Genomic DNA, 68,884 nt, shown 5'->3' with positions numbered 1-68,884 from the left:
AGAGTCCCAGCCTGACTCCGCACAGCATCCTCCACACAGGGGGCCAACACAGAGGGGCAGTGGGAACAGCCAAGAGGACAAGGTGACATCTGTACACAAGCACCACGTTTGTCCCACTGGCACCGATAGGTGAGGCAGAAATCACCTGAGCAAAGGGCAGCCTCTCGGGGCTCCCGCTCTCTCCCCAAAGCTGCCTCCCTGCCCAGGCACGTCCCCGCACCATCCCCACCTCGGTTCCCAGCACAGATGGTGGCTGTTCCAACACTGCGTGGCTGCTTGCGCAAGAGGTGATGGGTGCTCTCCCCTTGCCCCCACCTCCCTCAGGTGACCTGGATGGCGTGACTCACCCCTAATCACCCGTCCATCACTTGCAAGGGGGTGAAACGGAAGCTGCCCAATAAAAGAGGTCTGTCCAAGCAAAGGGGCAGGGTGATGACGGTGGGAGCAGTGCCCCGAGCATGAGGCTGCAAGCTCCTGACAAGCAAGAACAAGTACCCTGACCTGTAAACTTTCTGATGAACTACACACCTTTACGACCTGCAGAAATACCCAGAAAATTTAAAAAAGAGGAAAAAAACAAACTTCAAACCACAGTTATCATGATGGCCTCAGGCTTTCTACAGCACCTCTTCATGGATACAGAGTACTGGCTGAGGGGTAAATCCATGAGTTTTCCCATGCATACTAACCCACAACCCCATCAGGGGTCCCCCAGGGAAGTGGAGCACACACACCCCCCACCATCACACCCTGTTTCCATCACCACTGGGGACACTTGAGCAGCCCTATGTGGTTCCCCAATGTCCTTGCACACAAATGCTGTGCTGCCAGGCACCCCATTTAGAGAAAGAAGGAAATGTCCTTGCCCCTGCTCTTATTTTTGGCAATAGGGCATCTTCCCAAAAGACATGTTGTGTGGCTCATCTGAACAGTGCAAAACCTCTTCCCCAGGCAAACCCCACCCCTTGGTTTGGCCAAGCCAGTGCAGATCCCATCCCTCCACTGCCTCTCCCAGCCTCAGGGAGTGTAATGAGGCATGGTCTAGCCCCTGGTCGGACCACTTCTTGTCCCATGTACCGCATTATATGGTTGTTTTGTTCCCACGTTAATTAATTACCAGCCATCTCCTCAGTTATCTCTCTTCCATGCAGAAGGGAGAGGTATTTCTACCTTTCCAAGGCGTCCAAAGCCCCGCATGTGTCCACGCAATCACCCCCAAGGATCTGCTGTGATGTCCACATCTCCCTCCGCTTTGTAGACACTGCTGGAGCTGGAGCCGATGCCATATCCCAGGCATCACTTGCTTGAGCAGACCTCTCTGCAGCACAGCTCTGCTTCACATGCTTCACACACATTGGCAACCTTTATTTCATTTTTTTTTTAAAACAACCCCCAAGAAAGGATTCAGTGTTCAGGCTGGGTAGCGCCAGTTTGGGACTTTAGGGGAAATGACAAAGTCTTTGCCCAGAAATGCCTTTTTTTCCTGCTGGGCATGAACTTAAGATATGTTTTTAACTTCTCTCTGCCAAATGGGCAGGAAACACAGATTTTGAGGGCACCCACGTGGATCATTCCCTAGGACAGATCCCATTAGCATGCTGCACTAGCCTATCTCAAAGCTCTGGCCACTGAGAGTGCCTCCACCATGGGGGACGCAGGGTGTTCCCAACCTGGGGAGGTGGGGGCAGCAATTGCGCCGCTGTCCTGGTTTTGGCTGGGACAGAGTTAACTTTCTTACTAGCAGCTGGTACAGTGCTGTGTTTTGGATTTAAGATGAGAACAATGTTGATAACACACCAATGTTTTCAGTTGTCACTAAGCAGCCAATGACTTTTTCAGCTTCCTGTAGAAGCTGAGAGAGAGTGTAGACAGGACAAGTGACCCACACCAGCCAAAGGAATATTCCATACCATAGGCATTGTGCTCAGTGTATAAATGCGGGTTTGCCGAACAGCAAGACTCTGCTGCTGGGGAACGGGCTGGGCATCAGGCAGCGGGTAGTGAGACCTGTGCATCACTTGTTTTGTATATTCTTTTGTCATTATTATTGCCATTATTTTCTCTTCCTTCATGCTGTCCTATGAAACTGGTTTTATCTCAAAGAATTTCAAGCAAAGGGAAGACAAGAGACTCAAGTCAAGTCATGTTGGCTTTGTCAGGCAGAAAATGAGAGGTGTTCACATATTATTGGATACTGCCCAGCAGAACAAAGAGACACAACAAAAGAAATATCAACACCTTAAAAATCAAGTTCAAGAACTGACTAGTGCCACTTCTATCAAATTTATAGGGTTTCCTTTAGGAGCATGTGGAAAGTTGTATCAAAGCAGTTATGAGCCATTAGCAGAACTCAGACTCTCTAATTCCCAACAGGAGAAGGTCACTTGTCATTTATTGAATCGGGTACTATTTAGTTCAGGAGATATTATACATATATTTGTCAGCCACGTACGGACTGTTTTAAGTTCTTAATGAAGGGCAGTAATTCTATGGACTTTATAACTAGAATTGCAGGAAAATGTCCTGTTATAACTTGGATATTGTAATGAACTGATTGTGACTGTTAATAAACCAAGATACACAGGTATTAAAAGTAGGGACAACAATGGGACTTGTAATGATTATATACCATGGCGCATCACCTGCCTATACGAATTACGGGGTATGTCTAAGGTGGACAGGCCACCTTTACTTAACCTGGAAAAGGAACATGGATTCTATAAATGTTCAATAAATAGCTGGTATGGGGCTGTGTTCTGGATTTGTGCTGGAAACACTGTTGATAACAGGGATGTTTGAGTTATTGCTGAGTCAAGGCCTTTTCTGCTCCTCACCCCGCGCCGACAGCGAGGGCTGGGGGGGCACAAGGAGCTGGGAGGGGACACAGCGGGGACAGCTGACCCCAGTGACCAAAGGGATATTCCCTGCCGTACGACGTCTGCTCAGTGTATAAAGCTGGGGAAGAAGAAGGAGGGGGGGGATGTTCAGAGTGATGGCGTTTGTCTTCCCAAGTCACCGCAACGCGTGATGGAGCCCGGCTTTCCTGGACATGGCTGAACACCTGCCTGGGGTGGGAAGCAGGGAATTCATTCCTTGTTTTGCTTTGCTTGTGTGCGTGGCCTTTGCTTTACTCATTACACTGTCTATATGTGTTTTGTCACTTTTCCAATTCTCTCTCCATCCCACTGGGGGAGGGGACTGAACAAGGAACTGCATGGTGCTTACTTGCCAGCTGGGGTTAAACAAAGACAGCCAGTTTTGGAACAAAGCCCTCACATGGTGTCAGGAGAGCGTTTCTGCCATGCTGGGACTGCTCCACATCAATGCAACCTGCTTCAGCCAGCCAAAATGCCAAAGAATGACAGCAAACCCTCTCCCCCCTGCCCCCGAGCTTTCATTTCCATGTTCTCCACTTCATGGCCAGCTTAGTAACATGAACATCTTCTGCATAACAGGGCTGGGAGCCCCTCTAGGCCTGTGCCTCTCTGCTGGTCCCCTTGGCCAGCCCCTGTATCACCTTCCACAGTGACTGACAGTTCAGCCAGGACCTTCCTGAGGAACCTCCCAAGGGGGATGGAGTCAGGAGTAGAGTCAACGAAGGAGACTGTGCAGCCACAACCTATGCTAGATGGCCTCAGTTGGGATGCGTCACTGGGCAGTGCAGGTAAGGACTTTGAAGCCCTCTGCTGTTCTCCTCAGAAGGCTCCTGAGGAGCCTGGCAGCCCCAGGGTCTTCATGTCATGAGAAACATCTGGACTTTTCACCACTCTGCAGGAAAAGTCAAGGAAAAGAAGGCAAAGCCCCTCCGGAACGGCTCACCTCTGCAGCGCTGCATGGCACGGGGCCAGCCCGCAGCTCCCTCGCCTGCGCTGGGGCCCGACCAGCCAGGGGTACGGCTGCACCACGCAGCCACCTCTGGAGGCGGGCACCACAAAAAAACGCTGGGAGAAGCACAACCATGACACACCGGGCTGGCTTCTCGCCCGCCCGCAGCTGAGGGAGGCAGCGTGGGCAGGGAGGCAGCATCCCTGAGCACGCCACAGCCCGGCGCAGCAGCCAGCCCTCGGGACCCGCCACGGCAGAGGTAGGCTCGGCACGGGGAAGAGCGCGCGGGTGTTTCTGCAGCCGCTGCTGGGACGGTCCTCGCTGCCAGGGGATGCTGAGCAGCCCTTTCCCAGCAGGGAACTGCCTTGGCCAAGTGCTGTGGCAAAACCCACAGCCGGATTCCCAAGCAGCATCCCTGTGCCCACCACGGCACAGTGCTGCCTTCGGCTGGCTCCCAGCATGAAGGGCTGGCAGGCGGTGACTGGCCCTTTCTCTGTCCCATTTGGGTTATTCCTGTCCTTGGATGGCGAGGCTCCGCGGGGAGCAGCCCGACGGGGTGCAGCCCATGCTTGTGCAGTGATTCACCGAGCGCCCCGAGCACAACGGCTGCGAGCAGGAGCCAGCCTGTTCGATAACGAGCTGAACTGGGGAGTGTGGGAGCACAGGGAAGAGACCAGGGGTTGAGAACAGGCAGAGGACTGGAATGAGGGTCCTGGTGATGTGTGCACCTATTGCTGTCCTATCCTGGGGACAATAATTGGAGCATTGCAGTGGAGGACCTGGTGACTCCAAACCTGCTTTGCTCTAGGATGTACCCCGGGGAGATGGAGGGCTCCTGTGGGAGATGCCTGAGTGTATGCCCTGATGTAGGACTGCAACATGCACAGGCACTGGGGGTGCGTGCACAGCCCTGCCCAGAGCAATCAGTGCACTGGCAAGAAGGCAGGAGAGGGCTCTGTGGAGATGGCTGGGTGGGGTGGAAGTCTGGAAGTGATTTTCTACCCTCATGTCTCTCTGGGTGCCAGTTTCCAGCCCCCCCAGGCAGCAGGATGACGCTGTGGAATGGCTCCTTCCCCTTCTACCCTGGCACCAATGCATGCTTCCCCTTCGACACTGCCTGGGCTGTCATCATCTCCGTCTTCCTCTCCTTGTTGGCCACTTTCATCATAATCCTGCCGGGGATCCGGGGCAGGGGGGTAAGTGGAAGGGCAGGCAGATCTCAGCCCTCTTGTCCCGGCCCTGTGCATCCCACATGCTTCCTCATTCTCAGCCTCAAAAACAGACCTGGGGAGAAAACATACCTACATGTTCATGGCCAGGGCTCTGTGATCTCTAGTGACCCACAGGGGTGAGCTCCAGCCCAACTCAGCATGTACCCCGATGCTGGAGACACCAAACTCAACCACACCAAATTTACCAGGTGCCCAGATGTGAGCTTGGCTGGATTTCGCTGTGAGCAAGCCCAAGTGATTTCCCAGGAGTGGAAGAACAGGGCGAGGCTCGAACACCTCACTCCACCTTCCCCAAAACCCCAATAAAAGGAGGTGTGGGTTGTGCGTGCCCCAGCACTGCTTGCGGGGCCACCAGACCCTGCTGAGACCCCACTGCCTGCACATCACAGGCTTCTCACGTGCTTGGCTTTGCAGCAGGGTTGAGTGAGAGCCATCTCCACGGCAGGGGACACACTGCGAACCCCCAGCTGCTGCTTTTGTCTCCAGCTGTGGCCAGCTGCCAACAAGTCCAGACACGTGAGGTTTGGATAAATGTGGAAATTCCAGCTCAGGACTATTAAATCAAGTGTCTCCATCCTCCTTCCCAGAAAGGGAATGGCATGGCTTTCCTGAATGGGCTGTTTTGACCTTCTTGCTCTCCCTGCTGCCTCCCCAACCCCAAGCAGGGATGACCCAGCCATGTGTGCCGCCTGCTGGCAGAGGGGCTCCTCAGGGGAGGGACAGACCTGTTTCTCCCTGGCTGGCATTTCCAAATGACATGACTGAGGTCTCCATGGCAAAATCTGACTGAGACCTGTCCCCCTTCTCTGCTCACCCCTCACAGCGACTCTTCTGGTTCCTGCGGGTGGTAACAGGCCTCTTCATAGGAGCAGTGGTCCTCAGTGAGTACCGGGGTCCTGGGAGGGAAGCCCAAGGTTGCCCAAGACATGGGGGATGGAGGAGAAAGGTGAGAGAGGGTGAACAGAACAGCCAAGCACCAAGTCCAGCCCCCAGGATGAATTTATGGGGAAGATCGACCCTGGTCTGTGTCCGGAAACTGGCTCCAGCAAGTGGGAGGTGCAAGCACCCATCTGTCTCCTCTCCAAAGGCTGGTGTTCATATGTACGGACCACCTCCAGGGCAGTCACCAAAAGCCCGCCTCCAGCTGCCAGGGGACCCAGGCAAATTGGCAGGTGCTTAGACACGGACCAGTGCCTGAACAGTGCTCACACATAAGTCCCATTGCCTCTTGGGCTAGGGACTGTGCTGAGCCTGGGGAGAAACCAACTCAAATCGTGCTGTCAGAGCCATGGGTCAGAGTTGATGTTGGGGAAGGACACACAAAGCTTCTGCTCCTTAGGGCTCACAACCCAGACCTTACCCTTGGGATGGAGTAGATGATGCTCAGCCCAAGGTGACCACCATGGCAGGTACTTTCAGCACTAGATGTCTTGCCACCAGGTCATGATTAACCTTTGATGTCTTCACAGCCATACAGTTCACCAGGGACTGGGAGACTGGCTGGGTGACAGCAAACACCTCCTACAAGTCCTTCAGCTATGCCCTGGTGAACGCGGACATTGGGCTGCACATTGGCCTGACAGGAATGAACATCACACTAGTGGGTGAGTGCATATCACAACAGGAGGGGATTGGTGCAAGTTTGGCAGTTGTGCACCTGGCTACTGGGGCTGTGGGCCCTTGAACCCCCACACCAGGAAGTCTTGGAGCTGCTTACAAGGCTTCATCATCTGGCAGGAAACCCAGTGAATCAGGTCAATGAGACCATCAACTACAATGAGTACTTTGCCTGGAGCTTTGATGCAGACTATGACCACAGCTACAATGACGGCCTGGAGAGGGGGCTGCCCAGCCCCATCCTCTATGTGGCAGAGAAGTTCACCACGCACAGCCCCTGCAGCATGCACAGGCAGTACCGCATCTCCGGCCACTACGCGTCCCTCACACTATGGTAAGTTATAGCAAGAAGTCAGTACGGTCTCTGCTCAGTGGGGAGATGAAAAGAACCAGGTAGAACAGAGGGAGCTTGATGGAGCCTCCCTCTTCCCTGTAAATACTCATGCTTCCTGGCCTGCCCATCTCCCCAGAGTCCTCTTCTGTGTGCTCTGCCCTAATGTGCAAAATTGCAGTTGGAGAAAATGATTCTTCATTTTAGGAAAGCAAATGCAAGTGTGTGGGGCTTACGGTGCAACGTTCTCTCCCAAGCAAGATGTGGAGGCCTGACAAGACCAGCTGTGGGGGAGGTTTCCTCTTGCACGTCCACAAGGGCATGAGATCTGCTGGTGGGGATCAGGCGGGACCATCAAGATGGTTCTCAGAGGCTGTCTTGTGGTGTAAAGCTGAGAGCCCTTGTGTGTGTTGTGATTGTGGAGTCTCAGAGCATCCCCACATGTCAGGGGTCGTGGGAAAGGCACTGCAGGGAGGAGTAAGTCTTGCAATTCCCCTGTGGATGTAGGCTCCAGCTGCCTGCCCACATGTCTTTTTTTTCTTTTTTTTTTTCTTTTTTTTTTTCAGGAAGAATAACTAGCCCTGGCCAAATTTGCCTGCTATTGAGAAGGAGTTTTTCAAGGCAGGGATGTTGATGCAAAGCTACTTTTCGTTCTTATTCTTGGAATCAGAACAAATTGTTATGCTCACCTCCACAGCAAACTGAATGCAAACCCCACACACAGGGCAGGGCTGGCAGCTGGGTTCACTCCAGGTGCTGAATCAGATGTGGGCACGGCTGGTTGTGCAGTTCTTCAAACAAAGATCTCCCATGTTGCCATTCTCCCTTTGAATAGGTGGGAACTGCCTGGGGGTGGCCAGTTGTGCAGGACCACAAGAGTCAGAGAAAGAGTTAATTTGGAGGGACATCCAGAGGTTTCTTCTCCAATCCCCTGCCCAGAGCAGGGTTGATGTCAAAGCCATATCAAGGTGTTTGGGGCTTCTTTGAAGTTCAGCATTGAATGTTCCCAGGAGTGAAGATCCCCGTCCACCACTGGCAGCACCTGTCCCACAGCTCCACCATTCATGCAGTTACAGAATCATTTGGCTTGGAAGGGACCTCCTTAGATCAGCCTGTCCAGCCCACCTGCTCAAGCAAGGCCAGCTAGAGCAGGTTGCCGAGGGCTGTATCCCTCCATTGGGATGTGGAGAGGAGACACTGAGAAGAGACTCCAAGCATGAAGCTTGCTGCTCAATTTTGTGGTCCTTTCACAGGATGGCTTTTTGCACCTGGCTCATTTCCATCCTGCTGTTCTCCATGCCCATCCTCCTCTATGGTGGCTACATGCTCCTGCTCACTGCTGCGCTGATGCTCTTCTCACTGCTCTTCTTTTTCACTGTGAGGAACACACTCAAGTGCCCCATCCAGTTTGGCCCAGCTTCCTTGAAAACGGACTATGGTGGATCCTTTTGGCTGACATTAGCAACAGGTGAGTGCACAGCTTGCTCCTGGCACTTTTGTTCTCCATCCCTGCAGCGATGATGCTCAGTAACACCCCAACAATGCCTCAGCCCTTCTGTCTCCATGGCTGGCCATAGAAAATGGTTGGTTTCTTTTTTTTTTTTTTTTTTTCAAATGGCATACAAAAATTTAGGATAACTTCACTGAGATTGGGGGAAAAAGAGCTGAGCACCCAGGAGATCTGAACGGACAAAGTTATCTTTTTGTAATTGTGCCCAGAGGAGTATCATGAAAGTCATGAGTCCAAGTCAGGGAAATACTTATCCTGGAAGGACCCTCAGGGGCTCTTTCTCCCAGCCCCTGCCCAGAGCAGGGCTTTACTGAAAGCCACATCAACCTTGTCTGGTGGTGGATGTCCCCATGGCTAGAGATCCCCTCTGCCTTTCAGGACCTGCCCCACAGCTGTCCCACTTGTGGGCAGCAAATATTTCCTTTGATCAAACCAGAATTTTCCATGTTACAACTGTGCACTCCCAAGAAGAGATTATACCTTTCTCAGTAGTAGAAGATGGCAATTAACTCCCCCTGAAGACTCCTCTTTTTCAGGCTAAATAAGCCCAGCTCCTCCAGCCTTTCCCCATAGTTGGTGGGCACCAGCCCCAACTCTGTTGGCCATCTGCCCCAGTTCATTGGCTTTTCTTTTGTACTGGGGAGCCCAAACTGATTGCAGAGTCCAGATGTGGAGAGGGAAACAACACCTTCCCTTGGTCTCCTGCGTGTTGCCACGAGCAATTGGCCTCCAACCCCTGATCCAGGTATGGATGGGGCTGGGACACAGCAGGGAGGAGGTGCTAACGTGTCTCCTCACACTGTGTGTTTCAGGGCTGCTGTGCCTGATGCTGGGTCTGGGTGTCATCATCCTGAACTCCATGCAGCCAGAGAAGCTGAAGCTTGTCTTTAACCTGGATGAGCGAACGGGAGAAGAGGAGGTGTGGGACAAGTCCTACCTGCCAGCCCAGCCCAGCTCCTCTACGCAGGATGTCCTTATGGTCCCTTTGGATGAGCTTTGCGAGGTGACAGCCACCGCACTGTAAGACACCAGGGGGAGGTAGGGCAAAGCCTGAGGACACCCCTCCTGAATTCATGCTCTGGTAAAACCCCACCAGGAGCCTTGGTGGGAAGAGACAAAACAACAAATGGGTGATGAGAATATCCAAGTCTGGAAGGGTGTCTCAAATACAATAGTTTGCCCTGATTTTTGTTGTTGTTGTTGTTTTACTCACCAGCAGCTGGAAGGGCTTTTGGGGTGAGGAGAGTCCATGCCCCATCCCTAACTGTCCAGTTACAGGCACTGGGCTACTGCCCTCCCCTTAGTCCATCCCCAACAAACCCTGAGTCCTCTCCAAGATACAAAGAATAAACCAGAACATGCTGGAGAGAAACCACATAACTGCACACACGTAGATATGAACCAAAGGAGCCAATGCAACAGCACCCCCACCCCGAACACCCTGAGAAGTCCCCTCTGCCTAGGGATGCTCTTCCCATCAGCGGTCAGGAAGAGCGAGTGAAGCTGTGCTCAGCACGGTGATGATCAGCTCCTCCTCTTGGTCTGGGGTGAAGATCAGATTGGCAAGGAGGCCCACGATTTAGTAGGATGCTGGAGGTACCAGACCTTGGAGACCTTCTGGATTTCAGACCCATCCTGATGCCCCACAACCCATTTGACATAAGTCTGAGATGTGCTGGGCTGTACATTGGGCTGGTTGGTTGGTTGGCTCTTGCTTCTTACAGTCCTTAGAAACACCTCAAACCAGAGCCACCAGCCTGTGAGCAGCCTGTGAGTTATTGGTGCTCTTGCAGCCCTCTGGAAGGAAGGCAAAATGTTTTGGTGGGAGGGAAAGGAAGGGAAGGAAAGGAGGAGATGGGAATAGAAGTGCTACACTGCCCCAAGAGAGCAGCTGTAATCAATTAGCAAGAGGTGAGCATCATGCCTGGTCTGGGAAGCTTGTTTTCCTCCTACTCAGCCGTGGAAATACACGTTGTGGGGCACGCGATGCTGAAATCTTGCACACCCAAGGAGGATCCAGCCACCCACTCTCAGTTGCTGGCGGCTGGCAGGTTCCTTGCCCATGCAGGGAGGGAGGGCAGGGAGCACGCTTCAGGTTTGCACCCCTTTAATTCTCCGCAGGTTTTGCAACATATTTTTTTTTTCTCTTTTGTGCTCATGTTTCCCCCTCTATCTCAATAAAATAAGTTGGACCTGGTCTTTTTCATGTCTTGTCTTCCCTCTGAGGGCTGGCAGGCTGGGGATGCTCTGCTACTGTGACATGGCAGCCATAGGGGAGGGAAGAAGGCAAAGGCAGAGAATTTTTGTGACCTGTGTGGGATATGTGACTATGCCTAGTTGGTCAATAATAAGACAAGTCAACATTCAGTAAACAGGGTGTCAGAGGTTTGATGTGAGCAATTCCCAGCCCAGCAGAGACATTTGCAGAGGGACCACCACGGGGCAGGCCCTCTGGAGAGGGGGTGCTCAGATATGGCATCCTGTCCCATCCCACTCTGGGTGGAGGAGCCTTCAATGAGGACACAGAGGGCCCAAAAGGCATTTAAAAATAGGCTGAAGTTGAACTCCTTGGTCTTGGGAGACCTCAGCCAGGACGTTTGCAACAGCATCTACCTGGAGATGTTTCAGCCTACAGATGGACTAGGTCTAAGGTGCAACCACCCCCCTTTATTTATTGAATTGAAATTCAGCCCTCATAAACCTCTGCCTTTCCCTGGCGTGTCCCCCCCTTGCAGCCCAGCCTGGGGGGCAGGGGAGCAGGCAACTCTGCTGCCTGCTGGAGGGCTTGGTGGCTGCATGCCCCGGTGCAACGAGGGCCTCCGCGCATAGGAACCAGGGTCCTCGCAGAGCCCCAGGCTGTGCCCTCTGAGACGGCGTTTGCTCCATTGCTGGCACTGACCCTCTGGTTACGTGCCAGATTCCCTGGACAGTGTGGGGCCAGAAACAGCCTGGGCCGAGAGCCAGGGACTTAATGGCAATTATTTTACGTCTTTTCCAACAATGGCTCAGTACAGCCAGGAAACTGAGGTGGGAGCTGTGGTGGACGGACGAGGTAAGACCTGCAGCAGCCCAACCCAGGGGCCGTGCAGCCACAGCTCTCACAGTGCGTGTGAAGAAGCTGTTGTGGCAACATGTAGTGGAGGCAAGATAATCACCCCTGAGCAACGGCCCCCTTGTATGCACTGCCCTGTGGTGGCAAAGGAAGATGTCTCTTTGCAGGTGGCCAGCCCCCATGCCACAGCCAGCCTCTGTTGTCCTGACCTCCTCCTCTGCATGAGACATGATGTGTGAAGGGGTCTCTGCATCCCCCACCATGTCATTGCCACTGCTCGGCTGGCACCACGCAAGGTCTGCTGCAGAAATCCTGGCCATCCTGAGTTTGCTGGGAAGCAGGCAAGACACAGAGATCTGGTGTCTCTGCTTCAAACAGATCAAATTTTGTTTATTTGGGTTCATGTCCCTTCATGTCTGATGCAACAGGTCAAAGCTTTTCTTCTGGTGAGGATGGTGTTGGAGGGTAAACATGGCTAAAAGCAGGAGATGAAACTGGAGAGTGGCGGGTGTGGTGGCAAGAAAGGATGGGAAGCCCCCCAGCCTCCTGTGCTTTCAGGGCACAGGATCTGTTCCACACCAGCCCCAATAACTTGTGGTTGTTTGTAGCACCTTCCCACGATGCCTGCGGGCCTGATGCAAGAAAGACTCGAGAAAGGATCCTCCTTTTCCTGAGGGAGTTTTGTTGGTTCAATCCTATGGCTTTTGTCCTGAGAAAGGATCCTCCTTTTCCTGAGGGAGTTTTGTTGGTTCAATCCTATGGCTTTTGTCCTGCTGCTCAGATAGTTAAAGTCCTTTTGAGGTTATCCTACATTCCTACATCGTGCTGCTCCCCACAACAAAGGTTTCTCAATGGCTCCCATTGACACGTGCCAGCCAGCCAAGCCTCAGCCTCCTCCTTCCGTGGGGGCACCTCTGTCAGGGCAGCTTCCCCCATGGGAAGGATACTGCTGCTGGGGGCTCACAAGCAGCTCCCTGCAGATATGCCCCACAGCCTCCTCCTAAAAAACTAGCCCCCCCAAAACGCCCAAAGTGTTTCAAAGGAGTGGGTTTTTAATAATGTTTTATTGAAAATAATAATTCTTCTGCATAGCAAATCACATTACACCAACATAAATATCATGTGAAAGAAATAAGTAACTTAACAGCGAGGCTCTTCTCAGAAAGGAAAGAGCCAAGATACTGAAATGATGTCCTTTACAGTTAATTGGACTGAAACTGTCCAGGTTTCCAGTATTCAGATATGGTGATCTCACTGTGCCAGCCCGTGGAGACTTCATCAGGCCAGTGGGTTTGGTGTCAGAGCCCGTCTTCTGTTTGTAATAATACAAATTGACACATTTCACTTCTCACCTTGGCTGGGTCTGACTCCTGGCATCAGGCTTGCAGTTCACAGTGAGCCCAACCAGCCCAGATGTGCTCCACTGGATGGAGGTAAATTCATTCTTCCTTCTCCTTCCTTTCCTGTGGCATCTTTTTGGTCCACGCTGAGCTACGGGTCTTATATAATACAGCTCAATTTTGAAAGTGAAAATAATCACATCGCCACATCCCTCCTGGCAAATTCCATTGGACATTTACTCAATCTTTGTTTCTAGAGCAGCTTTTTTTTTTTTTTTTTTACCCTAGCTCATGCAGCATCCAGCCCAGCAGAGCCTGGGTCAGTGCCTGGCTTTCCAAGGTATGCCTAAAGGTTGACACTAAACATCAGTGCTTGGGGAAGAAATGAGCAAGTTTAATCACTGGCTTTTGGAGTCACAGGTGCTCCCCGTGAGAAATCAGTTTCTGGTGTGGGAACTGGCCATCAGAGACTCACTGCACCAAGCTGTGTCAGGGCATGAAGCAGGAAGGGCATTTCTTCTGGGACAGAGATCTCCAGGTGAGTGGGCAGCTCAAGTGGCTGGAGCTGTGAGCTGCTCTGATTGCAGCTTGCCAGCTCCCTGCAAAGCCTGCCCTTTTCCCAGGGCATAGTCGGGGAGATACAGTCTGCAACAGGACTTCTCAGCACGTACCCATCCCAATGTGGACTCGTGCACTCTTCAAAGGCAGTTGGATGGGGAAATAGGTCTCTGGGAACATCAAGAAGGGTTTGTTCTCTGCCCTTTTGGGCCCACCCTCAGGGAAGGAGTGGGAAAAACATTTTTCTAGATGTTGTTGGGGTTGAGTTTGGAGGGCTCAGAAAGACACAGTCTTTTGTTCACAAAATGAGTATTGACATACACTTCAGTCATCTCCTGGCATTCCTCTGCGTTGTCCTCACGGAGATCAAAGAAAGTTTTCAATAGGTCCAAGTTGAAGTAGTGCAGCACAACAACAGTGATTCCAGCCACAAAACAGAGCAAGCCTAGAAGACAATGTACTCTCTGAGAGTATTCCTGTAAACACCAGTACACTTCCCACCCCACACCCCTCCTATGATGGGTCCCTGCCAGGGAAAAGCGCCTTCCCTTGTGGAAGATGCCCTTCTACTATATGAGGTGGCTCCAGCTGCCGTGCTGAGTATCTTAAAACCCAGGCAAGTGATCTCCATCTCCTTGCCTTACTGCACCTCAGGGACTACAATCCATCCACCAGCCTTGAGATGGGGACGGTATTGCCCCTTCTGCCAGCCCTCTCCACATCTCTATAAGGATCTGCCTTGCCAAGGCACAGGCTGGGGCTCTGCTGAGCTGTACTGCCCAAGCTCTTTCACATCCATTTCTGTGGGAAAGCACTGGGACTCTTGCACACCCAGAGGGACAAGGTGGTATGCCCTGATGTAGCTTGGTGTCCTTACCAATCACTAGTGTGAGCCAGAAAGATCCCCCGTAGCTAACGTGCAGGGTTGCGGTCCCAAACTGGATCAGGCACATCGAGGAGTTCCTCACAGTGGAGAATGCGAGCAACGAAAAGATCATGAAGGCCCCTGTGACCAGGAGCATATAGCCTCCATAGACTAGGACAGGCATGGAGAAGAGCATGTTGGAGATAAGCCAAGTGCAAAAGGCCACCCTGGAGACAAGAGAAGACCAATGGATGAGTTGTGCAAGCACCATGGACTAGGGTGTTGCATGTGAGGATTTCCATGTAGGAGGAGGAATCTGGGCTCGAGGTTGCATTGTATGAGGTCAAGAAGCTCTGTGGGCAGGCTGGAGTGATCCTTGGCCTCCCAGGCTGAGCAAGCAGATGTGCAATGCTCACACTGCTACATCCGGAATGCAGAAGGCTGGATTTCCTCTTCCCATTGCTCAGCCCACAGACCGTACCAGCCTGAAGGAGGCTGCAGCAGCCTACTCAGGATATCTAGACCATCTCACCCCCCTGCCCTTCCACGTGTGGGGTAGTGCAGACTCCAGAGAGCAGCACACAGGACTGGGATAATTGCTGAAGCAGGAATAAATAATTTTCCGCAGGTCTGGGCTTGGCTGAGGAGCTGGGTGACAGGGGAAGCCTTCAGCTATGGGCCAGGAACTCCCGGTCCATGGCACTGCCAGGCTCCTTTCCTAGCTTCTGCATCCCTGCTGTCAAAGCCAGACCACAGGGAACAGCCCTTGCCCTTCACAATTGACAGTAGAGGAGACGTTCTCTGCACAGCTGTGGACCACCTCTCCCCTCAGCCCAAGAGCAGTAACGTGTCCCTGCCCAGCAGATCCTGCAAAAGCATTGAGACTGACTCCACAGTAACAGGATTATCAGCATTTCCCTATCTGGTCCCACTTCCAGACATCAAATACCCTCACAGATGAGGACAGGAGAGTTCTACACATGCCCATGGGCCTCTCTGGGCCACGAAGGACAGCAGCTCCAACTCTGTCTATGGGGACGGATCCCTGCCCATCATTGGCAGGGATCTGCACCACATTTCTCTCTCCTGTGCCCAGCCATGGTGGGAGTGACTGGCAGAGAGAACCAGGACCTCCTATCTGCTCACTCCGAGATACCCGCAGGGCCACCAGTTTGACTGCAGACCTTGCAGAGGCCCCTTCATGCATGTGGCCTTCCTGCTGGCCCTCTGAGGCCTAGGGACAAGGCAGCAGAGCCCCTTCCACACCCTTGCATCTCCCCTGCCTACACCAGGAGACCGAAGCTCACCAGAGAGTGGCCGATGAGTAGTGGCCAGAGATGCGGTACTGCCTGTGCATGCTGCAGGGGCTGTGCGTGGTGAACTTCTCTGCCACATAGAGGATGGGGCTGGGCAGCCCCCTCTCCAGGCCGTCATTGTAGCTGTGGTCATAGTCTGCATCAAAGCTCCAGGAAAAGTACTCGTTGTAGTCGATGGTCTCGTTGATCTGATTCACTGGGTTTCCTGCCAGAGGGAGAAGACTGAGGTCCTGCTGTGTCCCAGCAGCCGAGGTGCTGCCAGCCAAGTGCACAGGCACACCAGGAACAACGGGGTCCCAGGAGCCTCCATGCAGACCAAGGCCACCCACAGAGCGCTCGGAGACCTCCATGGCCACTCCAGAGCTGCAAACGGGGACATCAGACTCACCCATGAGTGTGATGTTCACCCCCGCCAGGCCAACATGCAGCCCAATGTCCGCGTTGATCATGGCATGGCTGAAGGACTTGTAGGAGGTGTTTGCTGTCACCCAGCCGGTCTCCCAGTCCCCTGTGAACTGGACAGCTGCCAAGAAAGGTAAGGCTGGGGTTAAGAAGGAATTGGTCTCGAGCTTTGCTGTGCTGAAAGGGGGGGTCACGAGCAGCATTCCCACCACGGCACTGCAAGGGAGTGTAAGGAGGGCAGGAGAGCTGACTCAGCCACCTGACGTGCCTCAACCAGCTCCCACGCCCTGGCAGAGCTCGTGTCCTCCCTTCACTGAGCATCCACTCCCTCGATCCCGGAGTGGGGCAGCTCAGATTCCTAGGAACCAACCCCATGACCTGAGTCCTCCTTGGGCATCCTCTCCAGGACTTCCCTGCAAGCCCCGCAACGCAGCCAGCAGAGCAGCCCCCGGGGACAGCGCTCGGAAATGAGCCCGTTCCTCAGCCTCGGGAACAGGGGTGAGTTTCATTCCAAATATTAAGCTCCCTAGATCACACTATGAGCGCACAGTGAGGATCGCTGTCAAATGGAGGCGGTGGAGAGGGGTGGCAAGTGCCGTCACAGCTCTGTCATTTCAGCTGGGGGAAAAAGACAAATTTAGAAGATTTCTGGTGTATGGTTTTCTGGAACAAGGTATCCTTTTCTAAAACACTTTCACTTTGCGGTGGGCTTAATTTTTCAGCACAGAAATGAGCAGAAAGTGAATGTGATGATTTAATCTCAGGCTGAACAAGAAAACCTGCCCAAAAATAAGTTCAGCTGCTGAAGTTCAGCAACTTGTGAGGGCACTGATCCAGTAGCAGCTCTGCAGGAACGCTTTCCAGCTGCAGGGTCGAGTGTGCTGTGCTGCTGCCAGACAGAAGCCCTGACGCTGGTTTTAAGACAATTAATTCCTCCTGTGTGTCCAAGCAGCACCTGGCTGCATCCCTGTAAGGAGAGTGGCACTGAATGGGTGTCCAGGGATGACCTGGTTCAGGCTGTGGAGCAAGCCCTGATCTACACCCCTCTGCCATTTCCAGCCTGGCACCATGTTCCTGGGCAACTCTGCTGGCATCTCCTAGCACCCAGACATCCCCAGGCAGAGGGTGACCACCATATGTGTGTCAGCCAGCAGAGTCCTGTAGCTGGTCACAGCCTGGATATCTACTTCTATTGCTTCATGAATCAGGGGATGAGTCATTTAGGTTGGGCTTCATCATCACCCTTCAAGCAGTCTTGTGATCTACCCTGTCCTTTGCAGCAGGAGACTTTCTTTGATTTAGGATCAGGGCTGGTTGCTCTCCCCATCTGGCATCTTCTATCCCCTCAGTACATCTTTCATTTACATGTCCTGTCGCCCTCTCCAAGTTGGAAATCCCACAGCCTGGTTTCCACCATAAATCCCATTTATTACAGAAGATTTCCTGGTTCCTGCTAAATCAAATCCTCTCCTTCATCTCCTCCTGCCTTGCTCCTTGGAAGGTCTTTACCCTCCCCACCCCAGTCTCTGTCCTGCCTGTGCTTTATTTTAACCTGCTCTCTCCAGAAGATTTCTCTGATACTCTGATACAAATACGCCTGGCCGCAGCCTGAGCTGCCCAGCCATGCTCCCTCAGGAGTGGGTAGCTCAGGAGGGCATGCATGGTTGGAGGAACATGGGCCTGTGCAGCCCACCTGAGCTGGGGCTGTTTGACCCCTGCGGTGCAGTTACAGCCAGCAAAGCTCCCTCTCGATTCAGAAGTCGCCACAGGCACCTCTGGGTGCCCTCAGCTCCCGTGCCATAAGCCCCTTTGGAAAGCTGGGCGACTGCTTCACAGAGCAGGGGTAGGGTAGACCCTACAACCAGCCCCAGCCAGGGGACCGCCGTTACCACCAGCTCCCATTTCCCAGACACAGACCCTGCCCCGGGGCTTAATCCTGCCCCCAGACCCACCCTCCCAGGGCTGCGCAGCACTTACCAACGATCACCACTCCCACGAGGAGGCTGAGGAGAACCCGGAGAGTCCAGTACACCCTCTGTGGAGAGAAAGGTGGGACATCAAGCAAGGAGGAACATCCCCAGCTGCCTTCCTGCCTCACCCCAAACCAGCTGGGAGTATCCCAGCATCCAAATGTGGGGAGCAGATGCTTGTCTCCAGGGAGAGGGGTCACACACCGCCCGGCCGCGGATGCCTGGGATGATGAGCAGGAAGCTGCAGGTGAATGTTAGGAAGACCACGATCACTATGATGGTGCTGACATCCAACACAGCAACCTTCCTCTGCTGCAGGTAGAAGGGGTAGATGCCATCAAAGAGAGTCATCTTGCACCTCCAGGAGCCTGTGGGAGAGAGGCAGTCACAGTGGGGACTCTGCACTGCCTTGCCTGGCTGCCTCGAGCATTTGGTGTCCAGCCCCAGCTCAGCTCTGGAATAACCAGCTGCAGTAGGTCCACCCCCAAAATCCCCAGAGGACAAGGAAATGTGACGCTGCAAGGAAACAGGCAGGGTGAAATACTCCCCAGCAGAGAAGCACACCACCCAACAGCCCTCAGTGGAGGACAGGAGGTGCCTGGGGCAGGTCTCCACCAGCCTGGAGGGATTATGGCAGCCCGGGGAACCATGAGCCACTGTCCTGCTGCCGCTTGAGGAGCAGCCTAAGCCCAGAAACCTGTTCATCAGCTCCTCCCCAGAAAGAGATGGGTCTTTCCCTCCATCAGATGCAGCCAGGGCTTTCCACTTTGTGGCTCACCCTTGGAGGAAGTCCATGAGCTGGCATCCACCAGCAGATGCATCCTTCCTCCAAAATGACACGGAACCACTGAGAACATCAATTCCACTGTAGCAAAACTATCCCCAGCCAGGGGCCACCATTGCCAAGCAGAACAAATCCCACCACCCCTCATTTCCACCCCCTCATCTCAAAGAGGCTTTTCCCCAAGAGCTGCAAAGTGCAATCTGGGGAGGGAGGATTGTTCCTGTGCTTGGTCCAGAGGGGCCAGAAGCAACCCCTGGAGCTGGGAGTCCAAGAAGCACATCTCAAGGCTAAAGAAAACTGAGTTGCACGAGACAATGAAGTGTGTGATTCCCATAGACATCTTTGAACTCCCACTGACACTTTAGTTCTAGCAATTACAGAGCTTCCCCCATTCCTGGGTTAGATCTTTTCTACCAAAACCAATTACATGCTTAGTCATTTTATTTTGCTTATTTAATAGCATCTCCACATATAACTGCCCCAGGAAGTCTTCTAAAGTCAGGGAATGCCACAGCTAATATGACTCATGGCTAAATACAATTTCATTCTGTCCCTGCATGGAGGAGTTGATTTTATTATCATTTTCTGAAGAAAAAAAAAAAAGTATTAATCATATTTTTAGGTAAGATCCAACCCAGAGCAATTCAGCCACTAAAAAGCAGGTCCCAAATCCCTAGAAGTGGGTGAGAATTACAATAAGTATCATAAAACAGTTTACCTGGGCAGCTGAAGCCACTTTTCAATGCACAAAGCAATATTTGGTTTCAGAGTAATTCTCTGTCCAGTAACTCAGATCGTTGCAGCAAACAGTTTAGCAGTTTTTACAACTGGCTCACAACTAATCTCTTGACTCTCTGCTCCGGACTAACAGAACTACCACGCACACTTACAAATCTTGTTTTGGGCTATTTCCCTGGAAAGCCAAGCCCAGAGAAGGCCAGCCTTGAAGCATCATTCCTGCTGTGATTACCTGGCAAACAGGAGCTGTAATTGAGTTCTGATGCTACAATGTCGGACTGAAGTTCAGCCACAGGGTCCCCAGCCCAGCAAACGTGTCCACAAACAGTCTGAGTGGCTGTGAGAGAAGAAACAAATTAACAGTTTAGCCTAGGACAAGTTAAATCTTGATCGCTTGAATTCCACCGGTTTCATTATATCTTTGCCCAAATTTCATATGAGATGCAATGGGGGAAGGATAATTTCCAAGTTTGTAGTCACTGAAAAGCAACTCATCACAACTTAAAACAGATCAACAATACATAACAGTTGAAAAGCAGAATGTAACATGGAAAATGTTGCCTTTTAAAATCTAAATCTAACTTTCGAACAATATCAAGAGCTGGTTGCATTTCCTCTACACTTCACAACTTCTGGGAATGGTTTTATAGAAAATTTCCAGAGAAATAACTCTTTCTGTTGCTGTCTGCCCAATCTTTCTCCCTTGATTACCCTGCACAGAAGACCAGCTCCTTGGCATTTGTGCAGCTTTGAAGTGGAAAACTGTTGCCTGCAGCCCAGGGCAGGAGAAACTTAAGTTGTTGCACCTTAGAAAATCTCCTCCACGCAGAGGCATGGCTGCGGTCCTAGAGCCCCTGCAGTTTCCTCTGTCACAGTGTACAGAGAGGGAAAAGACTAAAGAAATCTTCAAAGAAAGATCAATAATTTAACAGAGAAGGGCATCTTATCATTTGTTTAAAATATTCTGGATTGGCAGGGGAGAAAGGCAAAGGAGGCAGAGAGCTTGCCCAAACCTCAGCAGTTTCTGCTTACAGAACCACCGTTTTCCCGCCCCACAACGAATCAAGCTGGAAGAGACCTTTTTGGAAGTGCCCAGCCAAACCTCCTCACAGCAATCCTAGGCTGGGTTGCTCGGGGCTGTAGATCGGTATTTTCCATTGAAACAATGGAATTCCTGTCCCCTGGAAACTGTATAATCAGAGCTGCAATTCAGGGATGGGGCACCTCCTTGCATTTTCCTGCCCCTGTAAGAGGGTCAGATGGGGGCAGGAAAACTTGCCAGATTAACTCAGGATGGGGATTCATCCTCTCCTCCCCACTCTCGCCTAACCGGGACCCCTTGGGTAGAGCAGGCGGCGTCCGGGCGCTGCTCCCCGGAGGTTTCGAAGGGCCGGGTCAGGAGCGGGTGTCCCCGCCGGGGGACAGGGGCGGGCGGGCAGCGGGGCGCGGGCGGTGCGGCGCGGGGGGCGGCGGCCCTTTCCTATCTCTCTACCTACCGACGTACCTACCTGCCGGTGGCGGCGGCGGGGCTCGGGCGGCACCGTCCCGCACCGCGCTCTTATAGGCGGCGGCGGGCGCGGAGCCCTATGTAAATGCCGGCGCGGCCCGCCCCGCCGCACTACCCGCCGCACCGCCGCGCAGGTGAGCGCCGCCACCGGGGCCGCCGCCACGCGTGTCCCCCCTCGCGTGGGGTCCGGGGGATCGGGGCACGCTTGTCCCTTCTTGCCTGGGGTCTGTGAGATCGGGGCCACGCGTCTCCCTTTTTGCATGGAGGCTGGGGGACCGGGGCCGCGCGTGTCCCCTCTTACGTGCAGGCTGGGGGATTGGGGTCACGCCTGTCCTTTCTCGCGTGGGGTCAGTGGGACCGGCGCCACGCCTGTCCCTCCTCTCCCCGCGGGGCGACTGGAAGGACCCGGACCACGACACGGGGCCACGCAGGCTGCTGCCTGGCGGGGGGGTCGGTGGCGGGGGCAGGGGACCGTGCTGCTCCCGTGTCCTGCTCGGGGGACAGGCGGGGATGGGGCCACGCGTCGGGGGATGGAAGGGGTCGGCACACGCGTTTCTTTGTGATGGACACGGTGGGATGAGGCCGTGTGTCCCCCCACCGGCAAGGGAAGCAGGGTGCTGAGCTACTGGTGTCCCCACCTGCTCGGGGAACAGCGTAAGACGGGCGAACGAGTCCCTGCCTGCATGAAGGACCAAGGGGCCAGGGCCACTGGTGTCTTGGGGCACACACCTGCGTGGAGGACTAGGAGGTTGGGACTACTCATGTCCCTGCCTGCATGGAGGACTAGGGGGAGTCCGGGTCATGTGGAAGGACCGGGTGGGATGGGGTCATGCGTGTCCCCACCTGCAGGGTGCGATGGAGCCACACACATCCCTGCCCGTGATGGAGCAGGGCCACGGGACAGAGCCGGTTGGGACTGTGCATGTCCCTGCCTGCACGGGCACAGGGCACCGTGGGGAGCCCTTCTGTCCCACCAGGGGAGGGAGTCTTGCTGTACACTGTGGTGGCCCTGGGGCTTCTGGCCCCAAGAGTGTCCCCAGGTGAGAAAGCTGGAGCCACTGCTGGCCCCTGTGTGCACGCTGTCCATAGCACGTGCACAGGTTTGGGATTTTCTGGATGATGTCTGAGGCTGGGGGATGCAGCCTGTTCTGGAGCTCCAGGGCTGACTGGCTGGTGGGGGTAGGTGACAGTTCCACAGTCTGTCCTACCAGCAATTGGAAAAGCTAGAAATAAGCTGTGACTAACAAGAACCATGGGGACCAGGCTCCAGGCTTCTCAAATGCTTTGAAACTACTCTCCTTCAAGCTGTATGTTCACACTGAGGTCTGCAGTGGGGCTGCTGCTCCCTTAGGAAGCTGATGTGTCCCACAGTCCCAGATTACATGTGGCTCTGGGGACAGCTCAAGAGACATTTGGAAGCTGACATTCTAACTTTAGGGGAGTTAAGTCTGCTGAGATCAAGTGGAGCAGAAGATCCTTGCTCTGGGGGAAGCCATGTATTTGCACCCTCCGCAGCACAGTTTTTGGAGGTGTTTGAAATTCCAGGCCTTGATAGGGCACAGGGATCCCCTCTAATGGAAGAAGACAAGGCTGGAGAAGCAGGTGCTTGATTTCACAAGGTGCAGAGGGCAGGAATGACTTTCCAAAGGTCGCACAGGGAATCTGTGGAAAAGCAGAGATTGGAGGGCTCATCAGATCTTACAAAATTGCTGGAAAGCTCCACAAGTCTATGGAAACAATCCACAAGTCTATGGAAACAATCCAAGCTTGCAAAGCTTTCCCTCAGCAAACTGCACCATGGGCTTCCAAGGTCAGTCTAGTTTCATTACGTCAAGGAATCCCCTGGATTGTTTGCGAGATTTGAGAGGCAGGTGTGAGAGCAGGGGGCTCTTTCTGGAGAAGCCTGGCAACTGGTCCTCAGCACATGGGAGAGAACACTGGGGACTGTGAAGCCGGAGCGCTCAAATGAAGCATGGAAAGGAGCTTGTGGGACAGCTGAGTGCCACTCATAAGATGCCCATCTTCCTTGGGCATGAGGTTCCTACCCCAGATCTGCATGTTCCTCTTCTTGAGTGCATCCTGTAAGGATTGCTGACACTCAGCCTTGCCTGTGAGGAGGTTCCCAGCAAGGGAAGGTTTGATAGGCAGGGGAGACATGATGTCAATGTCTGCTTATGCCTTTACAGACCAAGTTCTGCCAGGGAGAGCGGGTCCTGGGGAAGGGAAATGGTTCCTGAGGTTTGGTTGGGAGACGCAAACTGCTGATGTGCCCAGTAACTTGTAGAAAGACATAAAGGCAGTGTAGAGGCACGAAAGAGTTCCATGTTGGTGGGAAAGGCCCTGAGAAGTTGGTGGTCCAACCTACTGCAAGACCACCGCTGTCACTGTATCATGTTGGCCATGATTGAGGCTGAAAAGCCTCCAGAGACTCCACCTACAGTCTTGGATTGACTAGGCAATAAGTGGGTTTTCAGTGCTGGACCATGGAGAGGTGAAAGGTGCATGAGAACTGGCATGTCATCTCATGACTTGGGTCAAGATCAATTCCCATATCTGAGGAAAAGGGAGGTTGCTCAGTGACAGAAGGAATTTTAAAACTCTTTTTTGCTGAATTGCTTCGAGAAGACCAGAGGGGAAGGGGGGCAGGTGCTACGCTGTGACTGTAGTGGTGTGCTGTGAGCCTTGACTTTGCCCCATGTTTCCTGAGCGACTCTGATAAATCTGCATCACCTTCAGAGCTCAGCTCTACAGGGGGGTTGCAGCTCTGTACATTTTGAGTCAGCAGGAGATAAACCCAGCTGTGTCTATGGGGATTCCCTTCCTACAGTGCGGGAGGTCACGTGGACCTCTGTGCACAAGCAACCCACCGCTGCTACAGGTTGTGCTCAGGATGTCTCCAGCCACACAGCCCATACAGTGGTTTCAGGCAGCTTCAATGGAGAGAGCTTGCTGGCAGAAGAGAACATGTGGTGATGGCAACTAGGTTCTGCTGCTCCTGGCAGAGGTCCTAGGCATCTCCATGCTTCAACCATTGGCCAAACTTTTGTGTGCTTATGGGATGAGTCTCAGAGAGCCTCTGGTTTCCACCAGCTACACAATCCAAATCTCATGTCCACAAGACCATGCTCAGCAGAGGGCTGTGCAATGGAAGAGCTGTGGTGGTCTCTTGCACATGGGCATGCTCCAGGAGGACAGGGGTGGCACTGGGTGACCAGGGACACCAATGCTGCTCTCAGTAGCTCTGAGGCTTACAGCCACCCCAGCTCCCATGCTCAGGGAGGTGAGGCTAGAACTGAAAAGGCAATCAGTGCAGAGGTATTTGAACGCTGATCTAACATTAAATCCATGTTATAGGAAGGTAACAAAGTGGTGTGCCTGTAATAAAGTTATGTAAGGGTAGAGTGCAGGTGAGCTGCTATGATGGAGGAGGAACGTGGAAATGTCACTTCTGGAGAAACAGATTGTTTTCCAGTGCAAAAGGCCGGAAGTGCAGAAATCTCTGGTGGAAGGAAGTTAACGTGGGTTATACACTATGCTCAAAACCCAGCAATGACCATTCAGTTTTATGAACACAATTAATGTGAATACAATGACAATAATTAAATATCAAACTACTTCATTTGCCAAGTGGACAGTGTATTTAGTGACTCACATTTTATCGTCTATCCCACTGGGAGTTATAAGTGAAATATCCCCATTACAATTCCCAGTAAATCAGAAATAAAACCTACAGTGCTGCTGGCAACAGAGTGATGTAGGAAAAGCTGAAACCTGTGCAACACCACATCTCTTGCCAACATGACTCCTCTGGAATGGTGCTGGTCTTTGGATGCACACAGTGCTAGAACAGTGGACAAAGAGCCATACTAAGCAGAAAACCCTGTCTTGGAGTTAAATCCAAGTTTGGCATTCCTGTGACTGGAAAGCCAGTGGCAGCATTGTGTCATTCATGATCAAAAAACGTACCCATCACTGTTCATGGCTGGAAATCCCTCTTTTCAGTTAGGTGTTGGCTGGAGTTTTAAACGTTCAGATCCCAGTGATAAAATCTGCTCTGGACCCAGGGTCTTTGTGGAAAGAGAGATGGCAAAGTGTCATGAGAAAGGCTGGTCATGAGAGAGTGCCAATCAAGTTAGTGGTGACCATCAAGTTAGAGGTGACTTCTTGATGGCATCAAGAGTGCCATCAAGTTGGAGGTGACCAAGAGGTCTTGATCTGCAGTAGTAGCACACTTTAGGAGTGTGCTGACGTAATGCTGAGTCTATTCGCATTTTGTTCACAACTAGATTTCTGCTTGGATTGGACAAAGTGCATGCAGAGAAATTGCCAGCTGAAACCTGTCTATTTCTGTAACAGAGAGCATGTTCTATAACAGGGCTGACACAGTTTAATGTTTCCTGCCGTAGATGATGAGTTGTGAACCTACAGCTGGGATATCCCGAAGCAGGGGTACCCATCCTGCTCCAGCAGAAACGTCTTCTCAGGCCAGTTGATACCCCCTGACAGAGCTTTCTCAGGGCGATGGGGTCTCACTTGTCCCCTGCCACCTTCCCACAGCCTAAATCCATTCTGATGGGTGATGGTGGCAGCGGGGTTTTACCAGGCAGCTGAAACCACAAGAGGGAGCTGAGATTATGGTCTGTGCTTGCTCTCCCGGCTCCAGCTTCCTTCTGCTCTGTTTGCAGGTCACTGCTTCCAAAGACCTAGGGACCACTAACACCTGCGGAAATGATGTTGAGTTTGACCGTGGTTCTGCTGGTGACGTGGACCTTGGGGGGTAAGTACGGATTCAGGGAGGGGGACCCAAGGGGAGATCCTGGATAGTTTCTGCCCCTCAAAGGAATTTCCTCTAACTCAACGGGCCACCATATCAGAGATGGGGATAATTTCAGAAAAAAAGGAGCAAAATACTGAATTTGCAAAGCCTGCGGCTTGGGCGACTCACCTACTGCTGCGCATACGATTATATGCATATATACTTATATGTTTATGTGATGTTTATACAGCTTGTAACCACGAACTAGAGCTTCTTACTAGCATTATAATAAAAGCAATAAAAGTTTACACAAAGGAAAAAATATATATGTTTATTGGCAAAGGCTGATGCTGCTATATAATGCACGGAGGAGAACCCAGCTCCCGTGTCAAGGCCTTTGCTTGACTCACATGGACATTGTAGGGGTCAGAAGTAAGGAGACACTTCTTCTGATACAATGAGAGAAAAGGAGAAAATGAAGATGCTTTGGGAGTAGACTGCGGAGGCCAGAAATTAATTTAGGGACAGGATCACAAGTGTGAATTTCTAATTTTAGACATTGCTTATCCCTCAAAAGAAGTGCGAAACTTTTCTAAAAAATGGTTCATACAGAAAGTCTGAGAAAAAAATATGGGAAAATATCACTAATATAATTAATGGAGATGCATTTTGTTTTGCTGTTTACCAAGTGGGTCTGGTCTCTTCCAGGAGCTCAGGAGAGCATCTCCTGGGAGGTACAGCGCTACGATGGCTGGTACAACAACCTGCTGCACCACAGCCGCGGCTCGGTGGGTGAGTGCCAGGCCCAGGCATGGGGATGGTGGGATGGGGTGAGCTGGCACTTTGGCATCTGGCTTGCTTTACCACCGAGAGAGAAACTCTTTCTGATTGGAGTCTGAACCAGGCAGATGACCAGGCAATGCCAACTCCTCTGGCCCTGAGAGGTGGCTGTTTGCACTTAAGGTAGGTCCCTGGGTGCACCTAAGAGACCCTGTTGGAGAAGTCTGGAGGGGCTAAGCAACCCAGCTTTGTGTCCCCCCTACTTTTACCTGCTGCCCAGGCACCATCTGCAGGTCGCGCTGGTGTTGGATCAGTCCCACAGCTGTGCCTTTGAGGGACCATTCAAAATATCCAAGGCAGGGAGGACCCAGCTCTTCCCAGCAGGCATTTCATTGATGGTCAGGGATTCCAGAGCTGGGAAAAGGCATCTTTAGCCAAAATCAGCATGAAGTTCAAACAACATTCAGCAGAAAGCCAGAGACAGAAGAGTCCATGATCCAGACATGCTGGATCTACCCCTTTTCTGCTCTGCAGAGGACAGATACTGTGCTGTTGGGCTGCTGTGCAGCATGTACTGTATTGGGACAGGCATGCAGGATTTCCCTGTGCCAGTTGTGAGCTGCGTTCTTGTGCCTACAACCAGCCCATGGGTCTACCTCCAGGAGATATCCCCAAGCCTGTGACCAGGGTAGATCAGGCAGGATCTCATCTGAGATTATGAATCCTCTTATTTCCTGCAGTCCAGGTGACACCTATGTGGTGAAACAAGGCACAGTGACAATTACACGTCTTCCTCTGAATCCAAAGGGCTCTCCAGCAGGATAAGTGTGTCATTAACCTTAAGTGTAACATTAACCTTTGGTTACACCAAAGCCTATTAGGGAGATGCAACAGGTGCCTGGCAGACAAGATCTCCATCTTCCAGAACAGACAGATCAGACCTTAGCATTTGGAAACAAACATACGGAAACTAAAACTAAGCCAGCAATTCAGGTTTCCCAGCTCTGGGGAATCCAGGAAATGAAGCCCACTACACTGGTGAAGAGCCTTTCAAAAAGAACTTGCTCATGACTGAGGAAAGAACTCCTGTCTACTGTCTTTTTAGGATAGGCAGTGGGTGCAAAGTCAGAGCACTTCTCTCTCATCTTCTCTCTTGTCTCTCTCCCTCTTTGTCTGCTCCCTCTCATGTTTCCTACAGTTGGCAATCACCATGTTTATGCAGCATTGCATAGCCAACATGAGCATCTTAATGTCACTCCAGTTACCCACCACCCTAGACCTCCAGGAGGCAGTGGGATGCACAACTGGAGGGAAGGACAACTGGAAGGGCACATGCCCATGGAGGAACCCTCCTTGTTCTAAAAGGGCTGATTGCAAGAAGTTTTGGGCATTGGTACCAAAACTCGTGTGTTCTTGGCCACTAGAAGCATCTATGCCATCTTCTTGCTCTCTTCTGGGACCCTCACACATGCTGGTGTATCCCAATATTGTTGCCTCTCCCATCTGTTGGGTGCTGCTGGACCCACGCCACGTTGCTTTGGTGTTGCAGGTGCCAGGCTGCTGCGTCTTCTGCCCGCCAACTATGCAGACGGTGTCTACCAGGCGCTGCAAGAGCCCCATGTGCCCAACGCTCGACAGCTCAGCAACGTGGTGGCGCGGGGACGCTCTGGACTGCCCTCACGCAGGAACACAACCGTGCTGGCTGTCTTCTTTGGTAAGAGCTGGGGCTTGGCATCAGGTAGAAAATGTTGGTTTGGGTGGAAAAAATGTCAGTTTCCCACACCCCAAGGCCACACTTCAGAGCGCTCCTCATCCACTGCATCACAGCAGACCCACACCCAAAAGATAAAGCCTTGGGTATTGCCATACCAAAGTGCTGTACAGCCGAGAGAGTTTGTGTGAATTTTTGGTGACCTTTGGCAGTTGCCACAAATACTGATATTTATTGTTTGGGAACTTCCTCATTTGTTTTAACAGCAGAGTTACCCCATTGCAAAACGCCTGACAGATGCAATAAGAGCCACACTGTGAGTGATTGCTGGGCTCCACTCAGGAGCTCAGCAGGGTCTTGGGTCTCCAAGCCCAGGGATGTCTGTCTCTGGGAAATACACCCATCTCATGCAGAAAACAGGCTGAACTTGTTAAAGAAGTGGAGGCAATTAGCTCACAGCTAGACGTACAGCTTAAGGTCCATACACATCCCTGGACACCCAAGACGGGGTGCTGGGCCCCAAGAGAGGCCATAGGAGGGGCAGCCACTAGCGCAGTGGCTTCTCCTTGGAGGTAGTTTTTTCCCATCACAGCAAAGCTCAAATGGGTCAACAGTAACAGCAGCCACCAGACTCAACATCAGCAGCAACCCTTGGCCTTGAAGGGCACAGGCAAGAAGGAGCTCAGGGAAATAGTGGCTAGATGCAGCAGAGCCTCACTCCTGGTGAAGTGGTAGCCAGCAGATGGTCTAGCTGCTGTTGGTCTCCAAACATCTGCTGGCTGAGTTTCCCCACCCTGGTCCCTGAATAACCCTACCCTACTCATGAGGTCTGGCCAGGGGCTCCTGGAGCCCTGCTTCGCAAAATTGTGGAGCAAGCCAGCAGTGAAGGCAAAGAAGGAAACCACTCTTGCTGTAAAGGGCCTTTCCCTCAGTCCACATACAGTTCAGCTGCTCACCATCACATCCTGCTCCAGGTGCTGGTGGCAGTCCTCCCAGCTGCTGACCATCCTTGGGTCTCTGGCAGGTTTCCATGTGCTCTCAGACATCTTGGAGACAGAGAGACCTGGCTGTCCTGCTGAGTTCCTAAACATCCACATCCCACCTGGAGACCCCACGTTTGACCCTGCAGGCACTGGAGATGTGGTCCTTCCCTTCCAGCGCATCCAATGGGCGATGGAGACAGGGCAGAGCCCCAACAGCCCGCGCGAACAGGTAGGCAGTGTTTCCATTGCTCTTTGCCTTTCAGCTTAACTCCTCTTCCCCCAACACTGCAGTCTGCAGCAGCCAAAATAGAGTTTGCAAAAATAAAAGGAAAACATTGTTTCCATAAAAATATACATCTCTCAAGTGTTTGAACCAATTGCAAATGGACCAAAGCACAACCTCCAACATTTGTGGTTGCTCAAGCTCAGTGCTTTTCTTGGCCAAATAAAACGTAATTACTTTAGATCTCCCTGTGTCATCTATTTTAACACAAATTTGGGTATCTATCCTGCATGGTTTATGGAACAGGAAAGGGTAAAGCAGGAACAATTTGCAGGCTTCCTTCTCTGAGAAAGTTTTTATGACCTCAATCAGGATTAGCAAAGGTAAGGCTATCTGTATCTGGTGAAACAAGAGATAACTGGAGCCTTTTACTTGCAAGTGCAATGACCATTCATAATCAATTTATAAACTTGTGCTGCTCTAGAAGATTTGTAATTATGACATGTTTTTTTAGGCACCAACTCTTACCTTTAATAACGTATTATAAAACTGATCCAGTATGGTCATAAAGTTGTAAAGTTGTAAAGCTTCTCTGAATTTCAGTCATTTTTGGAAAAAATCCAGATTTTCCCACATTTCTCTATATTTTGCTGTGCTGAGGCTGGATGTGTTCCCAAGCCCATGTGCTTTTTCTTTCATGCTGGAAAGCTTCCAAAAAAAACCAACCACCAACACCAACCAAGAAACTTTTTCCAAAGCAAAATATTTCCCCTGAACCTTTCACATTATAAACCATGATGAGACCAGATTAGCAGGTCATGGTTTTAGCAGTATTTCAAACCTTAGAAAAATGAAAACTCCAGCATGTTTTGAGACTGAAAAGGATGTTTTCATGAAAACATTTGGCAGGGGAGATATTCAACATGCTGCCAGGGCAATGAGACTCCCTGCTGCAAGGACAGGGCTCCCCAGAGGGCTCCAGTGTTTCCACTTTCCCCAGAGATGGGTTTAGTCCCCTTCCAACTTGATCTTGCCTATGTAGGGATTCACAGATGTCTACCTCTGGGCATAGCTGAAAACAATTGGGAAAAAAAATAAATCCCTGTATCTGGTCTTTTCTTGTACCTGCCACTAATTCCTGCAGTTTGCGTAGAGATTGTTGTTGTATATATTTGCATCCTGATAGCTCTTGCTAGAACAGGGGATGGGGTGTCTGCTTTGCAAGACCAAAAGGGCTGGGTTGGGGCTTTTCAGACCTTTTTTTTTTCCACCTTTCTGCTGAGACCCCAGTGCCTGTTAATGCCGGTTCCCTGCATCTGTCCTAGACCAACGAAGTGACAGGCTGGCTGGATGGCAGCTCCATCTACGGCCCCTCACACTCCTGGAGCGATGCCCTGAGGAGCTTCTCGGGGGGACAGCTGGCGTCCGGGCCCAGCAGGCGCCTGCCGAGGGAGACGGATGGCAGGGTCCCCATGTGGAAGGCGCTGGATCCATCCACGGGACAGGGCGGTCCCCAGGGAATCTATGGTAATGGTGGCGTCCTCAATGGGTTTTCACCTGCTTGGCTCCATTTCTGACCGTGACCAAGGGTCAGGACATCCCTGGAGCTGACCCCAGAGGGGATGCTGGCAAAAAGCAGGGGGGTGCAGTGAGCTAGGACACAAGGGTCAGGAGTTCCGTGGGAGAGCAGGCAGTTTCCCAGCCTGAGGGAGAGGAAGATGTGTGCCCCGGTGAAGGCCCAGCGAAGATACCTTGTGAACTTAAGGTTCACAGGTGCTGCATCCCTGGAAGGCCATTTCCCAGCCAACACGCAGAGACCAGTGGGTGCTGGTCCCTCTGATCTGATGCAATCTCCTCTGGGGAAAGGGGCTACCACTGACAAAAACCTGCTCAGCTTGTTTTGAATTCCTCACCTACTTGACCCGTGGTCTGTGCTGGGGGCCCGGTGCTGCTTCTCACTCACTCAGGCTGCCCATCTCCTTGGGGAGGAAGGCAGGGCAAGGGGATGAGGGGGTGCTGGGCTACAGCCACAGGGCTGGGGGTGCTCCTCCAGCCACAGGCAAAGCTAGATCCAGGGGTGGCATCCCGCACTGATGGTCCTGGTGGCTCTTGCAGACCTGGGGAGCGCCTGGGGGAATGAGAACCCCTTCCTGCAGGCTGAGAGCATCGCCTGGTTTCGGTACCACAACCACCTGGCTGCAAAGCTGGCGCAGACACACCGCACCTGGTCTGATGAGGACCTCTTCCAGCACACTCGCAAGCGGGTCATCGCTACTTTCCAGGTGAGGGATGGGACCCTCCTGGCTCTGCCAGGACCCCCAGCATCCTCCCCAGTGCTGGCCCTGACCCAGCTCCCCTGTGCCTTAGAGGATTGTGCTGTACGAGTGGCTGCCAACCCTGCTGGGAACAAGCATCCCGGAGTACAAAGGTGAGGGGCATGGTGGGCGATGGCATGTGGACAGCAGAGGTTGGGGGACCAGGGGAGCTGGAGGATGGGACAGGAGAGGGAGCTTGGTCCCCTTTCCCTCCAGCCTGGCTGCTGGACTTTGGTTGCTGCCCCATAGGTTACCAGCAGCACATGGACCCCAGCCTCTCACCAGAGTTCGTGGTGGCTGCAAGGCAATTCCTGGCCACCATGATGCCACCAGGCGTTTACAAGAGGTAGGATGAGCCCAGCAGGGCTGTGGGACAGTGGTGCCCGTGCCAGGGGAGGGGATGCCTGAGCTGAGGTGGTGGCTGGGGATGGTGCCTGTCCCTTCCCTGCATCCTGGTCCTTGCCAGGACAGCTGAGGGCAGCCCTGGCCAGGGACTGTGGGTCCAGCCCTTCTCTGCTGTTCCAGAGACACCAAGTGCAACTTCCAGACAGTCCCCGGCCCCGGACACTCTTTCCCAGCAGTGCGGCTTTGCAACAGCTACTGGAGCAGAGAGGTACAGGGAAGGGAGTGGGGGGGGCCCAAGGACATGGCAGGCTGGCTGGGGGGAGCTTCATTCCCTGCTTTACATTACGGACGACCTCACGGGGGTCTGAAAGGGAAGTTGGGTGCAGAGCTTGACAGCCAACCAAGAGCCGTGAGATCCTCCCCATCCAGACATCCTCACATACCGTCTCCAGCTGCAGCGGGCTCAGACCTCAGGGTTGAGCTGACATGAAGAAAATAAGCCTGGAAAAAGTCCATCATCCCCCCTTCGCCCAGGGTCTGCATGCCTATGGTCACTAGTTCAGGGTGTGGGGTTGCCCCATGTCCTCAGTCCTGCAAGGAATCACCCACTCTTCTCATCTACTCTCAGAGCACTGGGCTGCAGCAGGTGGAGCCTGTGGACGTGGACAACCTCCTGCTGGGGATGAGCTCACAGATTGCAGAGCGGGAGGACAACATTGTGGTGGAAGATCTCCGAGGTCTGCACTCCCTTGCACTGCAACTGGCGCATTGGTGGGGGGCTCTCTTTCTTGGGGCTGTGTGAGGGCCAAGGTGGGGAGGCATGTCCCATTGCCACCACCATCAGCACCCAACCACACATGCTTAGACCAGCTTCAACCTTGTTAATGGAGGCGCAGAGAAGCTGCAGGGCATGCTAAGCAAGTTACTGAGGCTGTCCTGGCACAAGCATGGAGATGATCTCCTTGTTCAGCATGGCCCATGGCAGAGGGACAAGGCCAGCCCAGCAGCTGTGGTGGTTGGGGTTGCTCTTCTGGCTCTGCCTTGCCGTCACTATGGCTTTAAATTCACCTACAGATTTCTGGTATGGGCCCCTGAAGTACTCCCGCACCGATTACGTGGCCAGCTGGATTCAGCGCGGACGAGACCTTGGTCTGCCCACCTATAACCAAGCCCGGGAGCGATTTGGGTTGGAGCCTCTCCAGAACTGGTCAGATCTTGCCCCAGACTTGGAGCAGGAGGTAAGAGGGAACAGATCTGGGCACAGAAAGTGTGTGAGTCAAAGGACATTGGGACAGTCCAGGTAGTAACTGGCTTCTCCAGCAACGTAGGAAGAGAGACTTCAATGCTCATCCTGCCCTAGACCATTTTCATGCCCGCGGGGCTGTTGCATTGGGATAACTGTGTAATTACATGGCATGAATAAATATATCCGACCCCAGTGCTAAGCTCCTGTGCTGCTGTGAGCTCTGCTCCTCCCGGGGCTGAGATGCTCTGAGAGTGATGCTTAGTTGCTAAAGTCCGAGCTGTGAGCTCCAGGCTGTGTGGAGTGAGCATCTTCCCAGTCCACAGACATGTGATGCTGGGAAAATGCACATTCCTCACCCCTCCTGAGTCTTTCCAAGACTTTCTGAGGCCCTGGCAGAATTCCCTCTGCTCACGTGTGCGCGGTGGGGGTTTCTGGCCAGGTCCTGGAGAAGGTCACTGCTCTATATGCCAACAACACGGCCAGGCTGGAGCTGCTCCCCGGAGGCATGCTGGAAGTTAACGGATCCCTCTTCAGTGCCATTATCCTGGACCAGTTTGTGCGCCTGCGTGATGGTGACAGATTTTGGTTCGAAAACACCAAGAATGGGTAAATTCTTCTTCCCTGTCTGGCACACAGAGCAGGCTGCCTGCTGCTTTGCCAGTCCCAGTAAGACATAACAACTGGGACTGGAGGAAAAACCATCCTCCAGCTTCCTCACTTTCTAAAATGGTGTGGAGACCACATGCCACCAGACAGTGACACCCCGGGCCACTGCTTGGCCCCACATCTTTTTCAGGCTGTTCACAGTGGAGGAAATCAGGGAGATCAGTAATACCACCTTCCGTGACGTCCTGGCTGCCGTCACCAATGCAAGCCCCACAGACCTCCAGCCCCATGTGTTCGTGTGGAGCAATGGTGAGTCCAAACAGCAGAGTGCAGGGAGCAAACAGCACAAGCAAGTCAGGGAGGAAGGCAGATCTCCATGTGACACACAGTGACTCAGTGATACAGCAAAAACAATAGACTGGCAGTTTCTCAAGCCTGACACCCGCAATGCTCCTAAACCAGCAAAATATGTGCAAAATGCAAGGATTGCATGTAAGCAAGGTGGGCAGCACTGATGTTGAAAGTGGGCTGAAGTCCAGGCACATGCATTGCAGAGGATCTCGGGTACAAAAATGTAATTGATGCGCTAGAAGGTCGTGCTGGAGTTAAAACTCAGCTTCTGCCTACCCCACGCTGTGTCAGGCTTCTCACTGATGTGTCCTCTTGCTCCTTCTATATACAAGCACACACAGGCTAAACCAACGAGTGACCTGAAACATGATGAAGTTTGCAGATGAGTTAAGCTTTGCGTACCGTAAATGCGTAATGTTTCCTACTTTTGCCTTTAATTGCATCAGCCTCTGAAGGTGCCCTGGGTGCTGTACCACAACACCCACTCCTGCATGGCTGTTCCACCAGCAGGATTTTTGGTTAACCAGGGCTGCTTGAAGGGCTGGCCAGGCTTCTTGCAGATGTAGTTGCAACAGCAGCATGAACTGCACCAGGCAGCTTTCATCCTGAAGCTCAGGGCTTGCGTCCCAGCACATTTTGGGTTCCCAGCAGCCTAGGAGCAGCCTAGACCCATGCTGATGTGCACCCCTCACCCTGGTGTCCCTCTGTGCCATCCTTGAAATGAGCTTTCCTCTCCCCAGAAAGAGAGCTGGTGCCATGCTTAGGGTAAGGTGTGGCCGAACACAGCAGCCTGCCTTTTCCTCTGGAGACCTTGCCACATCCTTCCCATCTCCTGAAAGCATTTTTTATGGTGCACGTTCCAGCCCTTGCAAGGCATTTGCCTCCCTTGGCATATGCCCCCTGAATTGTAGCAGAGGACTCCCAGGATTTACAGCGTCCGAATGAGCAGAGGCTCTGACCCACAATTTGCGATGTCCCAGTGCACTTCTGGCTCAACCCATCCCACGGGGAGACGTGATGCTGCTGAACTCCCAGAGCGCTTGAGCCCAATTCTGTGCTTGTTCTGCTGTAGCAGGCAAAGGTTCAACCTGAAAACAAGGGTTGACCCTTAAAATCTGGAGTTTAACTTGAACATCCCAGATTTGCAGTGCTCCCTGAGTCACTCAGCAGTGACAGATCCAGCATCATTAAAATGGTGCCTGTGGATGATGGAGGTGAGATGAGAAAAAGGTCCATGAGACTCACACCCTGTCTTCCCCCATGCAGGTGACCCATGCCCCCAGCCCCAGCAGCTGATACATGAACAGTTGGCCAACTGCACACCCATGACTGTGCTGGACTACTTTGAAGGCAGTGGTGCAGGCTTCGGGATCATCATCGTTGCCCTCTGCTGTCTGCCTTTAGGTTTGCTGCTCCATTTCTTTGCCCATCTTCTCTTCTACTGGACAAAGTGGCTGAGTGCCCATGAACCAAGAACCTCCAAGTAGGAGCTGCTGAGTCTTGGCCACTCCTGAGTCCTTAAGGTGGCAGGGTCCTTGGGCATCAGATGGTTCATGGTGCAGCCCTGCATTAAATAAAACCATGTGGCATTGAACTGGGGGTGATGGGGAAGAACATCTGGGTCATACTGGTGATGCTTTCAAGGAAGGAGCTTTGAGGTATCTCATGTGTTCTTCTCCCATGTGTTCCCAGTGACTCTGTTTGTTGCCTGGATCGTTGCTGCTCTTCGCAAGAAAGACTTCGAGAAGCTGCAGAAGAAGCAGGGCTCCAGCGTGCGGAGGGATGTGACCAGAGAAGCAGTACAAGGTGAGGTGGCACTGCTGGTCCTGTGGTGGTGTCTGGTGATGCTGCTGAAGTCAGGGCACACGCCAAGGCAGGGCTGGTCTTGGACCTTATTTCCAGACTGGATGTATTTGCCCAGGAGGCTAGTCAAGCAGTGGAGCAAGGTAGCCCAGAGAGGTTGTGCAGTCTCCATCCTATCCAAGACCCACCTGGATAAAACCTTGAGCAGACTGGCCTGACCCCATAGCTGGTCCTACTTTGGGCAGGAGGCTGAGTGAGAGACCTTTCCAATCTGAGTCCTTTCCAACCCGAATCATTCTAGGACCCCTTAATTACAACCCTCTCTAGATCACACTCTACCTGAAGGAAACCTATTTAAAGCAATTGCATCAGTAGCTCTAGGACAGGGGACTGTGTCTCCTTGCTCTGGACACTGGAAAAATGCTGTCTCCCTGCTCCATGGTCTGTACTCCTCCTGTGACTTGAGCTTTGGAGCTAGAAGATCATCATTTTTCCTTTAACATGTCATGCAATCACTCCCAAGCTGCATCTCAGTGAAGGTGGAGGTGCTGGGATGAATAGGGATGCAGGTGCACCTTTCCAGCTGACTGCTGTGCTCTCTCCCACCAGCCATGGAGTGGCATGGTCCCAGGACAGACAACTCTCTGGTCTACATTCAGCTCCAACCTGACAAAGTGCTCAAAGTGCTGGATGGGAGAGGGTCTGTGCTCCGGAGCATCAGCCTGAAAGCCCATCAAAGGGTGGAGGTGATCCTCTCTAGCAACAAAGGGAACAAAGCTCTGCTCCTGAAGAGCCCCAAGGAGTACGACCTGGTGAGTATCACGATGCCTGGTCCCCTGGAGGCTCCCACCACCCTCTGCCACTGGTCGCATACACCTTGCACTGCTCAGTCCTGGTCACTGGCAGCAGGGTAGGTCCCTGAAGGGTGGTTGTGATCTCCTGGGAACCACCAGGTCCAGCTCATTCCATGGAGCGACCACTGTGGTGAAGAGCAGAAGCGTTCACATCCCGACTGAACCTCTGCTGCTCACAGCCATTCGGTGGGGTCTTTTGCAGGTGCTGCTTTTTAGCGAGGAGGCAGAGAGGAGCAGCTTCATTGGGAAGCTACAAGACTACATGCAGGAGAGTGGCCTTGATCTGCTTCTGTCTGAGATGAAGGAGCAGAACCTGATGAAACGGGCGGTCACTCAGGAACAGAGAAAACAAATTCTTGAGACTTTTTTCAGGCACCTGTTTGCTCAGGTATGTAGAGGCGTGGCAGGCTCTGATGCATGGAGGAAGGTATTTCTGTATTGATTAAGCAACGAATGTTCGTGCTGTTGCTCACCTTAAGATCTGGTAAGTGATGCACAAGGAAGTTACTGATACTTTCAGGGCTGAGGGACATTTTCCCTTGAAGAAGACAAAGGGAGTTCTGCGGTAGTAATATAAGTCTTTAACGTTGCAAAGAGACTTTTGAATGACGTAACTGAGGTCTCCATAACGGTCAGTGGTGTTCAGTGAGAAAGTCACGTGGTGTAGGAGAAACACAAGACTTCCCCATGGTGTCTGCCATGAATTTTGTGCCAGGGTAGCCACCGGTCTTTGTGCAATAGGTCAGGCAAGTGAACACCAGCCTTCTGCTCTGCCAGCACTCATGATCTTTCTTTTGTGGGACACAACCTGCAGGTGCTAGAAATTGACAAGTCCGATGCCGGAGAGCTCAACTTTGAATCTTCACAGAAGGCGAAGGAGTCTCTGACATGTGAGCTGAGCAGGGCAGAGTTTGCCGAGGCCCTGGGGCTCAAAGCCCACTCCATGTTTGTGGACTCCATGTTCTCCCTGGCTGACAAAGATGGCAATGGCTACATCTCCTTCCGGGAGTTCCTGGATATCTTGGTGGTCTTCATGAAAGGTGGGAGCTGGAGCTGGTTAGTGTCTGCATCTGTAGTCCTCAGGCTAGAAAGGCTCTGGCAAGGCTACCAGCAGAGTGAAGGACAGGACCCATTCCAGCAGGTCAATCTGTAGACACTACTACAGGTTAAAATTCCCTTCACTCAGGACAGCTTCAACTTGAGTTATGGGGCAGTGACAATGCAACTATGTTTTCTGTGAGACTGTCCATGAGGGGAGCTATCTCAGAGCAGAGATTTGCTGATCTACTGCTGCCATAGACCAGTCTCCCCGTCTCCTGAATGGACCATGCGTCCTTTCCTTCACAGAGGGTAGCAGCCATATCAGATACCGTATCTGACTCCATCTGACTGATGGAGCTGGTGAATGCCAGATTCAATCAAAGCAGCTCCCAGAAAAACCATTGCTGTGCAAAAGCACATTTTGAGTTTGCAAAATAATGCACAAGGAAGAATGTGTATCTGCCTGGTATTTCACCTTGCACTTGAGGAAGTCAAGTGGAAGGGCTCATGCTTTCAGTCACTGCCTAAGTTGTGATCAGCAGAGTGCTTTCAGTCTCTTCAGAGCTGGGTGAAACTTCACTACTGCAGCTCCAGACTCTCGAAGACAATGTTTAAAAGCATTTTTGCCAATGAAAAATAGGATCTTGTTCTTACTTTGCATCTCTCCCTCCCCTCTAGGGTCCCCAGAGGAGAAGTCCAAGGTGATGTTCAGGATGTATGACATTGATGAGAACGGGTTCCTCTCCAAGGATGAGTTTCTGAGGATGCTCAGGTACTCATACTGAGGATACTCCTCAGCTCTCCAGATGTTTTCACAATGTCTGTAAACATAGATGTCCTCAAAAGCAGCTCCCAGTTTCTATGCTTCACTCCCCAAGGGTGCTACATGAGAGCTCATGAGCTCAGTACTCACAATCAAGAGTCCATTTCTCCTGTGAAACTGGTCTGGGGCTCAAGCTGTGGTCTCTAAAGTTCCCATCTCCCCTCCTTGCTCCAGGTCCTTCATTGAGATCTCCAACAACTGCCTGTCAAGAGAACAGGCAGAGCAGGTGACCGAGTCCATGTTTCAGGCCTCAGGGTTTCAGGACAGGGATGAGCTGACATGGGAGGATTTCCACTACATGCTGCGGGACCATGACAGTGAGCTTCGTCTCACCCAGCTCTGCATCAGAGGTCAGTGGGCAGGAGCACTGGGTCACCACAGGCCCTGCAAGACTGGAGGAGATGGGCAGCACCCAATGTGTAGCTCCCAGATCTTGCCCCGTCAGTCTCTCCAGCCCAGCTGCAGTAATGGGGCATCAGCTGTTGCTCCCTCTGTGACATTTTTGAGTCAGCTCAGAGCCCCTTCCCATCCCACCCCTGCCCGGGGAAGATGCCTAAACCTTGTCCACCACATCTGACACACTCTAAACAGTTGTTTGTCTTTTTGGTTCTTGAAAGGTGTCCCTGAGGTGCTCAAGCAAAACCTGCACAACCGTGTCTCCTTCATAAAAAAGAAAGAGCCAGAAGGGTAAAATCTCCTCCTTAGTCTTGCTGCTATTTCTTCTTCTCTTTCTGCCCTGATGCACATCTGTCCCTGACCTCAGCCTCTCCAATAAATGGTTCCACTGGGTGTTCGCACACTCAGCACTGGGGAAGGGGTACGGCCGTGTTAGGACATGACCGTGAGCAAACTGGACACTGCAGTGGGGCTGCTGCCCGCCCCTGGCACCCGGGCAGGCAGAGGGCAGGACCTGCCTCCTGCAGAGCCCCCACTGCCTCCACTTCATGGGGATGGGAGTCCTACCTTGCTTTTCAGAGGGGTTGGTTATCTTGGAGTGAATCCAGCCCATGTACCATGCAATTAAAGTTCACTCAAGCAAACGTGCAGGAAAGACCTCCTCACGTGAGGCTGAGATGGAAAGTGGAAAAATGGGGAAATTTTGGCAAGCCCTTCCTGCAAGTACAGCTCTGGGCTAGACAGAGCTCTCTTTCCAACAGAACCATCTCAGATGAGGAAAAGGAGTCAAATCTGGACACTGTGAACCAGTATGTGGAGCTAGAAGGGCTAGAGCTGAGGAGGAGACCAGGCAGAAAGTGAGTATGCCCTCTCCTCACAGGGTGCCCTCCTCAGACACAGGTTCAGCTTGTTTGCTGTTTCTCACGTCTCTCTGTCAGACCAGGCAGTCCTCCAGTCGAATGGCACTGCTGCAGGGAGCCAGCACACCCAGCATGGTGGTGCAATGTAGGGAGGGGATGCGAGACCATCCCTGCGGGAGATGCCCCAGCCTCTCAGGCACAGCAGCCCCACCTCGGTGGGGATGGTGCTGTAGCTGGTTCATTTTAAACTTCTAAATCTCCTTATCTCTTCCTCTGTCAGTCTGGTTTTGGTAAATTTGGCCGAAACCACGACATGCCTCTCTTGAAAACAAATGGAATGGCCAACTCCAGAGCTTGGGACAGTGGTTTTTAGAGTGTATGTCTTGCTGCAGAGAGAGGCTTTGCCTGGCAGGTCCTGCCTGTGCTCCTCTGCCCCTTGGAACGCTGCTGGCTAACCTGTGGGCTGCCTGCAAGAGATACAGGAGAGACTCTGATCCTTGCTGCTATAGTAGCCCCAAATATTTCTACAAGGAAGAAGTTAAGCAGTTGTTTTTCATGACCTGATTTTTCGTAATAGTTCCAAGGACTTTCCCTGAAATGGGTTTGGAGGGTTGAATATTGCTGTAAAAATTATTTATTACAGTTCTTACCTATGGTTTATGAGCCACTATCTGCAGACTTCTTATCAGCTTTCAAAAGCTTATAGGTTGCGGAAACACCTGAGATGAACTGCTGATACTGTGCTCTGCAGGTCACTGGCTTGCAAATGTGGCCACAGCTGCACGGGAAGGAAGACCCAGATCTGGGCAGCATGGCCCTGAGCCATATCTTGCTGGTTAAACCTTGAAATGACACCAGCCCTCCTGCATTTCCCAGGGCGAATCAGTACCAGCTGCATTTGTACACTGAAGCTCAACGGAAGAAGTATGAGCGAAACAAAGTTCAGCAGAAGATCCAGGAGTTCAAGCGCTTCGTTGAGAATTACCGGCGCCATATCGTCTGCGTGGCCCTCTTCTCTGCCATCACCGCTGGCCTGTTCGTGGAGAGAGCTTACTGTGAGTGCCCATCCAGCCCTGCTGCCCCAGATGTGGAGTTGGACATGGCATCCTCTCCTTAAAGTTGCTGGGTACATGGGGCATGCTGGGGTGTGAAAGGTCCCGGTACAACCTCAGGCAACAGTGTTGGTCCTCCCCTGAAATAGCCAAAGGATTACTGAGGTTGGACGGAACCTCTGCAGAGGGTCTGGTCCAATCCCTTGCTCAGAGCAAGGCCAGTTTCAAAGCTGAATCAGGCTGCTGAAGGCCTTGTCTAAAGACGGTTTGAAGAGCTCCGAGGCTGGAGCCACCTTGTTGGGTTTGTGCTAGTTTTTGACAATCCTCCCTGTGAAGAGTTTTCATTTTATATTCAATCAAACATCAATTTCTTTCCTGTGGTGCTAAAGTACTTTAGAAAGAGGCGAAGGAGACGTGTATAAATGTTTATTTTCAGTGAAGCTCATGCTCTTCCCTCTCATCCTTTCACTGTGCATCTGTGAGAAAGAGTTTGGCTCTCTCCCCTCTGTAACACCCATTAAGTGGCTGCAAACAGCCACAAGGTCTTCCCTTACCCCTCTCCTCCAGCCTGAACAAGCCCATTCCCCTCAGCCTTTCCTACGTGACACCCTCCAGCTCCCATCCATCCTGGTGGCCTCCACTGGACTCATTCCAATTTGTTCATACTTCTCATATTGGGATGCCCAACTGAGGACAGGCTACCAAGGTGCAGTTTCACAGAGCCTGGCAGAGGAGGATAATGCCTTCCCTTGTCCTCCAAGGAGACAATGTCACCCAGCAGCTCTGGTGGGGTCTGACACAGAGAATCATGCCCCTGTCCCCACACCACACCCATTCTTAGTGGAGCCACACAGGTGGCTGTCCCCTTGTTGCAGGAAGGGTCATGGCCCTCAGTGCCATGCACATTGACACCCGCTCTGCTCTTTCTCTCCCAGACTATGCTTTTGCATCCCCCAGCACTGGAATCGCGCAGACCACCTTTGTGGGGATCATCATCTCCCGGGGATCTGCTGCCTGCATCTCCTTCATGTACTCCTACATCCTGCTTACCATGTGCCGCAACCTCATCACCGTCCTGCGGGAGACCTTCCTCAATCACTACATCCCCTTTGATGCCGCCGTGGACTTCCACCGCTGGGTTGCCATGGCAGCCCTGATTTTCTCAGGTAGGTGGGCTGCTGAGGGATGTGCCACCCATGAGCCGCAGCTAAAGCAGGAGGACCAGCTCACCATAGCACAGCAGGACCAGGCAGAAGCTTGAAAACCCATAGGGAGCCTGGAGAGACACTGATGCTTTGCACCGGAGAAGAGGAGGAATTGGCAGGTCCTTGGGCACATCAGCAGGGTCTGCCGCATCTCCATCCACAGCAACAGTGATACTTTTCTCTCCTGGTTTCTCTCTCTTACAGTGCTCCACACTGCAGGTCATGTAGTGAATGTCTACATCTTCTCAGTCATGCCTCTCAGCGTGTTGTCCTGCCTCTTTTCCAGTGTCTTTATGGATGATGGGTAGGTGAAATCCAAAGTACAATCCAGACAGGGTGTCCTGGGAATGGACAGGCTCTGGCCACTCCATGGTGCAATCTCTTGTCCTTCTCCAGGTCACAGCTCCCCCAGAAGTATTACTGGTGGTTCTTCCAGACAATTCCAGGTGAGACCACCTGGCAGGCAGACCACCTGCACGCCTGTCCCCAGGATGGGCAGCCCTCTGCCCAGCCCAGGTGAAGCCCCTGTGGGGCTGCCCTGATCCCCCCAGGACCTCCCAACCCCTCCTCTCACAGGCATGACAGGAGTGCTGCTGCTTGTGATCCTGGCCGTGATGTACGTGTTCGCCACCCGCCACTTCCGACGCGTCAGCTTCCAGGGCTTCTGGATCACCCACCACCTCTACGTGCTCCTCTACGTCCTGGTAAAGCATTTGGGCTGGGAAGGTGGGGTGGTGCCGATGCATCGCAAGCGTGTGGGTCAGCCTGGCTGACACGGTGAAATAGCCGTGGAGGTCCCAAGGGAGCTGGTGGGCATAATCTTGGCTCCCCACTGCTGCTGAGCTGCCACCAAATCAGACATGGAGCAATGGCTTGTTGTGCCAAGTGCTGTGCTGATGGGGGCTGCTTCCTGCCCAGGTTATCATCCACGGCAGCTATGCGCTGATCCAGCAGCCCCGCTTCCACATCTACTTCATCATCCCAGCTCTCATCTACAGTGCAGACAAGCTGCTCAGCCTGAGCAGGAAGAAGGTGGAGATCAGTGTGGTGAAAGCTGAGATCCTGCCCTCAGGTACCACTCCCCAGCCATGCACCCAGGGTGGCAGCGATGGAAGGAACACAGCTACCAGCCCTGCCAGCTCTCAGATGGCAGCAGTTCCCAACCCAGGTGGCACAGAGGTGGCTCTAGCCCCAGGAAATGTCCCACTGGCTGTCACACACGCAGGTGTCTCAGGCTGGCATCTCCAAGAGTTAGCTGCATCCCATTACACGTGTTGCCCCAATGCTTTTGCAGCACCCCTGCATGTCAAGGGTCTCCTGTGCCACCCCCCCAGAAGAAGAGAAACTGAACCACAAAGCTCAGGCCATCACACCCTGGGATGAGTTATTTACCCAAGAAGAAGCATTTGGTCCTTGGGCTCTGCTCCAGCATTGCCTCTCCAGCATCCTGAGCCCATTGCCTGCCTCCATGGCTTGTCCCCAAACCCCTTCCCACCCACCCTGCATCAGCTCTAATGCTCCATCTGTCCTTGAGCCCAGTCATCTCCCCCAGCCTTTCCTCTTCAATGTTCAATGTCTCCACCTGAATGAAGCCCCCATCCCTGTCCTCCTTCTAGGCGTCACCCACCTCCGGTTCCAGCGGCCACAGGACTTTGACTACAAGTCTGGGCAGTGGGTGCGCATCGCCTGTGTAGCCCTGGGCACCACTGAGTACCATCCCTTCACCCTGACCTCGGCACCACATGAGGACACACTGAGCCTGCATATCCGGGCTGTGGGGCCCTGGACCACTCGCCTGCGGGAGCTCTACTCCCCTGAAAGCCTGGCCCTCATCGGCAAGCTGCCCAAGGTAAGCCCTGAGATGCTTCTCCAGCAACAGGGAGCCCAAGATCATCTCAGCAACAGGTTGTGCCCAGCCCAAAGCACTTCTCTGGCCTTGAAGGTGGCCAAGACCTGGGCAAGTGGAGAAGGGAGATGCTCTGCTGACAGCTGGTTTCCTTCCAGCTCTATCTGGATGGGCCTTTTGGAGAGGGCCACCAGGAGTGGAACAAGTTCGAGGTGTCAGTGCTGGTGGGAGGAGGCATTGGGGTGACGCCCTTTGCATCCATCCTGAAGGACCTGGTCTTCAAGTCATCCATCAGCTGTAAGCTGCTGTGTAAGAAGGTAAGTGGAAGCATCTGGAGGACAAGAGCCCTCCTGAGATGCTTCCCGCTGCTGGTGGCCTCTTCAGGGGCAAAATTCCCCATGACCCAGCTAGTAAGGAGCCCCATGGACGTTTGTGTGGTGCCAGTCCTGTGCTGAGACTTGTCCCCATGTGCCACAGATCTACTTCATCTGGGTGACGCGCACGCAGCGGCAGTTTGAGTGGCTGGCAGACATCATTCGCGAGGTGGAGGAGGCGGACAGGAATGACTTGGTCTCCGTGCACATCTACATCACACAGCTGGCTGAGAAGTTTGACCTGCGCACCACCATGCTGGTGAGCCTGGCCACCCACCGGGGAGGAAGCCATGCTGTGGTGGGCCATGCTGGGCCATCTGATGTGCACTGATCTCTCTTCCAGTACATCTGTGAGAGGCACTTCCAGAAGGTGCTGAACAAGAGCCTGTTCACGGGGCTGCGCTCCATCACCCATTTTGGGCGCCCTCCCTTCGTACCGTTCTTCAGCTCGCTGCAGGAGGTGCACCCCGAGGTCAGTGCCTGGCTGGGGATGGGAGGGAGGCACCCAATCTCCAGTGTGGAGGACTGGTCCCAGCCTGTCCCTAAGGTCTTGAAGACCTTGGTGACACCCGCAGCAAGGCGAGGGCAGAAGGAACATGAACCCCAATTTCCCTCTGGAGCCCAGATGAGGGTCACCAGTGCCCCATACCAGCCAAATCCCCCCTCCTCCCCCACTACAGTGAGATTCTGCCTGCAGCCGCTGCCAAGATCTGGCAAAAACCTTCCTCCATGGACCCAAGTGGGTCCAAAGGGAGGTGACTGCCTCCCCAAAAGGCTCCTCAGGCTGGGACAAACTGCTCGGCTGGTGTCTGTGCCCAAAGCTGCCGGAGGGCAAGGGGTCAAAAGTGGGCTGGGCTGAGAGGAGAGCTGTGGTGCTGGGCTTGACCCTTTTGTCTCCCTCCTTCCCCAGGTGAAGAAGATCGGGGTATTCAGCTGTGGCCCACCGGGGATGACAAAGAACGTGGAAAAGGCTTGTCGGCAGCTGAATAAGAAGGACCAGACCTACTTTGCACATCACTACGAGAATTTCTGACCCTACCCCAGGCCATTTCTCCCCCCCCTCAAATGTCTTCATGTGTGTTCAACCCCAGAACCCATGCAGCGATGCTTCGGGTGGTCATGGCCCCGGGCTCCCACCCACCACCACCCCCAGGAGAAAACCATCCGTGGCCAAGAGCATGGATGCCGAGACTCACAGAGCTGAGACCAGCATGCAGGGCACCAGTAAAATGTTGCCATCCCAGCATCACACCACACAGCCCCGGTGTTAGGCCCTGAGCCCCAAGCATCCTGCTGCCATCCACGCACTCCTGCAGCCCCGCACCCAGCATCGAGCTGGAGTGTCCCAGTCCAGAACACCCAGCATTAAGGTCAAGCTGGGCTCTGCCACCTTAATTCCACGAGACAGAGCCCATCTGCTCCTTGGTCAGACGGGGAATGAGTCTGAAGAGCTTTGGGGAACAGCTTGGTGCCTCTGCACAGCCTGAATTCACAGCACTGTCCCAGGACTGGGGCAGGATGCACATGGGGTGAGGAGCCAGAGCTCTCCCATCCCTCTCCTCGCACTGGGCTCAGGTCTCCTAATGCACTCCTTAGTGCTTGGAGCCTTCCTTGGGTTTGCATAGGTCATGTTTGTCTTGGCTTCTTTCAGCAGCATCACCATCCTTTGATCAGGGATTATTTGTGCTTGTTCAACTAATGCCTGGCTTTGCATTGCTGGGCTGCCGTCCTGGCCGGCTGCGATTGAGCTGTAATAAAGCTGACTGACGTTTTAAATCATTTTATTGCCTTCTGTGGTTGGGTCTTGATCACCTGGAGACTTGCAACACTTGTGGCGTAGTGCTGGCCTTGCTCCTCTTACAGAGTATTAGCTACAGCCCACTGGGAAAGTTATAGAATGGTTTGGTTTGGAAGGGACCTTAAAGCCCACCCAGTGCCACCCCCTGCCCTGGGCAGGGACACCTCCCACCAGACCAGGTTGCTCCAAGCCCCCTATCGAGCTGGAGTGTCCCAGTCCAGAACACCCAGCATTAAGGTCAAGCTGGGCTCTGCCACCTTAATTCCACGAGACAGAGCCCATCTGCTCCTTGGTCAGACGGGGAATGAGTCTGAAGAGCTTTGGGGAACAGCTTGGTGCCTCTGCACAGCCTGAATTCACAGCACTGTCCCAGGACTGGGGCAGGATGCACATGGGGTGAGGAGCCAGAGCTCTCCCATCCCTCTCCTCGCACTGGGCTCAGGTCTCCTAATGCACTCCTTAGTGCTTGGAGCCTTCCTTGGGTTTGCATAGGTCATGTTTGTCTTGGCTTCTTTCAGCAGCATCACCATCCTTTGATCAGGGATTATTTGTGCTTGTTCAACTAATGCCTGGCTTTGCATTGCTGGGCTGCCGTCCTGGCCGGCTGCGATTGAGCTGTAATAAAGCTGACTGACGTTTTAAATCATTTTATTGCCTTCTGTGGTTGGGTCTTGATCACCTGGAGACTTGCAACACTTGTGGCGTAGTGCTGGCCTTGCTCCTCTTACAGAGTATTAGCTACAGCCCACTGGGAAAGTTATGGAATGGTTTGGTTTGGAAGGGACCTTAAAGCCCACCCAGTGCCACCCCCTGCCCTGGGCAGGGACACCTCCCACCAGACCAGGTTGCTCCAAGCCCCCTCCAACCTGCCCTTGAACCCCTCCAGGGATGGGGCAGCCACAGCTTCTCTGGGCAACCTGGGCCAGGCTCTCACCACCCTCACAGCAAAGAACTTCTTCCCCACAGCTCATCTCCTTCTCCCCTCTTTCAGGGTCAAACCCTTCCCCCTCCTCCTAGGGCTCCCCTCCCTGATCCAGAGTCCCTCCCCAGCTTTCCTGGAACCCCTTGAGGGACTGGAAGGGGCTCCAAGGTCTCCCCGGAGCCTTCTCTTCTCCAGGCTGAACCCCCCCAACTCTCTCAGCCCCCCCCTCCAGCCCCCTGATGATCTTCATGGCCTTCGCTAGCTCCACTCCAACAGGCCCGTGTCCTTCACGTTGGGGCTCCAGAGCTGGCAGCAGTCCTCCAGGTGGGATCTCACCAGAGAGGCAGAATCCCCTCCCTCGAGCTGCTTCTTTTGATGCAGCCCAGTTTAAACAGGAGGAAGTGTCCCCTGTACTGGTGGTGTATAGGGCATGAGGTGGGGTGGGATACAGACTCCAGCCTTAGACTGTGTCCTACCAGACTCGGCACCCCCAGCAATGCCCCCGTGGTGGCAATGCCCCACAGCAAGACCTGGTGTGGGAGTAAATTACAGCCGAGGAGCCCAAAGAGGCCGAGCCTCGGAACAGCTTCAGCCCTTGGGGCGTTAAACAGCCACCCAAGACCACGACGAGCATCTCGACATTTCTCGGTAGTTAAGGGGGTCTGTGATGGCCAGCGGCTCCCCAGCCATGCCACTGGGGCTGCACAGTCCTGGCACCCCCAGCATGGGGGCTGGGGTCCAGGAGAGACCCATGGCTGAGCAAGAAGCCCCAGCTCCCACCCACTGCCAAAGTTGGGCAGGCTCCCCCTGCCCAGACAGTGCACCCTTCAGCAAGGTGCATTTTGGCAGTTCTTGGAGAGGCTCTGCTAACACCACAGCCAACGATGGGGCTGGGCTCCTGGGTCGGTTTTACATGCTCAGGCTGACACATCTTTAGGTTTTATGACCCTGTTTCCGCTGAGCAGTGCTCTGACCGCTTCTCTCTGGCTACAGGAAGTTGTCCTGGGTTATGTCTTAGTCCTGTTAAAACACATCATCGACTCACAGGCTTCCACCTCTGCCAAGACCAACTGATCCATCTCCACCATAAAGACTAGCTTTGATTTGCAAGTGGTTGGGTCATTGAAGGTTTCATGGTCCTGCCTGCACCGAGCTCTCCTCCAGCCTGGTGACACCCTAGAGCATGGTCCCCAGGACCCAAAGTCACAGACCCCTTCAAACCAGACACCCAAGGCTTCAAATGGACACAGACACAACAGGTAGGTACCATTTATTGAGGAAAGTTCAGTACCGGCCCAAGAAAGGAACTGATGAACAGTATGAAAATTAACATGACTGCAATCAAAGATAAGATTATCTGCTACCCACTCCCTCGTTAGTACCTCATTCATGGCTCACAAACTCAGCAGGAAGGCCTGAGATCCTCAGAAAGTTATGACTCACAGTGGTAAAACCTTTGAACGATGCTGTCCCCTTACTTCTCACCCATGCTCCCCTCCATGCAAAAAGCAAGCTGTGCCCCCCAACAGCAGCCCCTCCTTGGGGCCCTCTGGGGTCCCAGCCAGGGACAGAGCAGTTTCCCCACAAACACACTGCAGCCTGCTCTGCAGTGGTCCTTCTGCCCCACGGGGAGCTGCTGGGGTGGGATGACACAGCAGACGTGGTCCCAGCCAGCCTCCAGACCAGCTTCTTCAAAAAAGCCCTGGGATCTGAGCTTTGTGCCCATGGTTTGCAAAGAGCATGGAATGATGTGGATGTGCAGATGCTCCCCGTAGAGGTGAGCTGGCCAGGCTTTGTTCCACTGGCTGTCGCAGTCCCTGAGCGTCCCCAGGGAGGTGCGACTGGACGGCAGAGCACTCACACAGAGCCATCCCGCCAGGATTGCCAGGCAGAAAGAGCTGCAGCAAGGACAGCCCCAGGGCAGTGCTGGGGTGGGCAGATGGAACACCAGCATCTCCATCCTCGCTTCACCCACGTGGCTGGTGACACTCTCACCCAGCACGTTCATGGGGACAAACCCTGTGGCCATGCAGGCGGCCAATTCATGCAGAGAGACCCAGGCTCTTCTGCACGTGGGGTCTGGCGGCGAAGAGCCAACTGTGTGAATAATCATCTCTAACCAAACAGCAGCTTAGAATGTGTCTAACCAAACAACAACCAAATAAGTTTTGATTCAAGCTATTCCCTATTGTTCTCCGTTTGTAGTAACCTGTTAATACTCTAATGGTGCCATTGACCCTCATTAACGTTTGATTTTCCAACTAAATTACAAAGCAGTGCCTGTATAAGGTGCAACAGCCACACATCAGCCTCCCATGGCCTCATGCTTTGCATCTCAGGCAGGTGCTATGACGGGGGAGAGGGCCAGGCATGACAGCATCTCAGGGGCTGTGGTCGGTGGGGTCACACTTCAGCATCACTTTCACCCCCTCACCCCTCTTGGTGGTCTCGAACGCCTCCAGAGCCTTTTCCAGGGGGAAGCGGTGGGTAACCAAGGGCTTGACATTGATCCTCTTGGATGCGAGCAGAGCAATTGCCACAGGCCACCTGCAAGGCAAGCAGAGAGCAGATGAGAGCAGCCACCAGTTTGGAGCCCCAAGGGAGGACCACAGAGGGAGCCACCTGGTTTCCTTACAGTAACTTCCTTAGCCCAGGGGAGTTTGGCCCACAAACAATCTTCTGGAGGGGGAACCTCAGGCATCAGGCATGGGAGAGAGGACAACCCAACTGCTTTGGGCTGTTGAGCACTGAGAAGTCTGCTGTACGCAGACAGTCGGCTGTGCTTCACCCACAAGAGGCTGAGTAAGTGAAAATCCCAGCAAACACCTGTACTTCTGAAGCACCGAATGATAAACAAAACCACTGTGCACCACTCTCCTTGCAAGCCTCCTCACCTGCACTGTAGAGTGTAGATCACTGTAGAGTTCAAACTCACCGACCCAGTGCAGGGAGAAGAAAGGAGAAGCCTCAGTCAGCTTCCAACCTCTGCTTTGGCAGAGATTCCTGAATCTCATTGCCTTGTCATCCATTTCAAGGGGCCAAACTAGAGGAATGGGGACACACAGGGATGCAGCAGCTAATCCAACTCCCAAACTGCCTACTTAAAGACACTTCTCCTTTGAAGAAGCCTGACCACACCTCATAAATCCTTCCCAGAAACCACCCCTGCAGACTAAGCAAAGGTTCTTGCTCCACTAGCAAGAAACTAGAGCTCTGAAGAGAGCAGAAACCAGGCTGCAAACATGCAATGCTGGGTCTCAGGCACTACCCAAGGAGTTAAGATCGAAGAGAGGACAGCTGAGCTTCTCCTGCTTCCAGGACAAGGCCACCTTTCACTCAAAGACCTGCCTGTCCACGAGCTATGCAGTTCAGTCCTCTGTAAGCACATACGCCTTCAGACTGGCTCCAGATGTATCTCCAGCTCCAGAAAAGTGATGAAAATTAAACAAGGCTCTTGCTCATCCCAGCATTCGCTGATCCCCAACAAGATTGATGATGTGGTTTCCTTCCATGAGGAGCAAGGAGAGCAGAGCTGGGCACCAGCAGCACATCTGGATACGCTTGGCCTGGCATCAGATGCAGCACTTGGGATTTTGACTCCGCCCAGAACTAAGACTCCCCATATCCTTTCCTCAAAAATGGACAATACAGCAGTTAGGAAGGTGGGGGCAGCAGGCAGGCAGCTTTCCACAAAGCAGCGTGTAGGGCCAGGGCCAGGACCAGGCCAAGCAGCTGCTCAGAGGTCTCCCAGCACAAAAGGCTGAAGCAGCTAAAAGCTGTGTGTTCTCCCTGCCATGCCATGAGCCTCCTACCACACCATACCTCTTCCAAAACACCTCCAGCACATGGCCTTCCCTTTCTACAGGGCATAAGAGTTAAAGGCACAAATGTTATGATTTTTTTTTGTTTTATTTTAGCCTGCTTGCTTGCAGCAGAGTAAGGGTTTGTTGGGTTTCTTCCTTTCTTTGCACCAAATGCTGCATGAAATGGGAGAGTGGGACAACCCAGCTGGGCTGGGCTGCTTTGCTGTGGTCATATTTGCAGTGCTGGGCTCATCCAGGAACCAAGGCCTAAAATGCAGGACACATCAGTCAGACAGTCTGCCCCGCAGTGCTGGCACGTCAGAATGCCTAGAGGTTTAACCAACTGTAAGGAAAAACAGCCTTTTCCACGTCCCGTCTCCTTGTGGAAAGCAAGAATTTTGTAAGGACAGACTTGGAGAAACATCAGGCCACACTGCAGAATACTCACGTGTTGCAGTAGCGGAATATCCCCCGGATATCCACTTCCCGCACGGCAGCGTTCACAATGGGCACAGTCACCATCTCAGGCCCCAGCCCCACCAGCACCAAGGTCCCACCAGAACGAGTGGCCTGGAGAACAAACACACTAATATGTTATATTTGGCAAAATACTGTCACCAGAGCCTGTGCAACAATCAAAGCCAGACTTTGCAGCTGTAATGGACTGCCTGGGGCACAGCACAGAAGCCAGGGGTGACACAGGATGCTGTCTGGAGCCCGTAAGTGTGAAACACTCAATAAACAAGGCTTAAAAAGGAATCTCTCAAAAACCTCTGACGGATTTTGGTATCTAAATCTCATTCTGAAAAATTACTAGCACCTAGGAGTATGGCACTTAGGAGTATTGGATTTCAATGGGAGATATTTAAAACTAAGAGCCTGAAGCTCCACTGGAATTTCTCTTTTTTGCAGCTTGTCCCATTTATCTCCCGTCCTTTCATTGTGAAACTCGGCACTACCTTTTCTGCATCCACCCATTAGGAAGTTCATGGCTGCAAAACATACCCTCCTTAACTGCTTTCGTCACCTGCTGGAATTAAATGTTCGTAATTATTCTCCTTGTTTGAACATAACTTCACCTCAATGGAAGATGCTGTCCTACTTGTACCAGCTTCCTGGCACTCCTGCGTAGCCATGCTTGGGTTTTGGGTCTTACTGCAGTCTCTTTGGGAAGTGGTAAAGCATCAAATCAGGCAACTATCCCCATGCTGCCTGCAAAGACGTTAACTCTTTAATTATCTTAGTTTGTTGTCTAACAAGCACCTCCTCTCCCTCACCAAGGGAGACCAAGACCACTGGAATAAAGCACAATGGCAGCGAAATAACTGTCATTCCCTGCGGTGTCCCATAGAGCCAGTTGCCATCCCTGCTTTAGCCTGGGGACGAGTGGTACTCACATAGATGCCAGCCTGGATGCAGGCCTGCACTCCTGTACACTCCACCGTTATCTCAGGCATGCAGCCAAGCAGGCTTTCCACTTTGGAGGCCACCTCCTGCGGGGTCTCATTCTTCACCTGAATGGTGAAATCCGCCCCCACCTCCTTGGCTTTTTGCAGGCGAGAGGCCGATATATCTGGGGAAAGACAAAACAGGTCAAGAATTGCAGCGTAATGTGAAGCAGAAGGGGAGAGAGAACCTGAGCCTGCAATCTGCTTCCTACCCCTTCTGATGTCTCAACATAGCTACAGTGTTCGGTGACCAGCTGTCAGCTCTGCCAGGAGAGAAGACAGAATTTGTTATGTGGTAGGACAAGGTGGGAAACTGCAGTAGTTTCTCAAGAATTTATGTAGACCACCCAGACCAAAGGGCTTCCCAGCCTTGATGCAAGCAGGCCACCATCAAGGAGCCCTGATGGAAGCAGACATGTCTGGGGTCTGAACACGTGTTCCCTTCCTCAAATCCAGGAAGCCTTCAGTGAGGAGGAAAGGTGGAGAGATCTGCTCCCTTTTCTGGGCAGGCAAAGAAGGATGAGCGATGAGGACAACTTACAGACACAGGAGATACCAAAGGCTTTCCAGCCGCAGAAGAAGGTGTGTTTTAAAGAGGCTGAAGCATGAACTCACAGCTGAAATCCACACCGTGCAAAGCGATGTCTGAGTGAAGGAAGAGCTGCCACCTCTAGTCTCAAGGGGTGTCTTTTAAGACTATCAGTTAGTAGATCTCCTGATTTCTCTTTGGTACTGCAAGAACACCAAGAGTGTGCCAAGACAAACTAGAAGGCTATGCTTAACTCCAAAGGCCACGCACACTCATGCCACAAGCAGAAACCACAGGAGGAACAGCCATGGCCAAGCACTGGTGGAACCTCACTGCAGGGAAAGGCAAAACGCAGGAGGGCAGAACAGACAGGGCAGCACTGAGCTACACTCGCCCTGTTTGAACAGCGTGGTTGTGTCTTACCAAAGCTGCCACTGTCTAAGACCACACTGCCCAGTGTCTCTGGCAATCACTCTTTCATGAAACAGCTTCACTAACTCATCCACTACTGCAAATGGACGGTAAAAAACCATGTTATACACACACTCAGCAAGTTAAACTTGGGAGAAGCCTACGAGGCAAAAAAACGCCCACTACTTTTGCATCTTCCTTCTCTGGCTCTCAAGAATATTCGCTGTTGCTCACACCCTCAAGGATACCTCACAAAGGGCACTAAGCAGAGACAAGGTTGCTCTGACCTTGCTCCCTGATGATGACCCAGAAATGACCTGGCTATGGACAGCACAGCACCGAGAAGCCTTTCTGACAGGAAACATCAGGCTCAGAGGATCGTTAACACGGCCATTTCACTTCTAGAGGTACCAGGTGAGAGCAGGTCATGAGCTCTCTGAGGGCCTCCTCAGTGATCCACCAGCAGATCCTTCAGCTGAGCAAACTGCAGGATGCACTAAGTGTGTCCCTGCTGTTACAGACCTTTGCCATCCTTTTACCCTCTTTGTAACAGCACTGGAGGCTGCTGAGATCTCTCAAGCAGTTTCTGCTACAGACAAACGAGCAGGCAAGGCCACTTAAAAAAAAGGGCGTGGATCTGGTAATATGGTGGAGACCTCAGATACCCCATTAACACAGAGCACCAAAGCTGGTGATGATAAATGTCTGCAAGGGCATGGCTGTACTCTGGTACTCTGTCGAGAAGGATCTTGACAGCAAGGTCAATATCTTCTCATAGAATCATACAATGGTCAGAGTTGGAATGGACCTTAAAGACCATCCAGTTCCAACCCCCCGCCCTGGGCAGGGACACCTCCCACTAGACCAGGTTGCTCCAAGCCCCATCCACCCTGGCCATTTGAAGATCCACAAAATGGTCTATATCACGGAGCGAGCTGCCCTGGCAGGTAGACACACTGTTTGTCTCTTCCACATCCCATGGAAGGAAGCCACTCATCCCTCTCCAGGTACCACTGGTGACCAGGATATGCCCAGAGATAAGGAGGTGGACAGCAGACAAGAAGAGTGGCATTTCCCAGGCAGAAACAACCTCTTTGCCTTGAGCAGTGGTCTACAGGGGCCTTTGTGTTAGCACTGGAAAAGATGTCCGGATCAAAGGTGGAAACTAGCCAGAGAGTTGCTAGACCCAAAACTGATGGGTAAGCAATGTCCTAGGCTTGAAGACTCGGAAAATGATGCCTTTGCCAGGGGCACACTCCTCCCCAGGACGCACAGCGCACCACCACAAAGAGGAAAATACCCTTCTCGCCAGGGTGCAGTCTTCAGAGAAGTCAGAAATGGGGGTGGGAGGAAAATATCAAGGGAAAAGAGGAGGATGAGGCCACTGCTCCAACATGAGCTGCTCTGACTCAGCCCCAGCGCTGGGAGGAAGCCAGGCCAGAGGACGTACCCTGCCCACCACGGTGAGTGTGAGGTTACTGACAGCCAGGGCAGGCCATGGCCATGCCCACGCTGGCTGCGGCAGCACTCGTGGTGCTGGGGGTGGGCACACCCACCAAGACAAGCACCCAGGAGACCTGTGGAGGGAGTTTCAAGAAAGGGTAATAAAGGGTAATAAAATGCAGACAAAGGAGGAAAAGCCAAGGCTGGAAACTCTGGGCAGCACCACCTTGGAAGCCTCAACGTGGCTCTCATTCCTGGGGCTGCAGGAGGCATTAGTCACGTCTGTCCCTCCCAGGCTGTGAGTACTGGGCCTCAGGACACATGTACAGCCATGACCCTCTGCCAGCCACTCACAGACCTCTCGCATGCTTTCGGGGCACTCGAAGTGCTAAGAAACACTTCTGCCTGGCATGGCTGGTGTCTCCCAAATCCCAGTGTACAGCAAGGAGACCACAGGGGGCTCAACAGTGCTCCCAGCTCTCAAAACACCAGTTTGCAGCAGACACAGCTGGATTCAGCCATTTAGAGAATCTGCCCAGTCACTAATTTATTTTATACTGTCTCTTTGGCAGAAATACATCCAGAGGCAGAGTCCTGGAGCAACAGGCACGGCCAGCCAGTGCCTTTCAAAGCAGCCACAAAAGCCATTTCTCTGGCAGCAAATAAGCCCCCTCGCTTTTCCCATAGTTGGTCTCTGTTTTGCTGACCTGCTCGGGAAGGAAGTCCTCATGTCAGAGAGGAATACAGGGCCCAGCAACAATACTGTCAGACCCGGTCGGGGCTGCGGTAACATCTCGGTAAACCTGGCCTAAGTTAACCACCACTAAGCGCGTACTGAAGCTGACAAATATACAGGTTATCAAATGATAAGGTTATCACATTGTTCAGAGCTCCAGACACATGTGAGTCTTGAAAAGAACCAAGGCATTCAGATTTTAAACTTTACTGTGGCGGAACCCCACACAACTCTTGGGAAAGTGGTCAATTATCCAATTAAAGGGTTGTATCTTGCTTCTAGTTTGCTCTCACTTCCTGGCAGCTGGAGCTAATTAAAGTTTCGGCTGCAGGATTAAAAGTAGCCCGCTCTTGTATCTCTGCTCCCACGGAAGTTATCAAATTACACTTATGCTGCTCATGATGGTTTATGAGCCAACTAAACATGCATATATTCTTGAAGCTCTCACACTTTCTGTGTTGATCTTCAACTGAAAGGAGTTGAACTCTGTCCAATTATTCATCTTCCTTGACCTTGACTTCCAGGGTTTCTGGAGGCACTGGCACCCAGGACTTCAGATTTAGATAGCACGAGGGGAACAGTTTCCCTTAAGTCGGAATTACTAAGTGTACCTTTAGTGACAGATAGAGTAAGGCAAGACAGCCTAACACCGCCATACAAACACCCAACGCTTCGCTTCACTTGCTGGGGAATAAGGCTTTTACGTGTCTCTAAGGAGAAAAGCAACTTTCCAGAGCAACAGCAACGTCCACAGCAAGGCAGAAGGCCAGGAGAAGGCTGCCCATAAATATCGATCACACCCACTTGGCAGCAGAACAGAGAAAGCCACAGACCTTAGGGAAGAGAAGATGAGGACCCATGAAGCAAACCGATCTCCTGCACCCAACTGCAGTCCATTAAACACATCAAACCCTGTCTCTGAAAAGGGAGAACACCAGTCTGCCAGGAATAAAGCACTTCAAGGAGAAGAGCAAAGGTTATCAGAAACACTAATACCTTTTATCAGGCAAGCTACCTTATCTAGGGGAAAAGGCAAGCTTTGGCATACACAGACCTTTGGAAGGGTAGGGCTGAGCGTTTGTCTTTAGCTACAGTGCCAGCTACTCTCTGGGAGTCCCAGAGAAGGGACCCGGCCCCTCAGTAGAGATGTAACTTTCTAAAATTCATGGACTCCAGGTGTGCCAAAGACACTCACTGCAGAAGCTGTAAGAGGTGAGTTTTCCCCAAGTCATGAAAAAGCTCTTCTAGCTATTTCTGTATTTGTGTGCGGCTTGTCAAAACAAACACAAACATTTAAAGCCCTAAATGCTGTTGCAGACAAGCTCTTCACAGAGAAACACATCATAAAAACTACTGGCAATGAATTCAAAGAATCTGGTAGCACAGTACAAGAGGGCCTTTGTGGGCAGACAGTCACCTTGCAGGTGTTGGCTCCTAAAGCCAACATAAAAAGCAGTTCCTTGAGAAGGGCAGCAAAATCCCCAGTGGCAATGAGCCAAACTAAACCCATTCTTCAGCTCCTGTCATGTACAAATATTTGACTGGGGACAGCACCTCCATGGGTGTCTCTGAGCATCTCAGTCAAACACCTCTCAGGTGGAAGATATCAACAAGTCAGGATCGCTACCTAGGCCAAGATGCAAAGATAAGAAGGGGTTAATTCCATGTAGCCAAGTTTGCTGACCCTACAAACCAGGTTTTGAGATCTTCCTATGGCCACCTGTAGCCTGTGGCACATGCTATACAGACCTGCTTGCCAAAGATCCCCAGGAGGCAGAGACAACTGCAGCTCCCACTGTTACGGTGAAGAACACACTCGGGCAGGACCAGTGATGGGGCCATGGGCTGAACCACCTGCCTCAGCCCCACCAACCCCTGCCAGCTCACCAAGCCCTTCCCCGCCCAAGGACTGGGTCACCCTCCAGCCCCTGCACCAGTTCAGCTCAGAAGCAAGGTTCCTCATACGTAATTCAAGAGGCAGGGCTGCTTTTCCTGCTATAGCAACCAACATCCACAAATGACAACACTTTGCAAAATCTGAGGCCTGGACTGATCACATCCACCAAGGACGCGCCTGCAGGGTGGGGCCAGCAGAGCAAAAAAAGGCCCCAGACTTGGCAGCAAGAGGATTTAGGAAGGAGAAGGCACTAATCTGCCTTAGGTTTTGTCATGAGCTACCACAGAAGGATGCTTGCGCGAAGGCAAGAGGGTGGGGCCTGGATTTTGTCTCTCAATCCAAAGACAGAAACACAGTAATTGAGAGGTCAAAAATGCACCCAGCCCGCAGTGTGGGAGGTGGAGTAACAGCCTTCTGAGAGGCCTGTGTGGGGGCTTTGGCCCAAAAACACTGCAGCAACCTGTGCTTGTTGTCTAGTCTTACCTGTAACCGCTCCTCCCAGCCACTGCTGCTCAGAAGGATCAAAGAGTAGTGGAAAGACCACTGTCCTGTCCAAACCCCAGGTGGAAATTTCAACCAGGGAACCTCCTGAGGCTACTCCAGCTCTCGATTCTCCTGGGCAAGCTACAGAGAAGCACCTGAACTTGGAGGCGAGGTGAAGGGAGCTGGGCTGGGGTAGCAGGACAAAGAGAAGGGGGGATTGAACATCTCTCTGCAACAACCAGAAGGGCAGCTGCAAAGATGATGGAGACTCATCATTTCAGTTGTTGCAGACAATACAAGGGGAAGTACCTACAAATGACAGTTTGTGAGTCGACCCCAGAAAAAGCCTCTTTGTTAAGAGGTGGTGCAATCCTGGAGGAGGTACCCAGAAAGGTGGGATGTCCACCCTCAGCTGTTTCCCAGGCCCAGCTAGTCAAAAACACGGCTGCAAGCAGCAGTGGACTAGAAACCTCCAGGACACAGTTATGGAAGGAAGGCCCATTTCTGAAAAGCAGGGACCCTGAAAAGGCCATTTCAGTCGTCGCAGATAATCAGTGGAAAATAAACCCCCCAGCAGGACAGCAGAAAGAAAGGGCAGCAAAAGAGAACTAGAGAGCCCTTTCTGCACACAGAAAGGACTGTGAAAACACGTGTCCAGGCCATCACCTAGCGCTATAAGAGGAAGGGAAAACCTGCTCAGAGAAAACCTCCAAACACGGTGTAAAATACGCTGTGTGCCTAGGTGAAGACTAGAAGCAGATATAATCAAGGTCTATCTGCCCTACAGGGAAGACGAAACCAGATCTTCAAGGCTCGATCTACGAGCCAAAGGCAAAGCATAAAGTTGAGGTCAGAAAAGCTCAAAACGGAAAAAAAAAAAAAAAAAAAGGGTCTGTCAGTGTTCAGAGACACCGGAAGCAAGCAGAGCTTTTGTAACTTGGGGCTTTGTCATACAGACATAAAAAAAAAAAAAAAAAAAAAAAGGGTCTGCCAGTGTTCAGAGACACCAGAAGCAAGCAGAGCTTTTGTAACTTAGGGCTTTGTCATACAGACACATTCCCTCTTCCCAAAAGACCGGCTCAAAGTCTGAGAAAGGTCTTGACCCAAGGACCACTCATTAGCCTCTGCTTTTTTCTCCTTGAAGCACTGTAGCTACGCCACCTGCACAACACGTCTGTGCCAGGAAGCAGACGTTGTTACCCTACTCTACCAACCCAGCAGAGAAGCACCAGTTGCAACCGGCACCTTCTTACAGATCCCAATTAGTGCAAAGATCAAAGTCTTGTCCTGGGGAGCTTATTAGGATTCCCTCCAGACAGACACACTACTACTCCATTCATGAACAGACCTTCCATTGTGCTTGGGCTGCTTTCCCCAGCAGTAACCTTGAAGGAATAACGGGCAACTAGTCAAAGTGACGTACTGTAGGAAACAGGCACACTCTTAAGGGTTAAAAGGACCTACCTGTAATTACCACTGCCGCTGCACCCATCATCTTAGCAACAAGCAGATTCACAAGGCCAATTGGTCCTGGGTACAAAGGGGAGAGAGAACACACAAAACTGTCAAAGACATCAGACATGGGCTCTGAACGGGCCCAGGGCTCAGCACGTTCCCAGGCTAAAGGAGGCTCTGACTGCACTTCCAGGTGGGCAGCTGTGGGATCTCAGCATCACCGCGATCCCACGGCAGCCAGACCAGCTGCTGAGAGAACAGCTACTGCTACATGAGGGACCCGCTCCTCCCTCCCTGGAGCTTGGAATGCCCACGCACTGCACTTTGCATTTGGGCAGCTCAAAATTCAGCACCCTAGTGCAGCGTGGGCAAGGGCAGCCTCAAGGTCCCCCTCGACTTCACTATAACTCTGTCATGACCCACAGCTTACAGCAGAGCCTAGACACACAGCTTGCACCCCATCCATTCCCCTCCATGCCCCAGCAGACAGAGAACCCCAGGACTGGTTAAGTTTACTGTACCAGAGCCAGACACGAAGACTTTGCTTCCCAGAGTGACTCCTGCCCTTTTGCAGGCGTGGATTCCCACAGAAAGGGGCTCGATAAGGGCTCCTTCTTCAAAGGTGACATTATCTGGAAGCCTGCAAGAACCAGACACAAGCAACAGTCACCAAAGAGGTTGATGGCAATGATGAGGAAAGCCATGACACTCGAGGACCAAACGTGGTTCTAAATCCCAGTGGCAAAATACACTCTCACCCTTGGTCCGAGAAACCCAGGGCTGGAAGCCATTCCAAGAGGTTATATTGCCTCCTTCCCTCCTCTGAAGCAGCATTAAGTACACCTAAACCATTTACCAGTAAGGTTTGCCTAAGCACCAAACACAGGGATCCACAAGCTTCCCTACACCATCTCCCCGGTACTTGGTGAGTCAACTCTTTTGCTGCTCATTCCCTTTGGGATAAACCCCACAGTTGTGTGTGCATCTCCTCAAAGGCTGCTCTATGGCTGGGACACATCAGTGGGCTCCCACACCCCTCATCTGGGTGGGGGAAAAAGCAGAGGGGGGTGAAACCCTTCTGAACTACTGACAGAAATAAATCCCAGCTTCACAATGCATCCTGCCAGAAAGCCACCAGCGTGGGCTCTCGCACAGTGGGTGCTATGTCTGTGAGGAAAGCAGGACAGCCCTGGGAAGCCTGAGGTCAGATCCCATCCAAGCCAGCCCAAAGCCAGAGTGATGGAAATGTCAGTTGTGGAAAGGCAGCTCTAAGATATCTGTATGTCCCTTGTCTCCAGGAGGCACTGAAGGGCTGACTCCAAGAGTTCCATCGCGTGAGAGTTTGGCATCACATCTGCTCTCCTGGGCCGGGGAGGGCAGCTTTGTGGCACCATCCCATCTCCATCAAATTACTCAGAGCACCCAACACAGAGTCTCTCTGCCTCCAGGAGAGACAACAGCTGCCCAAGTATGTAAGAGCTCACTGAGCTCAGCCATCACCTTTTCTTGGCAGATCTGTGCTGGCAGAGCAACTTCATGTCACAGAATCTGCTCTGCATCAGACAGCCACAGCATTGCTGATCTGAAACGGGGAGTACTAGATCCAGGCTTTGCAATACACAGGTTAAAAAAAATCCCCCAAAATAGCCAAAGTAATATTTACTCAAATTGGAGAAAAAAGCAAAGCCCTAGAAGACAGCTACGAATCAGCCACTTCCTCCCAAGCCTGTGATGTTGTCAGAAAGTGTTATTTTAACACACAGGAAATCAGTGACAGCGGATCTGGACAGTAAGAAGTTAGACCCATCCAGACCAGCATCTCATCCTGACAGCAGCTGCTTGGAATCCACTTTGAAAGGAGCTTCCTGCTTGAGGACTCTCATGAGAAGAGCATTCAAGTGTCTCGTTCCAACTGATTTGATCCTGAATGTGTCCTCTGCGGGCACCAAAGATCAATCCCAAGGACATTCCTGCTCATGGAAGTACCAGCTCCACACAGACAGAGAAAAAACAAGCTGCACAGGGAAACCAGTCTGAGGGGACCACAACCTTAGACTATCTTTAACTCCTTGTGTAAATACACTTAAGTGGGTATAATGTTGCAGAGGCTTATTTGGGTTTCTAGCATATTTGCCAGCATACTTAAGCACAGAGTTGCTTTTAAGCAAATGTGTCAGTCCTGCCACATACTCAAGATTGCTGAACTGGATATGAAAACAGATGTGTAATCCTGGCAGCTCAGTGGGGCCACTCAGCGCCACACAAACAAGCACCTTAGCAGGGACTCCTTTCCGTTCCTGCTCTGCTCTAAGTAGGATGACTTTGTTTCAAATGGCAGAGCGAGGTGTCAGCAGTCAATGCAGTGCTTCCTGAAAAGCAGCAGCAAAGCTAGCTCAGCTCAAAGAATAAGACAAAGACCTACAGGCACCATCCTAAGGAGGCAATGATATAAAAAGATGGCAGAAAAGAAGCTGGGAGCAAATGGGAAAAGGAAAATAGTGAAAGGGTAGAACAGTGTTGACATCCCAGGAAACTGTTATCCAAGCCTTATACGTGTTATTTATGGATCAGAAAGCATTAAAACCTGTTCACGTAAAGAGTGCTCACTGAGATCCCCAAAAGGGCCAAGAGGCAATTTCTTCAGCTAACTTCCCACCCCGGGAGTGTGCATTTCTCTGCAGAGGGAGCACCAACTCACTTGTAGCAGTAGCTGGCACTGTGCTTGTAGTAGCGGCACAAGTTCCCATCATCAGGAGGAGTGGCGCAGAAGAAGATGGTTGGAGACAGGTTATAGCGGCCAGTTTTGCAGAACTCATCCATTTCCCTTGGCACACCAGGCTCAATGGCCACTCGATCACCTGCCAGGATGAAAGCAGACTGTTACCCATGAAGAAGGTGGGCGCATAGGTACGAGTAGCACTGAACAACCACAGAAGACAGCATGAAACCCTGGCACGAGGGGCATCTGCTCACTGATCACGCTGCACGCACCAGGCAAGTTCCTAACACTTCCTTCATGGTGGCCTCATCACCAAAAGAAAGAGCCGGTGTTTCAAAGGCACAGACACAGAGCAGATGGAAGCTCAGCCACATACAAACTTCTCTCCAACCTGTCTTGAACTCAGCCTTAGCACATGAAAAGGCAGCCCTCACCCCAGGCAATCACACAGTGATCAGACTTTTTTTTCCAAATCTGTAGAGACTGTAAGAGGAAATAATTAGGAGAGAGCAGGTGAGCTCTGCTGGCCACCAGCTGGAAAGGACTGTCCCTTGGGAAGGGAGCTGACAGTGCAGAAGCACACCCAGGAGTGAGGCAGGACCTATAAGGGAACAGAGACATCTTCATGCTGAGATGGAGTAGCCCAGACTGCCGGAAGGACACATGCTGCAGGACAAAGAGTAATTATTTAACTGCAATCACAAGGCAGGATGGGCAAAGAAAATAACCGTGTGACCACAGTACAACTTGCCACACACAGGGACACAAGACACCTTTTTCTTTGGCAGAGGAAGGCAATTCAAGCCAAATGTCTCTGCAAAGCTCTCCACCAACAGGGTTTCAGCCAGACACAGTGACAAGCAGAAGAATGGATCGAAGTAAAGAGACATCTACACCCCTGTAATATGGCCAATAGAGGACATCTAGGGGTGAGAGGAGCAGGACAAGCACACACTGAATGTCCTCCCAGCCTCCCCTTATATTCAGCTGTGGGGTCTCCCAGGCTACACGTGGTTTCTTTGTGTTTCTTAACCCTCAACAATTTCTCCCCAACCTTCCACCATGTAAACTTTTAGCATCCACATCATCCTTTGCCAAGGAGGCCTGCAGGTCTGCTACACCTTAGGTGAACGCTGTACCTGGCTTCCACTGTCCCTTGCTCTTGTACCAGAGAACCAGGCAACCTTTATGTGCCCTCCATGAGTCTTCAGACCTGTGTCACACACCACTGAGGTGGGTAATAGCAGCACAGTGACATTCTGAAGGAGAAGGTCACACTGCGCAATCCACAGGTCAGAACATCAGATAAATTTACCTAACAAAAAAGTACAGCCTGTTATCAACATGTTCTCAGGAACTGATTAGCAGGAAAACAAATAAAAAGACAGTTTTGATTCCAGTTATTCGTCACAGAGATGCTGCCCCACATCATCTCCTTCTCCTCGTCTGAAAATCTTTCACTTATTTTATATCCCTTTGGAAACGAGGAGACCAGAACTGTGTGCAGAGCTCCAGAAGTGCAATGATGTCCTCTGATTAAGTCCCTGTCCCTTTCCTAACACTGATTTGCATTTTTCACCACTACTGAGCCAACTTTCCCACACATTGTGTCTGAGCCAAAGATCTCTCTTTAGCAATGATCAGCAGCCCGCCATTTTAGATATGAAGCTGGCTTTGTTTCTTCTGCTGTGGAAACCACTGTGCTTACGCACATGGAATTTCATCTGCATCTCATTGCCCAGCCACCCTTAAGGTTCTTTATGTAACTCTCGCTAGGTCTCCACCCTGCCTAAGTTGCTATCACCAGCAAACTTTGCAAAATTCAGCCCATTTTCTAGGACATTCATGAGCACAGTGAACTGTAGAGATCACACCATGGGGCCTGGTAGGGTTGCTCCAGTGACCTCTCTCCACTGCAGGAGGCCATTTGCTTCACACACAGTGAAGAAACATTAACAGCAGGTTGTCTACAAGAGCAACATACGTGGTTTCCGAAGCTTTATCTAGCTTCTTCAAAAAGCATCTTGTACTAGTGTAGACTCTGCATTAAAATAAAGCCCAGGAATATCCCAAGATAAAGCATACCTAAGAAATACCAAAAACTACAGCATCCAAGCTGGGTGATTAATAGCAGCACAGTGACACTCTGAAGGAGAAGGTCACACTGTGCAATCTGCAGATCAGAGCATCAGATAAACTCACCTAACAAAAAAGTACAGCCTGTTATCAACATGTTCTCAGGAACTGATTAGCAGGAAAACAAATAAAAAGACAGATTAATTCCAGTTACCTGGTTTCAGATGAGTGACTTCTGGTCCCACTTTGATAACAGTCCCGGAAGCTTCGTGCCCCAACACCATGGGGCTCTTTACAACAAAATCCCCGATTCGACCATTCTGCCAGTAGTGGACATCAGACCCGCAGATCCCAACAGAATGCATCCGCAGAAGGACCTCTGCCAGAAAAGCAAGAAAGCTTCCTTGTAGGAAAGCTCACCTTCTCGGGCACTGGGGAGCAACACGTATGCTGTCCCTGTGCCCCACAACAAAGGCCAAGCCAGCATCGAAACAGCTGAATTTACTAGCATTAAATAAATATACCAGAACTGCACACGCATGCATTAGGATGGATGGCATATTCATGAGACACCTGCTGAAATACAAAGCTACACAAGGATTTACAACTCAGGAAAGCTTAACATATGGTAAAACCCCTGTCAACAAAAGCTAATACAATCTAAAAGGGCCATGACTGTGACTGGAGCAAGGATAAAAAAGCAAGTCTATTTAATTTTTCCTTCTCCCTAAAGAGAATTTCAGCCGCGGAGAGTTAGTGAATCAAATTCCTATCAGCCCATATGCCCAGCCTATTAATATTGAGTCCTGCAATAAGATCATCTGACATGTCCCAAGAGCTGTTTAATGTGAAATACATGAACTGCTGAAACAGGAAGCAGAAAAAGCCAGACAAAGGGCTGTATTCGTTACTGCTCCAGCTCTTCTTTTCAAGTGGAAATGCAGCATTATCTGTTTCAACCACACATTCTTTTTTGGATTATTTTATACTTTCTCAGAAATATTTTATCTCTTTATAATATCAAGGAGCGACAAAAGAGAATGAGAAAAGAAAGAGATTAGTAAAGAAAGCAGATGGAAGCAGCCATCTCTAGACCTACCATTGGGACCCGGTTCTGGGATCGGACGGTTTTCCTAGAAAGAAAAATAAAAACATTCAGCTGCTTGTGCATAGCCATGGGAATACCTCCTGGAGAGGTGGAGAGTCAGTCCAGGGTAGCTCAGGTAAATCCGTAAACTGATCAGGTTTTTGGTTCTGTGTGCTCAATCAGACATTGCTGTGCAACGAGGAGGGATATAAATGTGCCGTCCACGCTCCCTAAGCTCACCTCCTTTTGCTTGCACAGTGGAGTAATGTAGGCATCTGTTATGAGAGAGCACACAGCCAGCTTGTAAATCCACTCTCCAAATTATTTTGCAATAAACTCCCCTTCCCTGCCCAGAAAAGAGCCACATACTAAACTTTCCTGCCCCGGAACAGCCTCGAGTTTCACCTGAATCCTTCATCCCACTGACTGATCAAAAAATTCACCTTCTGTAACCAGGAAGATTCTGAACCACCTATTTCTAGAAAATGTTAATATTGCAGTGTTTATGTTATTATTACAAACAATAAGAAATATTTTTACTACATGCTACATTTTACTGCATTTATGCTCAATGCATAAATCAATTGTAAACATTACTGTAAGTCACATTTGAAGTCACATCCTCTTGTAATTGGCATAACTCTTTATTAATTGAGTGATAAAACCAGAACTATAGAAGTAGTCACATGGCCCCAAGTCACCCTTCCACTCAAAAAATCTGCAGGCCTTTGCCTTCACTGAACTCCCTCAGCTGCCTCAAAAGATAAAGGAGTAATTTTGTTGGGGTTTACAACATCAAGACAGTATGACACCCACCAAGCACCCACCTCTAGGATCATGTCTCTAAGAAAAGCCTCACCAAAATAGTTAGTCCTAACAAGAACTCCTATAATCCATCTGCTGCTCAGATTTTCATACATCTTAGACCTCTTTACCCACAGCCCAAAACTGGGCACAAGACCTTCGAGCAGACCTCCTATTCACACAGTTCCTCTTACAAATTTTTGGTGTATAAACACCAGTGAGCCCATGGTCGGTTATTTCTCCTTGTAAGAGCATCTTCTGTTACAAGAAACGTGATCTCTGGATTTCAGAGATGAGCAATTGCTTTACAGCAGTCTTCCACGTATTCACTTCACCAGTTAGAAGCTGCTACATGACAACAAACATGAGATTTTCTGCTGCCCTACTGCAGAGAAAGCGGGGCATCCCTTCCTCCTTTTGGGAAGCACTGCTTCACATTTTAGCTAAGTAAATACATTCTCACTTCCAACATATTCCTCAACTCATACTTTATACTTCACCAATCTAAACATCACAAAAAGAGAAATTCTGGAAACGCATCCTGAGAGTGTTGCTCTGTTAAAATACCTGCTGAATAATCCCTGCAGGGATGTGGGCAGGATGGCCCAAATTGTGTCAACTGGAGTGCAAATCAAAGCATAACCCAATCTGCTGAAGTCTTCAATGTTCAGGACTATACCTGCATTTTTTTCTACGTGCGGTGTTTGTTTTGTCCCACTAAGAACACAGCCCACAGCATTACTTTTAAAAGAAGTTGATCTAGATGTAACTTCTTATAACTCAGCCCAGAAAAAAAAAAAAACAACTTTTTTTTTTTTTTTTAAAAAACTATTGCCCATTTCGTTTCTCTCAGGTAGGATATGAGACTTCAATCAAAAAAACACCCCAGAAACCAGTAATACCTATGCAGATTAATGAAGTTTGTTTAGATGTAACTTTTTAAAACCCAGCCCAAAAAAAAAAAAAAACCACTTTTTTTTTTTTTCTTCAATAACAGCTGTGCCAAAAAACAGACATCCTGGTAGGAAGTGAATTCTCCAGCCTGATTTGCATAAAACAGGGAGTGACCAAACTGGAAGGCCCCAAGTGTTTCAGGACACACGTTCTGCTTGCTGTCCAACGTTCACCGAGAAGTTCAGAGAAAGCAACTGGTGTAACTGAGAACGTGAAGGAAATGCAGCAAATGTTTTCTGTAAAAGGAGACATATAAAGAGAGGATATGGGCACGTGCATAAAAAACAATAAATCTTCAAGTGGCAGCAAATATGAGTCTGTGGCAACTGCCTAAGATCAAGAGGACAGTCAACAAAAATGAAGCCAACACCTTTTTGCATAACACAGGTCAGCTATTAAACTCTCGGTGACTCTCCCCATGGCCAACACATCCACACAAATCAAGAATGATGCGGAAATTACGGCAAAAATGATCTCACCTAACTTCAGGTATTAATAACACAGATAACAAATTCACAGTTCACTGCCTTATGTGACCTTTACAGGATCAGATGGGCAATGCAGTAAGTGCCATTCATACTGTGGCAAAGAAACTTCAGAGAAGCCTGGGAGGACCACACTTCAAGGGGCTGCCAGTAAGATCAGGGGAGCATCGACGACCACCTCCGATGTCTCCAGCAGTATGAAAATCCCAAGGAAAACTCACTGGCATAAGCCAGTTTAGAGACCAGCAACACAGACAGAATGGAGCTAGCATCCACCCTCATCCACCTCTCATACATCCTTCTAAACCACAGGGTATTGGAAACATAGACCATCTCAATTCTCACTCACTACGGCTATGCCTTTTATTTCTAGGAGAAGCCAGGCTGCACATACTTCTAGTGAAATTCCAGGTATATCAAAGGTGGCTGGGAGCCACACAGGCATTACTAAAACGAACACCACTTAGCCTTTGGCACGCGTCGCTTGAGCTGTGCAGAAATGGTAAAAAATCAACTGCTTCCCTGATAATCATCCCCAAAACGAGCTGCTGCAGGTATCCAAAGTCTGCATGTTCCTAAAAGCCCTTCTGCCCGAACTGTTTGTTCAGAAAACTGCCTGTCAATGTTTGCCCATGTAAATTTTCTGTACAGAAAACCGCCTGTCAATGTTTGCCCATGTAAATTTTCTGTACAGAAAACCGCCTGTCAATGTTTGCCCATGTAAATTTTCCCTCCCCAACCTGACACTTGCCAAACTGGCAAACACAAATCTCCAGCAGCGCCACAATGATCCAACACCTGGGACATCCAAGCGTTCACAGTCAGGCACACACAATCGGTTTGCAGCACTGATGGAAAATCAAGGCCTCCCCTCCCCACCAGGAACAAGCGCAGGTGTCACGGTGCTACTGCTCCCTTTGAACCCTCCTTCTCACCTGGGCTCTCATGCCCTACGAAGCCACGGGCCACCCTCCATTTCTGGGAGCGCCACTTTCACATGACTGTCTGAGGAACAGCACGCACTCCCCATCCCTCTGCTCCCCGTCCCTCTGCCCCCCGTCCCTCTGCCCCCCGTCCCCTCCTTCAGCTGCGCAACCCAAAGAGGGGCTCGGGCAGCCCCTGGCCATGGGGCAGCCCCACGCTTTGGGCTCCCCCTGCCCCACTTGCCCCCCTAGGCACCCTCCCCAGCACGGGGACAGCTGCTGCCTCTCCTGCTC

The 68,884-nt window shown here is 51.7% G+C and overlaps 4 protein-coding genes across 7 annotated transcripts; 2 read left to right on the top strand and 2 right to left on the bottom strand.

Moving 5' to 3' along the window:
* Positions 1–4,874: 4,874 nt before the first annotated feature.
* On the top strand, positions 4,875–9,539 carry LOC106899697 (dual oxidase maturation factor 1-like). The gene is made up of 6 exons (XM_014961585.1): positions 4,875–5,021; positions 5,881–5,938; positions 6,527–6,661; positions 6,795–7,008; positions 8,259–8,473; positions 9,328–9,539. Exons 1-6 carry the CDS (start codon positions 4,875–4,877, stop codon positions 9,537–9,539), a joined length of 981 nt encoding a protein of 326 aa, XP_014817071.1.
* A 3,624-nt stretch (positions 9,540–13,163) lies between these two features.
* DUOXA2 (dual oxidase maturation factor 2) lies at positions 13,164–18,410 on the bottom strand. The gene is made up of 6 exons (XM_014961593.1): positions 18,223–18,410; positions 18,026–18,083; positions 16,035–16,169; positions 15,638–15,851; positions 14,343–14,557; positions 13,164–13,910 (listed from the first exon to the last, which is right to left on the bottom strand). Exons 1-6 carry the CDS (start codon positions 18,367–18,369, stop codon positions 13,711–13,713), a joined length of 969 nt encoding a protein of 322 aa, XP_014817079.1. The 5' UTR covers positions 18,370–18,410; the 3' UTR covers positions 13,164–13,710.
* Positions 18,411–25,775: 7,365 nt separating this feature from the next.
* LOC106899696 (dual oxidase 2-like) lies at positions 25,776–46,344 on the top strand. Its single transcript, XM_014961583.1, has 33 exons — positions 25,776–25,824; positions 26,512–26,595; positions 28,133–28,297; positions 29,319–29,506; positions 30,826–31,027; positions 31,616–31,782; positions 31,868–31,928; positions 32,065–32,161; positions 32,341–32,428; positions 32,789–32,897; positions 33,235–33,398; positions 33,846–34,012; positions 34,203–34,321; positions 35,630–35,767; positions 36,056–36,169; positions 36,776–36,978; positions 37,223–37,408; positions 37,835–38,060; positions 38,740–38,833; positions 39,059–39,234; positions 39,502–39,571; positions 40,042–40,137; positions 41,017–41,195; positions 42,128–42,358; positions 42,602–42,701; positions 42,794–42,843; positions 42,974–43,101; positions 43,316–43,469; positions 44,014–44,246; positions 44,402–44,560; positions 44,721–44,876; positions 44,961–45,089; positions 45,528–46,344. Exons 1-33 carry the CDS (start codon positions 25,776–25,778, stop codon positions 45,648–45,650), a joined length of 4,605 nt encoding a protein of 1,534 aa, XP_014817069.1. The 3' UTR covers positions 45,651–46,344.
* A 2,234-nt stretch (positions 46,345–48,578) lies between these two features.
* SORD (sorbitol dehydrogenase) lies at positions 48,579–68,215 on the bottom strand. Of its 4 annotated transcripts, none has more exons than XM_014961607.1 (9): positions 68,126–68,215; positions 65,437–65,470; positions 64,552–64,716; positions 62,241–62,400; positions 60,064–60,182; positions 59,552–59,617; positions 52,538–52,713; positions 51,589–51,710; positions 48,579–49,884 (listed from the first exon to the last, which is right to left on the bottom strand). In XM_014961607.1, the coding sequence occupies exons 1-9, from the start codon at positions 68,198–68,200 to the stop codon at positions 49,719–49,721; spliced, it is 1,083 nt and encodes a 360-aa protein (XP_014817093.1). In that variant the 5' UTR covers positions 68,201–68,215; the 3' UTR covers positions 48,579–49,718. The 4 variants fall into 4 exon arrangements, with proteins under 4 accessions (XP_014817093.1, XP_014817094.1, XP_014817095.1 ...); XM_014961608.1 differs by having other exon boundaries at positions 68,062–68,127; XM_014961609.1 differs by lacking the exon at positions 68,126–68,215 and adding an exon at positions 66,908–66,928.
* Positions 68,216–68,884: the final 669 nt, after the last annotated feature.

Source organism: Calidris pugnax, unplaced genomic scaffold (assembly GCF_001431845.1).
Source record: "Calidris pugnax isolate Ruff unplaced genomic scaffold, ASM143184v1 scaffold492, whole genome shotgun sequence".
In the NCBI taxonomy this organism is placed as follows: Eukaryota; Metazoa; Chordata; class Aves; order Charadriiformes; family Scolopacidae; genus Calidris; species Calidris pugnax.
The sequence above is the reverse complement of the archived record's forward strand: the minus strand, read 5'-3'. Positions and strand labels throughout refer to the sequence as shown.

Coding starts and splice junctions, on each gene's coding strand:
- SORD (XM_014961607.1), bottom strand. CDS start 68,200: ATGATTATCAGGGAAGCAGTTGATTTTTTACCATTTCTGCACAGCTCA. Junction 65,471..68,125: donor CGTGCCAAAGGCTAAGTGGT/GTTCGTTTTAGT, acceptor TTTTCTTTCTAG/GAAAACCGTCCGATCCCAGA. Junction 62,401..64,551: donor AGTCACTCATCTGAAACCAG/GTAACTGGAATT, acceptor TCATCCTGGCAG/GTGATCGAGTGGCCATTGAG.
- DUOXA2 (XM_014961593.1), bottom strand. CDS start 18,369: ATGACTCTCTTTGATGGCATCTACCCCTTCTACCTGCAGCAGAGGAAG. Junction 15,852..16,034: donor GGTGAACATCACACTCATGG/GTGAGTCTGATG, acceptor TCCCTCTGGCAG/GAAACCCAGTGAATCAGATC. Junction 13,911..14,342: donor CTGGCTCACACTAGTGATTG/GTAAGGACACCA, acceptor ATTGTCTTCTAG/GCTTGCTCTGTTTTGTGGCT.
- LOC106899696 (XM_014961583.1), top strand. CDS start 25,776: ATGATGTTGAGTTTGACCGTGGTTCTGCTGGTGACGTGGACCTTGGGG. Junction 42,702..42,793: donor AGTGTCTTTATGGATGATGG/GTAGGTGAAATC, acceptor GTCCTTCTCCAG/GTCACAGCTCCCCCAGAAGT. Junction 43,470..44,013: donor AGCTGAGATCCTGCCCTCAG/GTACCACTCCCC, acceptor TCCTCCTTCTAG/GCGTCACCCACCTCCGGTTC.
- LOC106899697 (XM_014961585.1), top strand. CDS start 4,875: ATGACGCTGTGGAATGGCTCCTTCCCCTTCTACCCTGGCACCAATGCA. Junction 7,009..8,258: donor TACGCGTCCCTCACACTATG/GTAAGTTATAGC, acceptor GTCCTTTCACAG/GATGGCTTTTTGCACCTGGC. Junction 8,474..9,327: donor TTGGCTGACATTAGCAACAG/GTGAGTGCACAG, acceptor TGTGTGTTTCAG/GGCTGCTGTGCCTGATGCTG.